General features: G+C 36.5%; 1 protein-coding gene across 1 annotated transcript; it reads right to left on the bottom strand.

The window, feature by feature from the left end:
- Window positions 1-4,782: 4,782 nt before the first annotated feature.
- LOC129512365 (B-cell receptor-associated protein 31-like) lies at window positions 4,783-30,798 on the bottom strand. The gene is made up of 4 exons (XM_055329609.1): window positions 30,743-30,798; window positions 28,799-28,888; window positions 24,082-24,429; window positions 4,783-4,876 (listed from the first exon to the last, which is right to left on the bottom strand). Exons 1-4 carry the CDS (start codon window positions 30,796-30,798, stop codon window positions 4,783-4,785), a joined length of 588 nt encoding a protein of 195 aa, XP_055185584.1.
- Between the last annotated feature and the right edge of the window lie 41,291 nt (window positions 30,799-72,089).

Consider the following 72,089-nt stretch of genomic DNA (forward strand, 5'->3'; position numbering starts at 1 on the left):
TATAATATAATTGCCTTAAACATTTCTTCTACATACATCTGGAATCACAGGACAATTCTCAAGAGCAGAAGAAAGTCTGTTTAAGCTACCTATATTTTTACTTACTCTGTTTTTCCTTTCTGATCCTCCGACACTCATTATTTTATTGTTTTCCTTTCTGTTTCCTTTTTATTTTTTTTTTCCTTTTTATTTTTTAAAGAAAGTATGCTGATGCCAGACCCTTTCAGTTTTCCTTCCTTTCAGGACAGCTGAGCATGTTTTGATTTTCTCTTCATTCCTGAAGGTGGTGACTGGATATAGTACTTAAGATTCGTTTCCTTTTCAGTCTTATAAAATATTACTCTACATTTCCTGACCTCCATGGTTTCTGATGAGAAATTCCCTGTCATTCAGATTGTTTTCCACTATAGACATAAGATGTTCTCTCATGGTTTTCAAATGTTTTCTTTGTCTTTAGCTTTCAGAATTTTGATTGTGATTTGTCTTGGCATGAATTTCTTTGAGTTTTTCATGTATAGGGTTTGTTCAGCTTCTCTAGGTTTATGTCTTTTGCCAAATTTGAAAGATTTTCACCTATTATGCTTTCAATAAATTTTCTGCCCTGTCATCTTTTTCCTCTCTTTTTGGAACTTCAATAGCACAGGTCCCTGATGCTATACTTTCTTTCCCCTTCCAGTCTGTTTTCTCTTGGCCCTCCAAATTGGCTGATTTCTCGGTCTTCAAGTTTATTGATTGTTTCCTTTGTCCTGCCCTATGCCCCCACTTCTGCTTCTGGACCCATTCCTTAAGTTTTTTATTGCAGTTATATATTTTTCAGTTCTAAAATTTCCATTTGATTCTTTGTTATGTCTTTTATTCACTGAGACTTTCTGCTTCTTTTTTGAGACTTTCAATTTCTTTTCATTATTTCAAGTATATTCATAATTGCTTATTGAAGGATTTTTGTGATGGATGCTTTTCTTTGCCAAATAATTCTAACATCTCAATTATCTTGTATTGACACCTATGATTGTATTTTTCATTTCAACATGAAATCTTTCTGTTTTTTTGCATAACACATTTTGATTTTGACTGGAAATTTCTTTTTGGTATTGCTTTTATGAGATGGTAGTTCTTCCTTAAACTTTCCACTTTAGCTGGCTTCCATAACCTTCTTCTAAAAGGGGAAAAGAATGTACTGCTTTTGTTATTGCTAGGTGAAGACAGAAGTCCACATTCCACATTTGTCCTCTGTTGGGAGGGGGATTCCTCATTATTGCTGACTGAAGGTGAAGTCCCAGCTCTCCACTAGTCTGTTGTTGGGGGAGAATGAAGGGTAGCTTTGCTAGTATTGGGTGGTGGTGAAGTCCTTATTCTTCATTAGGCCTACTTTGATATAACCCAAGTGAAAATAGGGTAAGATATCTTGTAACTGTCAGATGAGGGTGAAGGCTCCCCACCTGGTCTCCATTTCTTGTTAGTGTCTGATAGAAATGAATGTCTCAACTTTCCTCCTGGTCTCCCATGCCACCAATCTGGATGGAGGGCTGTGGTTTCTCATCACTGCCTGGCAAAGGTTAAAGTCAGACTTTGTTGGCATGGATAGAAATGGGTCTATAGTTTTTTTCCCCATGATTTTTGATATAGTTTAGGGAAATTAGTGTCTAAAAGTTTATAGTCTTGTTAGTTTGTCCTTTCCTAGTTCTTTGGCTAGAAAAAGCAGGTTTTGTTGTCTGTTTGTCTTTGTCTTCATTCATTGGTGTTTCTGGGTTGCCAGCTTCTTTATTTTCAAGGCTGCTATATATGAGGCAAGAAGAAAATCCAAGGAACTCACCACCATGTACCACAGGTGTCCTGAGGTCCCTAGCCTGTCTATTCTTCTCACTACCTTTACGGTCTTCTTATGTTTGTTTATGTATAATGATCAGAGTTTTTCTGGGAGGGATAGGGGAAAAATGTCTATTCTGTTTTCCCAAAAGTGGAAATCCAGGCCTTTATGACTATATTTAATGATGTATTTGAGAATTCTCAGTAAAAGTAGATGTCATTTGTCTGTCCAATCCAAGAAAAGCAGGGGGGAAAAGTCCTTCCTTTGAAATAATAAGAATCTTCTGCAACACTTGTTTGATCTCTGGCCACTACTACTTGGTATTCATACCTCCCTCTCTTTTGCCATGAATTTTGAACTTCCTCCAGAGTTTGCATTCCCAGATTATGCTATTAACTGCCCCAGAGAGTTAACAGTTCCAGAAACTGTTCTAGTTTCAGCTATGTAATTTTTTGCTTTATTAATTGATTTATTGAATAAGTGAATAACAGTCCCTGTTAGCCACTTTATCTTCAAAACTGAAAAATTGATCTGGTTATAGATGTGTGGAGGAAGGGGTAGGCTGAAGAGATGACTCAGACAGCAAGCAATACTTTTCAGCCAAGGGCACTCATTTTTTTCTTACCTGGAGTTGTTGCTACATTTTAGGGTTTTCAAAATTCTGTGGACATTCCTAGCTACATAGCTTGTACATTTTGTCCAGGACAAAATATAAAAATGCGAGGCCCCTTATTTGAAAAACAGGAAAGAAGACATTAAAAGTACTAAACTACAAGGCTTTTTAATTTTTTCTGCTATTTTAGCTTGTCATGGTGATTTTTTTTAATTTGCTAATTGTTATTCTATAGGGAAAACTTACAAATCTTGCCATTCATTTTTATATTCCTGCCAGTTTTAATGCGGCTGTGTGAGCATTTAACTCATATGCAGAATCACTAAAAGTGCATAATTTGTGTATGATATGGATTTTGTTCTTACCAGAACAGTGGAAATGCTACACAAAACTAAATGAACTATTTTTATTCACTTCTTGAACACATGCATTCTATTAACATTCTGTCTTCAGCTTATTCGTAAGGGAAGACTGAAAAAGGAGTTAACTATGGTTTGTTCTATCTTTCTGTATTCTTATATGCTATTTTTAGCATATTTAGTTGGCTGATACAAGGAAGTAACATGCATAAGAATGGATATGATTATATTTCTTAGTCATGTGTGTTCTTAGAACTCCATTGCTTACTTTCTGCTTTTGAAGCAAGTTCTGGTTAAAACGGAATAGCTGGTCTCTTAGAACTGTCTGTACCCCTGCTTATTCAGTTATATATGTAACATGCTTAACTTGCACTTGCTTTGAGTACTGCTGAACTCTTATGCCTAGTGGGTCCACAAGTATTATGTGTGCATGATGGATAGGCATAGTGTTCATATGTATACTTTCTTTTTTTTTTTTTTATAAATTAATTTTTATTGGTGTTCAACTTACCAACATACAGAATAACACCCAGTGCTCATCCCGTCAAGTGTCCCCCTCCGTGCCCGTCACCCATTCACCCCCACCCCCCGCCCTCCTCCTCTTCCACCACCCCTAGTTCATTTCCCAGAGTTAGAAGTCTTTATGTTCTGTTTCCCTTTCTGATATCTCCCACACATTTCTTCTCCCTTCCCTTATATTCCCCTTCACTATTATTCATATTCCCCAAATGAGTGAGAACATACACTGTTTGTCCTTCTCCGATTGACTTACTTCACTCAGCATAATACCCTCCAGTTCCATCCACGTTGAAGCAAATGGTGGGTATTTGTTGTTTCTAATGGCTGAGTAATATTCCATTGTATACATAAACCACATCTTCTTTATCCATTCATCTTTCGATGGGCACCGAGGCTCCTTCCACAGTTTGGCTATTGTGGACATGGCTGCTAGAAACATCGGGGTGCAGGTGCCCCGGCGTTTCATTGCATCTGAATCTTCGGGGTAAATCCCTAACAGTGCAATTGCTGGGTCATAGGGCAGGTCTATTTTTAATTCTTTGAGGAACCTCCACACAGTTTTCCAGAGTGGCTGCACCAGTTCACATTCCCACCAATACTTTCTATTCACATGCATACTCCACAGTTCCATTGGATTCACTTACTAAAGTTCAAAAGTAAATTTATTGAAGGGGTGTCTGAGTGGCTCAGCTAATTAAATGTCCAGCTCTTGATTTAGGCGCAGGTCATGATCTCAGGGTCATGAGATTAAGCCTCACATCAGGCTCTGTGCTGAGTATGGAACCTGCTTAAGATTCTCTCTCTCTCTCTCTGTCCCTCCCCTGCCACTCGCACACATGCACTCTCTCTAAGAAAGAAAAATATTGAGATTTTCAAGACATTGTTAGCAAAGCATTTAATCAAGTACAGCTGTGAACACAGAGCTCTGGCTAACTACACTGCTCATGAACCATGAAACCTGCCCTTACGAGGCAGAAGCAAATATTCCTATATTTTTAGTTCCCCACACCTCAATTTTCTGATATTCTTTGCTTTGGCCATCTAAATATCTAATTTCTCTTAACCTATGAAATCTGGCATTTCTATTTCCTATTACCTAAAGGATTTGTTAGTTGAGCACTTTGGTTAACCAAATTTTGAGTATTTACTTGCTACCTCTATCACATATATTGGCCCTTATTATTTCTGTGAGTGTGGTTGTCTTTTTTCCTCCTGTTTTCAACTTTATACATCAGTTCTACTACATGTGAACTTTAGGTTTTCAGGATCATTGTCTAGGTTAACACTCATAATGCCTAGCTGTGCCCTAATTAACCTGTTTCCTATTCCTTGATTTTTATCTACTATCTAGTAATGCCTATGGCTTGGCACTACTGTGGTCTAGAGCAGTGTTTTTTCAAACTTTGGCAACAAATATATATATATGTATATGTTGCTTTTTAATACTCACACATACCCACAAAGCTGTATATTGGTTCACATGATTAAACATTTGTTAATGTGGGATGTGGGTCATCGTCAGAATGTCTGAAATCTGGTCTACTATAAACACAAATTGTTTTAACATTGGAAAAACATCTAAAAAAAGGAAAAACGTTTAAATCATTGCATAAATTGGAATATATTGTAAATTAAGTGCATTATGGAGAGAGGAGGGGCAAGATGGCGGAAGAGTAGGGGCCCCAAATCACCTGTCCCCAACAAATTACCTAGATAACCTTCAAATCATCCTGACAATCTACGAATTCGGCCTGAGATTTAAAGAGAGACCAGCTGGAACGCTACAGTGAGAAGAGTTCACGCTTCTATCAAGGTAGGAAGACGGGGAAAAAGAAATAAAGAAACAAAAGGCCTCCGAGGGGGAGGGGCCCCGCGAGGAGCCGGGCTGAGGCCGGGGCGAGTGTCCCCAGGACAGGAGAGCCCCGTCCCGGAGGAGCAGGAGCTGCACCAACCTTCCCGGGCGGGCGGAAAGGGGCTCGCAGGGAGTTGGAGCAGGACCCAGGAGGGCGGGGATGCCCTCGGGCTCCCGGGGACACTAACAGACACCTGCGCCCCGGGAGAGTGCGCCGAGCTCCCTAAGGGCTGCAGCGCGCACGGCTGGGCCGGAGCAGCTCGGAGGGGCTCGGGCGGCGGCTCCGCGGAGGGGGCTGCGGGGCGGGAGCGCGAATCCACCAGCGCAGGCCCCGGAGCACAGGGCGCCGGGACACAGCCCAGGATCCGGCCTCCCCCGGGACAGGCAGAGGCCGGGAGGGCCCAGGACAGCGAGGACGCTCCTGCCCGGAGCTGAGCAGATCAGCGGCCCCGCCCCGGAGCCTCCAGGCCCTGCAGACGGAGAGCCCCGTAGTTCCTGCGGGAGCTGACTCCAGGGCTCCAGAGCTGGCCCCGCCACTGCGGCTGTTCCTCCTGGGGCCTCACAGGGTAAACAACCCCCGCTGAGCCCTGCAGCAGGCAGGGGCAGAGCAGCTCCCCCAAGTGCTAACACCTGAAAATCAGCACAGCAGGCCCCTCCCCCAGAAGACCAGCTGGACGGACCAGTTCCAGGGGAAGTCAAGGGATTTAAAGTCTACAGATTCAGAAGATACTCCCCCGTGTTTTTTTTTTTGTTGTTGTTTGTTTGTTTTTTCTTTTTTCTTTTCTTTTTGATTTCTGATTGCTTCCCCCACCCCCCCTTTTTTTCACGTTTCTTAATTTTTCTTTCTCTTTTTCTTCTCTTTTTTTCCTTTTCTTTTCTTTTTCTTTTTTCTTTTTCTCTTTCCTTTTCTTCTCTCTCTTTCTCTCCTTTTCCAAATACAACTTGTTTTTGGCCACTCTGCACTGAGCAAAATGACTAGAAGGAAAACCTCACCTCAAAAGAAAGAATCAGAAACAGCCCTCTCTCCCACAGAGTTACAAAATCTGGATTACAATTCAATGTCAGAAAGCCAATTCAGAAGCACTATTATACAGCTACTGGTGGCTCTAGAAAAGAGCATTAAGGACTCATGAGACTTCATGACTGCAGAATTTAGATCCAATCAGGCAGAAATTAAAAATCAATTGAATGAGATGCAATCCAAACTAGAAGTCCTAACGACGAGGGTGAATGAGGTGGAAGAACGAATGAGTGACATAGAAGACAAGTTAATGGCAAAGAGGGAAACTGAGGAAAAAAGAGACAATTAAAGGACCATGAAGACAGATTAAGGGAAATAAATGACAGCCTAAGGAAGAAAAACCTACGTGTAATTGGGGTTCCTGACGGCGCCAAAAGGGACAGAGGGCCAGAATATGTATTTGAACAAATCTTAGCTGAAAACTTTCCCAATCTGGGAAGGGAAACAGGCATTCAGATCCAGGAAATAGAGAGATCCCCCCCTAAAATCAATAAAAACCGTTCAACACCTCGACATTTAATAGTGAAGCTTGCAAATTCCAAAGATAAAGAGAAGATCCTTAAAGCAGCAAGAGACAAGAAGTCCCTGACTTTCATGGGGAAGAAGATTAGGGTAACAGCAGACCTCTCCACAGAGACGTGGCAGGCCAAAAAGGGCTGGCAGGATATATTCAGGGTCCTAAAAGAAGAACATGCAACCAAGAATACTTTATCCAGCAAGGCTCTCATTCAAAATGGAAGGAGAGATAAAGAGCTTCCAAGACAGGCAGGAACTGAAAGAATATGTGACCTCCAAACCAGCTCTGCAAGAAATTTTAAGGGGGACTCTTAAAATTCCCCTTTAAGAAGAAGTTCAGTGGAACAATCCACAAAAACAAGGACTAAATAGATATCATGATGAAACTAAACTCATATCTGTCAATAGTAACTCTGAACGTGAACGGGCTTAATGACCCCATCAAAAGGCGCAGGGTTTCAGACTGGATAAAAAAGCAGGACCCATCTATTTGCTGTCTACAAGAGACTCATTTTAGACAGAAGGACACCTACAACCTGAAAATAAAAGGTTGGAGAACCATTTACCATTCAAATGGTTCTCAAAAGAAAGCAGGGGTAGCCATCCTTATATCAGATAAACTAAAATTTACCCCGAAGACAGTAGTGAGAGATGAAGAGGGACACTATATCATACTTAAAGGATCTATCCAGCAAGAGGACTTAACAATCCTCAATATATATGCCCCGAATGTGGGAGCTGCCAAATACTTAAACGAATTATTAACCAAAGTGAAGAAATACTTAGATAATAATACACTTATACTTGGTGACTTCAATCTAGCTCTTTCTACCCTCGATAGGTCTTCTAAGCACAACATCTCCAAAGAAACGAGAGCTTTAAATGATACACTAGACCAGATAGATTTCACAGATATCTACAGAACTTTACATCCAAACTCAACTGAATACACATTCTTCTCAAGTGCACATGGAACTTTCTCCAGAATAGACCACATACTGGGTCACAAATCGGATCTGAACCGATACCAAAAGATTGGGATCGTCCCCTGCATATTCTCAGACCATAACGCCTTGAAATTAGAACTAAATGACAACAAGAACTTTGGAAGGACATCAAACACGTGGAGGTTAAGGACCATCCTGCTAAAAGATAAAAGGGTCAACCAGGAAATTAAGGAAGAATTAAAAAGATTCATGGAAACTAATGAGAATGAAGATTCAACTGTTCAAAATCTTTGGGATGCAGCAAAAGCAGTCCTGAGGGGGAAATACATCACAATACAAGCATCCATTCAAAAACTGGAAAGAACTCAAATACAAAAGCTAACCTTACACATAAAGGAGCTAAAGAAAAAACAGGAAATGGACCCGACGCCCAGCAGAAGAAGAGAGTTAATTAAAATTCGAGCAGAACTCAACGAAATTGAGACCAGAAAAACTGTGGAACAGATCAATAGAACCAGGAGTTGGTTCTTTGAAAGAATTAATAAGATAGATAAACCATTAGCCAACCTTATTAAAAAGAAGAGAGAGAAGACTCAAATTAATAAAATCATGAATGAGAAAGGAGAGATCACTACCAACACCAAGGAAATACAAACGATTTTAAAAACATATTATGAACAGCTCTACGCCAATAAATTAGGCAATCTAGAAGAAATGGACGCATTCCTGGAAAGCCACAAACTACCAAAACTGGAACAGGAAGAAATAGAAAACCTGAACAGGCCAATAACCAGGGAGGAAATTGAAGAAGTCATCAAAAACCTCCCAAGACACAAGAGTCCAGGGCCAGATGGCTTCCCAGGGGAATTCTATCAAACGTTTAAAGAAGTAATCATACCTATTCTACTAAAGCTGTTTGGAAAGATAGAAAGAGATGGAGTACTTCCAAATTCATTCTATGAGGCCAGCATCACCTTAATTCCAAAACCAGACAAAGACCCTACCAAAAAGGAGAATTACAGACCAATATCCCTGATGAACATGGATGCAAAAATTCTCAACAAGATACTAGCCAATAGGATCCAACAACACATTAAGAAAATTATTCACCATGACCAAGTAGGATTTATCCCCGGGACACAAGGCTGGTTCAACACTCGTAAAACAATCAATGTGATTCATCATATCAGCAAGAGAAAAACCAAGAACCATATGATCCTCTCATTAGATGCAGAGAAAGCATTTGACAAAATACAGCATCCATTCCTGATCAAAACTCTTCAGAGTGTAGGGATAGAGGGAACTTTCCTCGACATCTTAAAAGCCATCTACGAAAAGCCCACAGCAAATATCATTCTCAATGGGGAAGCACTGGGAGCCGTTCCCCTAAGATCAGGAACAAGACAGGGATGTCCACTCTCACCACTGCTATTCAACATAGTATTGGAAGTCCTAGCCTCAGCAATCAGACAACAAAAAGACATTAAAGGCATTCAAATTGGCAAAGAAGAAGTCAAACTCTCCCTCTTCGCCGATGACATGATACTCTACATAGAAAAACCAAAAGCCTCCACCCCAAGATTGCTAGAACTCATACAGCAATTTGGCAGTGTGGCAGGATACAAAATCAATGCCCAGAAGTCAGTGGCATTCCTATTCACTAACAATGAGACTGAAGAAAGAGAAATTAAGGAGTCAATCCCATTTACAATTGCACCCAAAAGCATAAGATACCTAGGAATAAACCTAACCAAAGAGGTAAAGGATCTATACCCTAAAAACTATAGAACACTTCTGAAAGAAATTGAGGAAGACACAAAGAGATGGAAAAATATTCCATGCTCATGGATTGGCAGAATTAATATTGTGAAAATGTCAATGTTACCCAGGGCAATTTACACGTTTAATGCAATCCCTATCAAAATACCATGGACTTTCTTCAGAGAGTTAGAACAAATTATTTTAAGATTTGTGTGGAATCAGAAAAGACCCCGAATAGCCAGGGGAATTTTAAAAAAGAAAACCATATCTGGGGGCATCACAGTGCCAGATTTCAGGTTGTACTACAAAGCTGTGGTCATCAAGACAGTGTGGTACTGGCACAAAAACAGACACATAGATCAATGGAACAGAATAGAGAACCCAGAAGTGGACCCTGAACTTTATGGTCAACTAATATTCGATAAAGGAGGAAAGACGATCCACTGGAAGAAAGACAGTCTCTTCAATAAATGGTGCTGGGAAAATTGGACATCCACATGCAGAAGAATGAAACTGGACCACTCTCTTGCACCATACACAAAGATAAACTCAAAATGGATGAAAGATCTAAATGTGAGACAAGATTCCATCAGAATCCTGGAGGAGAACACAGGCAACACCCTTTTTGAACTTGGCCACAGTAACTTCTAGCACGATACATCCATGAAAGCAAAAGAAACAAAAGCAAAAATGAACTATTGGGTCTTCATCAAGATAAGAAGCTTTTGCACAGCAAAGGATACAGTCAACAAAACTCAAAGACAACCTACAGAATGGGAGAAGATATTTGCAAATAACATATCAGATAAAGGGCTAGTTTCCAAAATCTATAAAGAACTTATTAAACTCAACAGCAAAGAAACAAACAATCCAATCATGAAATGGGCAAAAGACACGAAGAGAAATCTCCCAGAGGAAGACATAGACATGGCCAACATGCACATGAGAAAATGCTCTTCATCACTTACCATCAGGGAACTACAAATCAAAACCACAATGAGATACCACCTCACACCAGTGAGAATGGGGAAAATTAACAAGGCAGGAAACAGCAAATGTTGGAGAGGATACGGAGAAAAGGGAACCCTCTTACACTGTTGGTGGGAATGTGAACTGGTGCAGCCACTCTGGAAAACTGTGTGGAGGTTCCTCCAAGAGTTAAAAATAGACCTGCCCTACGACCCAGCAATTGCACTGTTAGGGATTTACCCCAACGATTCAGATGCAATGAAATGCCGGGACACCTGCACCCCGATGTTTCTAGCAGCCATGTCCACAATAGCCAAACTGTGGAATGAGCCTCGGTGCCCATCGAAAGATGAATGGATAAAGAAGATGTGGTTTATGTATACAATGGAATATTACTCAGCCATTAGAAACGACAAATACCCACCATTTGCTTCAAGGTGGATGGAACTGGAGGGTATTATGCTGAGTGAAGTAACTCAATCGGAGAAGGACAAACAGTGTATGTTCTCATTCATTTGGGGAATATGAATAATAGTGAAAGGGAATATAAGGGAAGGGAGAAGAAATGTGTGGGAAATATCAGAAAGGGAGACAGAACATAAAGACTTCTAACTCTGGGAAATGAACTAGGGGTGGTGGAGGGGGAGGAGGGCGGGAGGTGGGGGTGAATGGGTGACGGGCACTGAGGCGGACACTTGACGGGATGAGCACTGGGTGTTATTCTGTATGTTGGTAAATTGAACACCAATAAAAATTAATTTATTAAAGAAAAATTAAGTGCATTATTCCTGCTGCACTAAAGGGACATTGGAGTGATGATTGTACCATAAAAGAATGATCATCATGCCATAGGGTTCATCAATGGTACTTCTTGTTACTATAACCTTCAATGTGGATCACCAACAGTATTAAAGAGAATGAGATGGAGCCAATACAAGGCGGAAAAGCACATCTGAAGGATAGAGATGGGATGTGCAGATTAGTTTGACTAGAGGATCCAAGACTTAGGGAAGCAGAGAACAATGACATTTGAGTTCAGGAAATACAGGGACATTCTTTGTTAGACTATGTAGCATGCTTGGATTCTGAATTTGATACAGTAATTTCACTTGAAAACTACTAGAGATTACTGATTACAGGAATGTTGCTATAAAAGTGGAGTTTGGATTATTTTCTTGATAACAGTTTAAATCTTGGATTATAGAAGAGAAGGCTAAACTTTAAGAGACCATATAGAGCTGTGCTTTCTAATATGGTGACCACTGGCCAAACATAACTCCTGAGCTCTTGAAATATGTCCATGTAATTGAGACCTCAATCTTTTTCTTATGTGTAAAAAGAGAGTGATAATTGCACCCATGTTATAGAGTTGTGTGAGGCTTAAATGACTCATCTATGTAAAGTCTTTAAAACTTTAAAAGAGTAGCAGATTAAAAAACAAAATTTCAAGAAAGAAAAGAAGAGCACCAGGTATGTGGTAAGTATTTAATTAATAATGACTCTTATGTATATTGTTCACAAAAAAGCTATGTATTTAAACAAATTTCCAAATATGTTGTAGTACTAGAAGTATTTAGCTTGAGCACTATAGGGGAAGAAATCCTAAGTATCTTTTAAAAATATTTGTCTATTGCCATCAAACTATTTCTTGAACTCTTTTGAGTTGGAATAATTATGCTTGAGTCAAATCTCAAGAGTCAGATTATATGGACTTGAAGTTTGACTTGAAGGTCTGACTGAAGGCAAATTAGTTAACCTCAGCAAGTCTCTATTATTCCATCTCTGTGATGAACATAAATATGCTTCTTCAGTCTGTGTGCCCATTGTTAGGAGATGATGAATGGAAAGAGTCAAGCATAGTGCCAACCACATGTGATTTTATTGTTACTGTTATTTCTTTTAGAAGAATCCTTTATAGTCCTGTAAATCTAGAGCTTTTTATTTTCAAGAATATATTTTGAATCATGGCCACAAAATCTGAAAGACAAACATTTCAATTTTCCTTTTTATTTTCTCCTTTATTATTCAAGGCTGAATTTATTATGAAACACCTATTTGTATTGAGTCTTTTAAACTATCCACTGGCTTACAAAGCTGTTAACTGGTTGTAGAAAACAGACAGACATAGGATAGCTAATAACTAAAATCTATTTTTTAGCTTAGTACCCCCATTTGAATCTCTTTTTTCTGCTGTTTTGAGATTTATAGATCTTTAATTTTTCTTCTCTAGATACATAGTTTGCTTGATGAACTCTGTTTCTGTTGATTTGGCTTAATGACTTTGCATTTGGAGGTCTAGGGCGAAGTAACTGAATGGGAATAATTTTTTTAAAGATTTTATGTATTTATTCATGGTAGACACAGAGAAAGAGGCAGAGACATAGACAAAGGGAGAAGCTGCAGGGAGTCTGAGGCAGGACTCGATCCCAGGACTCCAGGATCACAACCTAAGCCAAAGGCAGATGCTCAACCACTGTACCACCCAGGTGCTCGAGAATCATTATTAATAAAAAAGGATTTTAGGATTTGTTATTCCTTTACATAATAATACATACTTGCTTTTTACAGAAAGATTTTATTTACTTATTTGAGAAAGAGAGAGAGAGAAAGAACACGGGCAGGGGAGGGGCAGAGGGAGAAGCAGACTCCTCACCGAGCAGGATGCTTGATGTGGGACTGGATCCCAGGACCCTCGGATCATGACCTGAGCTGAAGGAAGATACTCAACCATCTGAGCCACCCAGGTGCCCCTAACAATACATAGTTGATTTCTAATCCAAGGTTAACACTCCAGGAAAGGGAACTTTTTAAAGATTGCTTTTCAAATGAACAATTATTTTCTATGTATAAACAAGAGGACATACTTTATAAGAAATACTTATTCTGTCATTGATTAAATAGCTATTCCTTTATGCCCAGTTATAGCACAGAACTTTAAAGGACATAAATAAACACTATTCTCTCATTGATTAAATAGCTGTTCTTTTCCACCCAGTTACAGCATGGAGCTCTAAAAGAATCTGGTTTGCAAATTCTCTTTACTAGCATCCTGAGATGCTGACCAACACAAAGTTAAGGAACTTGAAATATTAAAATTTTACTCTTGGTATAGGCATTATAGGGCCTCTGTCAAAACAGGTTGAATTATTTGATTTATATAATGACAGATTTTACCCTTATTGATTAAGTGATCTGTCCTACCTATGATCTAAATGGGATCACAAAAAAATTCTAACATATATTCATCTCTTCCGTGCTCTTCACAGGGTTTGCTTGTTAGGCCTGTTTACATGGATTCTGGCCTGAGAATGAGGGTTGGATTATGGAGCAGAGAGCATATACTGAATTTTATGTGTTGTGAAATATGCCTTAACTGGAAAAAACTTCTTTAATTTTTTTTTAATTTTGGTATAGTTGACATACAATTTTACATTAGTTACAGGCCCCCACAAGTGTAGCTAACATCTATTACTATACATGCTATTACAGTATCATCGATTATGTTCCCTTGCTCAGCCTTTTATTTCTGTGACTTATTCATTTCATGGTTGGAAGCCTGGATCTCCCACTTCCTTTACCCATCCTGCCCATCCCCCTATTACGCACCCTTCTGGCAACCATCAGTTTGGTCTCTGTATTTATAGGTCTGATTTTGCTTTTTTGTTTGTGTATTCATTCGTTTTGTTTTTAGATTCCATATATGTGTGAAATCATATTTTTTTTATGACTTATCATAAAAAAATCTTTATCTTTCTCTATCTGGCTTATTTCACTTAGCATAATACTTTCTAGAGTAGTTCCATGCTGTCACAAATAGCATAGTCTCAGCTTTTTATGGCTATGTAATAATCTATTGTAGATATATCTTCCTTATTCATTCATTTATTGATGTACACTTAGTTTGCTTCTGTATTTTGGCTATTGAATAGTACTGCAGTAAACTTGGGGTCACGTATTTTTGGGAAAGGCTTTTTAGTTTATGTGTCGCCTCATTTTAGATGAAAAAATTATTATCCTTCCAACTGAAATTAGCTTGAGAATTCTCTATTGTAAGATTAAGTTAATGGTAGACACTCAAATATTATATACTTATTATCCTAATAGATCTTGGGAGGTAATAAAGCTGTGAGGAGAGAAGAGGTAAAGTAGGAACAAGAAAATCTTGTAAGGTTAGAAAAAAACTTACGGATCTAATTATAAGAGCAAGGTCAAAGATAAACACATCAGAGTGTGTGTAAATGGAAGAGGAACTCTTAAACTAGGCAATAAGTTGGATGAAAAGCGAGAAGTTTATGTATGTCGAAAATGGAGCTAGGAGTTAGTCATATCTTGCTGATAGGTTTTTGAGTATCACAGGATGTTTTTGTTAATCCTCCTAATAGTGCCTGGCACCTAGTAAATGCTCAATAAATAACAGACAGTATTATTATCATTGTTATTTTTATTTGAATTGAGGAATCTGACCCCTGATGATATTTACCAAATACGAAAATTTAGAAATGGGTTCTTATATCACTTTTCAAACTTAATGCATATCTGGTGCATAGAATTCAACTGTAATGCCACTGGAGTTCATGTCACATGTGTTCCTTCTTCTTTATTTTCATCACAGAGAGATGCAGCTCTCCTATCCTCATGGTGAGTTTAGTGATTTAGAAATCAAGCTCAGTAACTATATTATCTATTCAGTTGCTGAACTGTGACACACTGTTTCATTAGTCATACCAGGTTGTTTTGGAAATATGTTCTATCAACCTATAAATTATGGAGCTGCTGTTATAAATTCATAACACAACTATATGGAAAGTTTTGGACTAAGTTCATATTCTCTTTAGCTGAATTAAAATATGAATGAGCTACTTTGCATCCCAGACTTTGGTTCACTGAAAGTCTGAGGTGGGAGGATGATGTTAGGGGAAAAAAATTAGAACACAGTATTATTTGAAGTCCATATCCAACCTGTCATTTTGATAGATGCATGTTCTTGGCTTATTTTAATACTTGGATTGAAAAAATATTAGGAACTCTAGCTTGGTCTTCTATGGCTTTTCAAATATATAAAGATTTTCACTCCCATGGGGAAAAGGAGATTATGAATTTCTGAATAATAGGAGGGAATTTTATGTTTGATGATGATTTAAATTAATCCAGAATGTTGTTTATGGCTCTACTAGCTTATTGTGTTACTTCGCCCAGTTCCTAATTCAATCAAACAACAAGAATACATTGAGTGCTAGGTTATATAGTTACCATGCTTGACACCCCTCCTCCAAGAGTATGCAATACAATGGGACAGGACACTGATATATAAAAAGACAGCAATGGCAGAGGGTCTATTGTATTGTTAAACAAATGATACTGATAGCAAGTGCTGTCAAACTTTGGAGACTGTCTTTTGCTCTAAAAATGTTGCAGAGATTTCATTTTTAGGCTGCAGGTAGCACTTCTTTATGACTCCAGCCTTGCATCCAGCTGTGACCTCTTTACCACCCTCCTATTACTCAACTCTCATTACTTGTGGGGATAAATCAATGTAGGATTTAATCAGGCTAGGAGAAGAATTATGTAGTACAGCTACATATAACTCTTTACATTATCCTAGGTAGCCCTTAACTTATGTACCCCCCCAGATTTGTTGTCAGATGCTGTCAGCTTCCCTGATTGTAGTGATAGTGCTTAACATTAGTGCTTGACACAAAGAGACTTTACAGGTGTTTGTGTAATCAGTGGTTTCTAAAGTTATTTTAGCCTGCCTACAGATGTCAATGTTTATAAATTTAAAAAATGTAATTTTTTGAATTGCATTTTCAGAGAAGCCCAATGACTACAACTCATATTTATAGTAGCCCACAAGTCATAATCAACTTTGTACTATTCACATACCTCACAAACAATTATGTCCCTCAGAAAGGGCCTTTACATGCACTTTCTACATTTATCTATTCAGGTTTTTCCTTCGTACTACATTTTTTGAGTACCTACAATTCTAAGATTCTAGGTACCAGGGATACAGAAGTGAACAAGGCACGTGAAGCCTCTATTTTTGCATTCTTTTGGAGAAATGGTTGGTAAGCTAACCTAGATATAAAATATCAGCAATCATAAGGGATAAAAAGAAAAACAAACCAGAGTAAAAAGATGCAGAGGGGTTGGTAGTAAGAGAGGAGTTGGTCAAAGTAATTCTTTCTGAAAAGAAAGAAAAATGCTTGAACTGAGACCTGAATGAAGGACAAAAATAAGAACATTTGAGCAGAGAAAGCAGCAAGTACAGATGCTGAGGCTGGAGCATACGTGGCATGTCTGAGGAACATCAAGGAGCCCATGGGCCTGGTTGAAATTATAGTGATACGATATGAAGTTGCAAAGGTAGTAAGGGCTTTATGGGAGAAGGACTTGTAGACTATCCTAAAAACTTTGGAACTTCTCTATGTGAGATCTGAAAAAGGAATGAGAAGCTCCAACTTGTGCTGTAAAAGAAGATATCTGTTGTGTTGAGATTAGTACTTAGGAAGTCAATTTAAGCTTTCTTTTTTTAAATTTTATTTATTTATTTATTCATGAGAGACACACAGAGAGAGAGAGAGGCAGAGACACAGGCAGAGGGAGAAGCAGGCTCCATACAAGGAGCCCGATGTGGGACTCGATTCCATGTCCCCAGGATCACTCCCTGGGCTGAAGATGGCGCTAAACCGCTGCGCCACCGGGGCTGCCCAGGAAGTCAATTTAGAAGCAGGGAGAACGTTTAGAAATCTCTAGCAATAGACCTGGTAGGATATAGTGGTAGGCTGAGTCAGAGGGGCAACTGTTAAGTCAGAAAAGTGATGCATTTTCTTGATTAATTTCAAAAATAGATCTAACAGGATTCGTCAACAGATTGGATGTTGCTTGTAATCAAGAAGAATCAAGAGTATCTCTAAGATTTTTGTAAGCATGGAGTTTATACTTACTGAACCAAGGAACATTGAGAGGAGCATTGAGAGGAGGGACAAGTATGTGTGTTGGGGGGGAGGGCAAATTAAGTTTGGTTTTGGATGTATTAATTTTGAGAGCTATCAGACATAAAAGTTGAGAGGTCAAGTTGACAATTGAATATACGGGCTTAGAGATGGGTGTAGTGAGGACAGAAAATATAATATTGGGAGTCTTCTGCATATAAATAGCATTTAAAGCATGGGAAGGATGAGCTCACCTATAGAATAAATGCTAATAGAGAAGGGAGTAGATTGAGAGGACTAAGTGCTTAGTGCACTCCAAAATGTCAAGGTAGGGAATCTAAGGAGAAGTTAGTTATGGTGCCAGAAAAAATAAGAGAGGAAAGAAGAGTCCCAAGACAAGACATCATGAAAAGGAAGATTTTTCAGGAAGAGCGAAGTTATAAGATGTATTGAATCCTGCTGAGACACTGAATAAAATGAGAACTGAAAATTAACTAAAAGATTTTAGAATAAGAACATTGGTAACATCTTTCCTGAAATACCCTTTTCTCACCTTTACATCTAGCTGGTTACTACCAAGCCATAAATCCCTATGGTACAAAAACAGTTATCCCAAAACAAAGCAAACAAAAACAATTTGAGAGAGGAAAGGGATAGGGAGGAAGAGGGAGAGAATGAGAACATGTAATCGATTGTTATATAAGTATATACAAACATTAAAACAATGAAATGAGGTAGAGGAGTTCTAGACAGAGGTCTAAGCTATATGATAGTATTGACAGATACTATTATGTTGTAAGGGTGAGCTCCAGGCTACACATGCCTACTAATAAGCCATGTGAGAGAAGATATCACTGATATTTTGAGCTTGCTAATGGTAGAGCTTAAACTAAAACACAGAAGAGTGTAAAAACAGAGCTATGCTCTCTTTGCATCATCAGATAATCTGATGATAAACGAGAATCAATCAATTTTCAAAAATCTTTTTTTGCTATACCAAGGAAACAGGCTGTTGCTATCACTTTGTAAGATGTTATTTTATTTTGCTTACACAAATATACTAGAACATAGTTTCTGAAAGTGCAGTATATAACCTTTCTGAATTAGGAAAAATATTTGAGATACAGTGTTGCCTTTTTAAAGTAGTTTTTAATAAGAAGACTAGTATGAGTGAATTAAAAAGGAAGTAATTGGGGCCTCTCCAATAAAGGAATCATCATGCAGAAGCTCATTAGATAGCTCTGCATATTAAGTAATATATAGTAATATATAGTTACATAATATATAGGAATGGCTCTGTAGTCTATACAGATGCTTCAAGGAATTAAGTAATAGATTAAACTAAACCATTTGACAATTGTTTTCTTAAGTCTTATATTAGGAGAAAATAGAATTGAGATTAAAATAAAAATTCTTTGACTTAAACATAGAGCCAAAGGAAGAAAGATGCATAAATAGAATTGGGGGCACAGATCCATAACGCAAGAGAAAACAGGACTAACAGAAAGTGTGTAATGAATAAAAAAATAGTAATTCATTTTATTTTTTTTAATTTTTATTTATTTATGATAGTCACAGAGAGAGAGAGAGGCAGAGACACAGGCAGAGGGAGAAGCAGGCTCCATGCACTGGAAGTCCGAAGTGGGATTTGATCCCGGGTCTCCAGAATCGCGCCCTGAGCCAAAGGCAGGCGCCAAACCACTGCGCCACCCAGGGATCCCCAGTAATTCATTTTAATTTGTATTTATGTTTCACGGATGCTACCATATTCTTATAGGAATATGATAGGAGTGAGGAATGGTGATTGTGTTGTTTCAGGAAGATATTTTCTCTTATTAAAGCAAAATTTAAAAAAGTTAAAAAAATAAAGCAAAATAATGACTTCAGAGATTATATTATTGATGCAAGAGTTGATGTTACAAATGTATGGGTCTTGTCTAGTGCTGCTTAAACTTAAGTGTGCATACAAATCACCAGGGCATCCTGCTACCATCAGATTCTAGCTCAGTAAGTCGGGAATGAGATCTGAGAGTTTGCATTTCTAACCAACTTTCAGGTAAAGTTAATATTGCTGATTAGAGCATGACACTGAATAGGAAGGTACAGAGGAATTGTATTTCCTAAGTACTTAGGCTGACTTACAGACTGTACTCCATTCTTTCTTTTTTTTTAAGATTTTATTTATTTATTCATGACAGACACAGAAAAGAGAGGCAGAGACATAGGCATAGGGAGCAGCAGGCACCCTGCAGGGATCCTGATGTGGGACACCATTCCAGGACCCTGGGATCACATCCTGTACCAAAAGAAGTTGCTCAACCACTGAGCCACCCAGGCATCCTGTACTTGATTCTTTCTAAGAATGAATCTCTTTGGACCTGATTGCACCTTATCTGATTAGCATCCTTTCAGTTTGTATTGTTCTTCATAGATGAACATGATATTCTTGACTAATATATGAGCATGCTTTCATTAGAAGTGATAGATTTGCTGTTGTCTATTCCTGCTCATTACCTAGACTTTTTTTATGACCAGGAGGGAGCATTCTGAGGACATGAGGTAGAATTAAGTCAATAGTCCTGTGTAGAGATTGTGCCCATGGCCTTATTAGCCTTGTGTTCTAAATCTGGGTTTTATTCAGTTTTGTTACTCAGTCATTTTTTGGCTAATGAGGCCAAGAGTGGAGGCAATGCTCTTGATCCTGTTCCATGACTGTGGACTACACTCCTACATTTCTGAAACTATTCAGAAATATGTGCCATTATTGTTTGAAGAAGAGTTATATTTAAAGGAAATTAGCACAAACACCAATACTGATAAAAGCAACCCACAATTAGTTATCTACATAGAGTAAAACACTCCCTCTTCCTTCTCTCTGTACTCAAGATAGTAGCTCTCAACCCTGACTTCCCATGAGTATCATTTGGGCAAGTTTATAAAATATTCAAACCTAGACCCCCCACCCCTAAAGGTTCTAACTTAGTTGGTAGAGAAGAGTCCTGGGTATCAGCATTAGTTTTAAAGATCCTTGCTTGTTCTAATGTGTAGCTAAGGTTAAGAACCACTGATTTAAGAGTTTGAAAGGGGCAAGTTTGCAGACTTCTCTTTTTGAGGAAAAATATAAGCCACACAAGTGGCTTAAAAATAGTAAATGTTCAATAAATATTTAGTAAATAAATGATATATAAAATTGAGGAAAAAAATAAAAAAATAAAATTGAGGGTACTTTTGTTAATTGATCTGTTTACTTCTCCAAAAGAGATACAGAAAAAGAGGTAATGACAGATCTAAAATTCACAATGATTTCTTTTTCTCATCTCTAGGAAAAACAAATCTCCATTATTTTTTAACAGTCTTTTTCAGTATCTTATTACACATTTACACCCCTGCTGAGGGTTGTTCAATCAAATAGGACTTGGATAAACCCCCATTCTCCTATAATATAAATGAAGAGGGTATCATCTTTTGAAGTCTATTTTGGTCTCAACTACCTGGGGTAACACTTTCAAGAGTTCTCTCTCTGAGCAAGTTTATATCTAAATCTAGCTACTAAAGAATTCCAAGCATCTTAATATTTTCTCTCTCTCTCTCTCTCTCTCTCTCTCTCTCTCTTTTGCCTTTGCTCAGTCTAATGATTTCTACTTTAATGTCTTACATCCTCAAAAACAGAAATTTGGGCATTCCATTCATTTTCTAGGTTATATTGAAATGATACTTATTCCATGAAGTCTTTTTTCCTTTGGTCAGAATAGTTCTCTCCTACATAAGATATTAAGAAATATCTTTAATAGCCTATCATACCCTACCTAGTAGTTATTTTTGTATTGTTATTATTACCAGCCCCTCAAAAATATAAGCAACTTGAAAAGTGAGACTATGGCTTATGAAAATTATTAAAAGATTGATTGATTAATTTTTGAGACAAAGAGAGAGAGAACACATGCACACATGCACACCCAAGAGCTGGGGGAAGGGCAGAGGGACTGTGAAATAATCTCAAGCAGACTCCCTGCTGAGTGTGGAGCCCTACATGGGGCTTAGTCTCATCACCCTTAATCATGACCTGAGCTAAAATCAAGGGTCAGATGCTTAAATGACTGAGCCATCCAGGAACCCCTGGGTTACAAATTTTATTGATTATTAACTCTTATCCTGTATATAGATACCTAAATGCATTAACAAACAGATTATACTTTTATTTATTTATTTATTTTTATTTATTCAGAGAGAGAGAGAGGCAGAGTCACAGGCAGAGGGAGAAGCAGGCTCCATGCAGGGAGCCTGATGTGGGACTTGATCCCGGGTCTCCAGGATCACACCCCGGCTGCAGGCGGCGCCAAACCACTGCACTACTGGGCTGCCCCAGATTATACTTTTATTGAATTAAACAACGAATCTTGAATATTATGAATTTATTTTTATTAATTTCCATTTCAGAAAGTAAGTTTTCCTTACTTCATCATCAAATTCTTAGACATTATACTTTATCTTTTATGGACCAACCACATAATTTAAATTAAAAAGCATTCTTTTTTAACAGAAAGAATATGACAGTTGTGACATTTTAAAAAATTCTTTTATACAAACAGATTTTGTTTTCAACAAAATTAGATGATTGGGATTCCCACAATCCTCAGAATACAGAGGGATTTAGCTAAAATTCAATACAGGAAGCTAGGCAAATAAAGGAGAATCAGTGAAACAGAAAAATTCACATAGACTCTAAATTGCAGACAAAGAGGAAAAGCTATAAGAAATCACAGAAAGCTTTCTTAGATTCTCATACTTTAGGGAAGCAGCCTAAGCCCTGAAGAATCTCAAATGTATTCAACAAATGCACATTTTTAGAATGATAGAGAAGAAACAGAAGAAACAGTTTATTGAGAACAGAACCTAAATTGAACAAATTGGAACCCTAGAGAAGAGGCCAGTAGATAAATATCTCAGGATATACCATAACCACAAAATATAATTTTTGAACATGAGAACATTGATGTGAAAGTATGTGAAATTCTGGACCTATCAGAGGTAGAGTCAAGATATCCATCTCTCTACCTATCTTCCTTCTTTCCTTCCTCTTTCCCTCCCTCCAATCCTCTTCCCTTTTTCTTTCTTTCCTTGCTCCTTCCTTTCTTCCTCCCTCCATCTCTTCCCCCTTCCCTCTTTCCCTCCTTCTCTTCTTCTTCTTCTTCTTCTTCTTCTTCTTCTTCTTCTTCTTCTTCTTCTTCTTCCTTTCTTTCTCCCTCCCTCCCTCCCTTTCTTTTTCTTTCTTTCTTTCTTTCTTTCTTTCTTTCTTTCTTTCTTTCTTCTTTCTTCCTTCCTTCCTTCCTTCCTTCCTTCCTTCCTTCCTTCCTTCCTTCCTTTCTTTCTTTCTTTCTTTCTTTCTTTTTCTCTTTTTCCTTCATTCAGGAGAAGTTACATTTATTCTTTTAATTTAATTATAATTGACATGCAATGTGACATTAGTTTCAGGTGCACAACAGAGTGCTTCAATGACACTAAAGGCTATTCTGAGCTCCAGGTGTAGCAACCATCTGTCACTGTGCAAAGTGATTAGACAACTTTCTGAATCAAGCTTAGTCTCCAGACACGAAATGGAAACAAAAAGTAGCTAAATTTCTTTTCTTTTTTTTTTAAGATTTTACTTATTTATTCATGAGAGACACACAGAGAGAGAGAGAGAGAGAGAGCCAGAGACATAGACAGAGGGAGAAGCAGGCTCCCTGCAAGGAAGCCAGTGTGGGACTCAGTCCCAGGACCCCAAGATCATGACCTGAGCCAAAGGCAGACACTTAACCACTGAGCCCCCCAGATGTCCCACTAAATTTCTGAATATATCATAGTAACAGCAGAAAAAGGAGCTCCTGAGCCACGAATTTGCAAAACTATGACTTTTCTCTGCTTCCTATGTAAACTTCTCCTAGTTTAACTAATTGTTAAAAACAAAAACCCAACTTCATTCAAATACAGAAAAAAATTATTTACAATCCAACCCAATATAAAAATTGCAATTTATAAATAAATTGGAAATAAGCTAAACAATGTTCCAACAGGTGTGAACATACCAGAAAAATGGAGCCACAAAGAAGAGAAAAACTACTGTCAGCTATACCACAAATTTTGATATGTTTTTATTTTCATTCAGTTCAAAATACTTCCTAAATTTCCATTTGATTTCTTCTTTGACACATGGATTATTTAGAAATGTGTCCTTTAATTTCCAAATATTTGGGGGATTTTCCAGAGATCTTCCTATTACCTATTTCTCATTTAATTTTATTATGCTTAGAGAGAATTTATTCTTATTATAGAATTTATTATGTGTGTCTTGAATCATTTTATTTACTGTGATTTGTTTCATGGCCCAAAATATTGTCAATCTTTGCAAATGTTCCATGTCGGCTAAAAAAGAATGTATATTATACTTTTGTTGGATAGAGTGTTTTATAAATGTCAATTGGGTCAAGTTGGTTGATAGTGTAATTCAAATATTCTGTATTCTTACTGATTGTCTATTTGTCCTATCACTTTTTAGAGGGTTTGATATTGAAATCTCTAATATTGTGAATTGTTGCATTCATCTTTTCAATTCTATCAGTTTTTTTTTTTAAAAAAAAGATTTTATTTATTTATTTGAGAGAAGCATGAGCAGGTTGGGGGCGGAAAGGAAGGAAGCAGAGGGAGAGACAGACTCCCCACTGATCAGGGAGCCTGGCACAAAGTGGGCTTGATCCCAGGACACTGAGACCATGACGTGAGCCAAAGACAGACACCTAACTGACTTGACCCCGCCAGCAGCAGCTTCCTTCTTCAGCTGGTCATTCTCTTCCATGTACTTCTTGGCCGCCTCACTGGCACTCTCTGCCTGCTTTTTAAAGCCTTCATTGGACGCCAGCAGCGTGGCCTGCTGGGAGATGAGGGTCACCAGGCGTCTAAGCAGGAAGGACAGCAGCAAGGAAAAGCCAGCAATATAGAGATTCCTCTGGGCACGGAAAAGCTTCATGTGGAAATGTTCCACAGCCCCAGGATTATTCTGCAGGTTCACCTTCTCTGTCACGTCGTCGTACTTCTGACTCTCACGTACAGCATCAATGACTAGCAGCACAAGGATTTGTGGTATGTGGGCAGCCCTGGTGGTGCAGCGGTTTAGCGTGCCTGCAGCCTAGGGTGTGATCCTGGAGACCTGGGGTTGAGTCCCACCTTGGGCTCCCTGCATGGAGCCTGCTTCTCCCTCTGCCTGTGTCTCTGCCTCTCTCTGTCTCTGTGTCTCCCATGAATAAATAAAATATTTTTAAAAAGAAGTACTTAGGGAGAAGTTATAGCACTAAATACCTATATTTGGAAAGAATAAAAATCTTAAGTTTTAATGATCTCATCTTCTACCCAAAGAAACCAGAAAATAAAGGCAACTTATATCTGAAATATGTAAAAGAGAACAAGTGATAAAGATCAGAGTAGAAATGAATGAAATGGAAAACAGAAAAATAATAGAGAAAATATCAATGGAATCAATATGTGTTTTTTTATAATATCAATAAAACTGATAAACTTTTAGCCAGATTGATCAAGCAAAAAGAGAATGAGAGGGGTAGTGTTATTCCAGATTGTGCATGTATTAAACAGATAATAAAGGGATATTATGAACTGCTTTATAGCAATAAAGTCAACAATTCTGATGAAATATAAATACTTATTGAAAGATGAAAACTGTCAAAGCTCACTCAAGAAGAAATAGCTAAGGTGAATAGCCCTATATCTATTTTTAAAATTAAAATTTTAATTTAAAGCCTTCTCACAGAGAAATTGCAAACCCCAGATGTGAATTTACTGGTGAATTCTACCAACAGTTTAAGGAATAAAGAGTATCAAATGTATACATAGTCTTTCAGATATTTAAAAGGAGGGAATATTTCAGAATCATTCAGCATTATTCAGATTCCAAAACCAAATACCATACAAGAAAACTGCAGACGAATACCCCTCATAAACATAAATGCAAAAATGCTGAACCAAATTTTAGCAAATTGAATTCAGTAGTACAGGAAAAGGGACAGATAACATAATGAAGTGGGCTTTATCCTAGAAATAAAAGGTCGGTTTAACATTTGAAAATCATTCAAAGCAATGTACCATGTAACAAACATGGGGGAAGATAGGCAGATGGAGAAAAAGTCTTTTAGTAAATTCAGTTTCCATTCCTGGTTTTAAAAGAAACAAAAACACTCTCAGCAAATAGGTGTAAAAAGTGTATTAGTTTCCTGTGACTGCTGTAACAAATTGTCACAAACTGATTGGCTAAAACGACAAAAATTTATTATCACACAGTTCTGGAGGTCAGAAGTCTAAAATTGAGGTGCCAGCAAGGGCTCCATTTCCTATGGAGGCTCAATCCTTCTGGGCCTTTTCCAGTGTCTGATGGCTGTTAGTATTTCTTGGTTCATCTCCTACGACTTCCCTCTTCCATGTCACCTTCTCCTCTGTGTGTCTGTGTCTTCTTTTCTCTTGTAAAACACTTGTCATTGAATTTAGGGCCCACTTGAGTAATTCATAATATTCTTATCTCAAGGTCCCTAACTTAATTGTATCTGCAAAGACTTTTTTTTTTTTTCCAAATAGAATAACATTCACAGGTCCAAGGATTTGAACACGAACATATCTTTTAAGAGGCCACCATTCCATCCATTACAGAGGGGACTTTCCATATCCTGAAAAAGGATGTCTATAGAAAGCTATAAATAACATCATATTTAATGGTGAGAGACTGAATGCTTTTCAGCTAGGAACTAGAACAAGACAAGGATGTGCACTCTCAATACTTTTATTCATGATTGTACTAAAGGTTCTAGTCGGTGCAATAAGGCAAGAAAAAGAAATAAAAAAACAGCCGGTTTGGAAAAAAATATGCAAAACTTTTTATTCCAAGACAAAATGATCATCTAAAAGTATGGTAGAGTCTCAAAAAAAAATTAGAACTAATATATAAGTGAGTTTAGGATGATCGCAGAAGGAAAGATCATGATACAAAAACCAATTACTTTTCTATATACTAACAATAAACACCTGGAAACTGAAATTACAAAAAGAAATCACCCTGGTTGGACTCATGACCACAATTATTAGAACTAGTATTTGCTCTAAAAGTCACTTTTTTTAAATCTTTTTTTTAAATTTTTTTATGATAGTCACACACTGAGAGAGAGAGGCAGAGACACAGACAGAGGGAGAAGCAGGCTCCATGCACTGGGAGACATGGGATTCAATCCCGGGTCTCCAGGATCGCGCCCTGGGCTAAAGGCAGGTGCTAAACCGCTGCGCCACCTAGGGATCCCTAAAAGTCACTTTTTAAAAACAAGTGGTAAAGGAAGAATAAAGTCAATCAATTATATAATAGTGTTATATCAATATTGATTTTTTTGATTTTGGTAATTGAACTGTAGTTATGTGACAGACTAACCTTATTTTTGGAAGTATACACTGAAATATTCAGTTGTTCAGGGATATTTCAAATAGTTCCAAAAAAGACATAATATTGTATTTGAGAGTAAGAGAAATGATAGCACAAATGATAAAGGTGGTAGAGAATTTGGGCAAAGGCTATATTGGACCTCTTTGTACTGTTCTTGTATATATTCTGTGGGTAAACCTGTAATTAATTCAAAGTACAGTATTAGAAAAGATAATTTTAGGAAAGGAATTGAAAATAGTGTGTATACACCATTCTTCTAAAGAATTTTACTGCAATTGGAGCCATAACTGATTGCCCAGATAAAGTCGAACGGTATAAAGTTTTATAATATTTGGTACAGCAAGATGCTCTTGTGATCAGAGGCATTAGATATTGTTCATTGAGACAATGCTCTGAGGAAAGTATGTCCAGGTCTCCATGTTCTGATGTGGTGAGCAGAGAGGTTAGCAACACTATTTTTTTTTTCTCTTTTCCATTGGGTCTTCTCTGTGATTCACACAGTTGAATTTGTATTAAGTTAAATGCCATCATTACACATTTTATTTATCAGTTTTCATACCCAAGAATAGATTTTGCAGTGTGCATTCATTTAATTTAAAATGTCAAAGAGCAACAAAAATAGTAATAGAATACTTTAAAATTTTCATACAAAATCTTCATAGTTTTCCAAACAGGACTGAGACAAAGTCAGTCGGTCTTGGGATGTATTATAACAGCATCCAGAGAAACAGAGGGAGATAAAAATGAGTTTTTAAAACGGAATGCCTGAGTCCCTTTGAGGAAGCTTCCCCTTCCCCTATTTACTGTCCTCCCAAGAAAGCAGGATGATGAAAGCTCTTCTGTAAAGGACCCTGATACTTACCAGGTTGCAAGGTGCTACTTTAGCGCTCCCAAACCATTCTGGGGAATTGGCCCACAGAATCTTGCTTCTAATGTTTTTTTTTTTTTTTTTTTTTTTTTCCCATTTCTCTGCAAGAAAGGTAATTCGTGGTGGGAAGGCTTGTACTACGAATGCTGCAGTCATTATTTCAAGTAAAGTTATACTCAGACAGAAAAATACTCATTATATGACACTTTTTCTAAAGTTAAGTCAGATTATCACCCTTCAGTAACCAATACTCATTTATCTTTGACATCTTACAATATTATGTAGCAGGTGGCAGATTTTTCTTTTTTTTTTTTTTTTATGATAGTCACAGAGAGAGAGAGAGGCAGAGACACAGGCAGAGGGAGAAGCAGGCTCCATGCACCGGGAGCCTGACGTGGGATTCGATCCCGGGTCCCCAGGATCGCGCCCTGGGCCAAAGGCAGGCGCCAAACGACTGCGCCACCCAGGGATCCCAGGTAGCAGATTTTTCAAAACCGTTCTCTCTCTTCCTAATAAGATTCTCTTAGAAACTGTGGTTCCATTAAGAACAAAACACACACACACACACACACACACACACACACACCCCAAACAACAACAACAACAACAACAACAACAACAGTAACAAAACCCTTCCCTTGGGCATTTTTTTCTCCCTGCAGTGTAGGAGTCTTTTTCATTAGAGTAGTTTGTTTTTTTCTTTTGTTTTGTCTTTTCATTTTCAGAGGATGACTGAAGTCTAGAAGTCTTTACTATATCCCATTATTTATAATGCCCAGAATTTAAGATTAGTCTGCCATAAATAGTTCATGTATTATTAGAAGGCGAGATATAGAGAATAGAACATTTTATTTGTCGCCGCGTGAGAGAGAGAGAGGGCGAGAGGAAGAGGGGGAGAGAGAGAGAGAGAATGTCAGCATATCCACTCTTGGAGCTCAAAGAAATCCTGGAAATCAATCACCGACTTAAGATCTGGGTTAACGTAGGTACTAGATGTGAAAGTATACCCATTAAAAAGAATATATAATTTTTAAAATATATTTATTACCAAAACAAACAAAAAGAGGTAAAGCTTCTTCCTATTTGTGAGGCGAGACTGCGCCAGGCAGCGCGGGGCACCTGTCCCAAGGGCCCTAGCACCTGGGCTCCGCAGCTGGGCGCTCACCTGTACGGTCTAGGTCGCCGCTGCCGCGCCCCCGCCGGCCTTGGAGCTGGAGCTGCGGGGAAGGGGTGCTCCGGGCGTGGAGGGAGGGCCCTTAAATTATAAAGAAAAAAAAAGGGAAAATAATTGGTGTTGGGAGGAAGCAGCATTTAGCAATAAGGAGCTTTGAGATTAGTGATATCTATTTTACGGTGCATTTTTGTCATTTAGAAGCTGTTTATGTCATAAAATTGGACAGAATTATCTACCTATTTGATGTTTACTGGCAAGTTGTGATCTGTTAGAAGACGTGCGGGACACAAAACAAAAATTGGAAAAGAGAAATCAAAATGTAATTTCTGGGAAGAGATCGAATAATGTCAATTGTTTAACCTATAAGTAGATGGAAAAGATGTAGGTAACGTAATATACAACCATCATGATATTTCTGAATTTTTGCATTCAAAATAAGAGGGGCAGTACTATTTCCTAAATGGTTGTCTGGTCAGAACAATTCTTAGTAAATGACAGTCTTGTGACTATCATGGTAACAGCCAGCAGCAAGGAAATTTGCAGAATATCAAGCGAGTAAACTAGAAACAAGAAAGTTTGACTTCCAGTAGAAGCAAAAACAATCCAATTTATAAAGCTTGGCCAAATTGAAATGGTCCTAGACAAGAATCTGTAGGGTATAAAGGAGAAAGAAAAATTGTTTAGAATGTAGTAATGGGATGCAATTAGGGAAAAGAAAATGTAGGCTGAATATCAGAAACAATTTCCTAACAGTCTATTAGACTGTACATTAGTTTTCCAGGGGAAGAAATGGAAGCCTCATTGCCTGAATCATTTATAGCTAGACTGATTCCCAGAGGGTGTGGCAACTCCGAAAGAAATGAAAAACGTAGAGTCATGAAAGTCCATCTACGTTAATTCTGGAGCATAATGAAATGCTGTTCTAGGTATTGAAACAGGACGTATTTTGTTACTTTAAAATGAATAGTTTACCCAGCCACATACCTACCATCATCAGTGTCAGATGGAGTCAGCTCTCCCCTAAATCCAGTATTTCTGGGCTGAGTGCTAGCAGGGACTGCAGTGGGTGCCGTTAAAATATGGGGGGAAATCACAATGTGGCTGCAACTTGTACAAATCTAAGAGGTAATAGAGCTGATTTAGGTAATCCAGCTGCCCTAAGTAGATACTTAACTTCTCCCCTCTTTCCTCTGAAACTCCACTGAAGAGGATAGACTCTAAAACAGGCTGTTTCTCAGTCAATACCTCCAAGACTGAACATAAACTTAGAAGTGCTTTGGGAACCAACTTGTACTGTTATATTTAACTCATTAACAGTTTGCTGTTTTTAATCACGTGCAATATTTTTTCCATGTCTTTTAGTCTTTTCTAATTCATCCGTCTTTCTCCTTCTTACCACCAAAGTTAGAGTCTGTATTTATGCTAAACACTTACCTCTCTCATATCACTCTCAAGATTTTCCAGATACTTCAGGATCCAGCCAACATTAAAATAGAAAAGAATGTAAGCTTATTAATAGAAGACACCATTTTGACTAACAAAGGAAGAAAAACCCATGCTTCCCATGAAACTGTGACAGTATTTTATCTCTTAGAATTTTTATCTTATGCTTACTGAAATAACTTAATTATTTTTTGTTACAGATGTTTTACCATATATCATACTTTGCATATTTTTAAAATGGTGAAATAAATTGCTTGACATATTTTTAAAACAATTTCACATTTAGAGGGTAAATGTGAAATTGAAATTTCACATGAAATTCAATTTCAAATGTGAAATTTTCTGCATCTCTTTTAAACCCAGAGTTATTGATACCTATCCCTTTTTTGTCACAAGCTATGGCCTTCTGTGCCATCAAGAGCATTACCAATGCAGCATTTCTTTAAAGAGTACTCCACTGTAATCTCTGGGATTTCCTCATCACCTACTGACCTCTGTTCTGCAAAATTTGTTGCTGGTACTTTCTTTTTTGGCATGTGACAGTCCATCGAAACAAAAGATAACACATCTTTATCTTCTTGTGGGGCCTTTCTCCTTTAGTGCCAATAAATCACTTTGGTTTTGATGTCCAAAAGAAAAAATAATAGAATTCATTACTTTAAAGATGGAAATTTCCTTCTGGACTATTAAATATATATCTTGCCACATGGCTTCTATGTCTTTTTGAACACACAACTTTTTATTTCAGTGCAGAATTATAATGTAATTCTTAAAGACATTTTAAATGGTAATTAAAAGTAGCACCTATAGTACTAACATAATTTAGTTAAAATGACAATATGAAAAACCATGACCATATTTACTTATGTGCAGGCAATGGCAATGTATCATCACTGCTGCCTGGTTGAGAATGACAGTAAAGTGTGAAAAACTATGTTTTCCTGAAAAATAAATCCCCTGGGTTTTTTTTTTCAATTTTATGTTATTTAAAAATTTTATTATTGAACTATAGTTGACATACAAGGTTATATTAGTTTCAGGTATATAACACATTGATTCAATAATTTTGTGACTTCCAGTAGAAGCAAAAACAATCCAATTTATAAAGCTTGGTCAAAGTCAAGTGCATAAGTCAGTGCTAACCATGGTAAGTGTAGCTGCCACTCTCACCATACAATGTTATTACAGTATTATTGACTATGTTACTTTTCATCCTTGTAACTTCTTTATTTTATAACTGGAAATCTGTACCTCTTGATTCCCTTGACCTATTTCACTCATTCTCCAACTCTCCTTCCTTCTGGTAACCACATTTTGTTCCCTTTATTTAAGAATCTTTTTCTATTTGTTCATTTTTTTTTGTGTGTGTTTTTTTTTAGGTTCTACAATAAGTGAAATCACATGGTTCTTATCATTCTCTGATTTACTACACTTAGCATAATATGTACACTCCGGGGCCATTCTTATTGTTGGAAATAGCGAGAACTTTTTATGGCGAATATTCCACAATATGTGTGTACCACATCTTCTTTACCACTCATCTATTGATGGACACTTAGGCTGCTTCCCTATCTTGGCTATTATAAATAATGCTGCAGTCAACATAAGGGTACATATATCTTTTGAATTATTGTTTTTGTTTTTTCTGGGTAAATGCCCAGAAGTGAAATTACTGGATCATATGTTATTTGTTTTTAATTTTTTGAGGATCCTCTACATTGTTTTCCATTGTGGTTATACCAATTTACATTCTTACCACTGTTGCGCAAGTATTCCCTTTTCTCTATATCCTTAACATTTGTTATTTCTTGCTTTTTTGACTAGCCATTCTGATTAACATGAGGCGGTATCTCATTGTAGATTTGATTTGCCTGATGATTAGTGATGTTGAGGACCTTTTCATGTGTCTGTTGGCCATCTCTATGCCTTCTTTAGAAAGATGTCTGTCTATTCAGGTCCTCTGCCCATTTTTTAATTGGATTGTTTGGGCTTGTAGTTGTTGTTGTTTTTGTTTTTTTGCTGTTGAGTGGTATAAGCTCTTTATGTATTTTGGATATTAACTCTTTATCAGATGTGTTGCTTGAAAATAACTTCCCCCATTTAGTAGGTTGCTCTTTCCTTTTATTGATGGTTCTCTTCCCTGTGCAAAAGCTTTTATTTTGGTGTAGTTCCAATAGTTTATTTCTGTTTTTGTTTCTCTTGCTTGAGGAGACATATCCATATATATGTTGCTAAGGCCAATGTCAAAGAGATTACTGTCTGTGTTTCTTTTTAGGAGTTTTATGGTTTCAGGCCTCACATTTAGGTCTTTAATCCATTTGACTTTGTGTATATTGTGAAAAAGTGGTCCAGTTTCACTCTTTTGCATGTAGCTGTCCAATTTTCCCAACCGAAAAGAAGAGAATATATTCTCCCCATTATATATTCTTGTCTCCTTTGCCATAGATTAATTGACCATATAATTGTAGGCTTATTTCTGGCTATCTAGTCTAGTCTAGTCTATTCTATTGATCTATGTATCTGTTTTTGTGGTAGGACTATACTGTTTTGATTACTATTGCTTTGTATTATATCTTGAAATCTGGGATTGTGATACCTCTAGCTTTGTTCTTTTTGCTTAAGATTGCTTTGGTTATTTGGGGTCTTTTGTTTGTTGTTCTATACAAATCTTAGGTTGAATCTCCCGTTCTTCTAGCACTTTCCCCAGGCTTTATTCATGCTAATGGAAAATGTCACATAACTGAGTTAAAACTGAGTTACTGAGGAAGCCCAGTGGTGTCTTTCTCAAGAGAAGTAGTACAGCTCCTTTGTTTCTTGCCCACAGATACCATTCTATTTTATGGAAACTCACATATTAGAGTGCTTGAGACTGCTTGCCATTCTCAGAATTTTTGTCATTTCTTGTCTGAGGAGCTCTGTCCCCCATATAAAATTAATTCCGTGTATAATGACTTTGAAGCAGTTCTTCAGAGGCTTTTTTTCTTGCTGTACTCAGCTAATAAGGAACTGACTTTCATCTCTTTAGATCCTGGTGATTTCAACAAGAATAATTAATTTTAAAATGATTTCTTATTTTAGAGATGTTAAATTATGGGAAACTATGTATCTTAGAAATGATGCAATGAAGTATATATCACTATACAATTTTTTATTTCCTATTCATTATACTGCAATTAAAGTTAGGTACCATATCTATACTGGGCTCTGTTATCATTTAGTGAATGTTATTTGGATCTCTCTTTTTTCCAAGGATAATTCGTAACTACTGCAGGATTAGTATAAACAAATTAGTTTTTGTTTTAATTGCTTATTTGTGACTAGGTACCATAACCTTTATTCTTCAAAGTATGTATGCTCTCAGTCCTATAAACCCATGCTACCTTTTCCCAGTGAAAAGATGTCAATTAAGCACCTACCATGTACCATATTTAGTACCAGGTGTTAGAAAGAACAATGAACAAGTTAGGTAATTCCTGACCCCATAAAGTCTATATAGACTTTTCTACACAAAGGCTCTATGGAGTGCTGAGGAGCTGTTTGGTGATCTGGACAGTTCCAGTACCCCAAGACATGTTCTTTTGATTTGTTTTGTTTTAAAAACTTATTTATTCATTTGAAAGAGAAAGAGAGTGCGTGCATGTGGGTGAGTAGGGGGAGGTACAGAGGGGAAAGGAGAGGGACAAGCTGACTCTCCACTGAGCATGGAGCCCAACTCAGGGCTCATTTCACAATGCTGAAATCATGACCTGAGCCAAAAAACCAGCTGAGTTACCCAGGTGCCCCACAAAACATGTTTTTTAAATTTTTAGGAAAAGTAGACCTAAAATAATCTCAATACAAGTGCACTGGAATGACTATTGTCTGCATCATAGTAGCTTTGGAATTGTGTGTTTGTGTGCATTTTACTATATTAGAAGATAGAGAATACATCCAGAATTTTGGCTAACGAACAAAGGACCCAAACAAAGCCTTTAGAAAGAAAGCACTGCAGATTTTATGTGGGCACCTCTTAAAACTATGCAAAGCCTCTTCTTGAAGTGAAAGAGCCAAACTCTGAGGTTAATAGGACAATTTTGCTGGCCTCTGTACTCTTTAAAGAAATTAATGGAGAGGAAAAAATACATATGTAAAATGACCAAGAAAGTGCTTTTAAGAGACCCCAATAATTCCCTTCAAATCATTTTAAGTTGCAAAAGGATAAGAAAATTGTTAATTAAATGTTTAATTAGCACTTATTGCTACATATTAGGTTTACATGACTCACATTGAGTTATACAGTAGAGTTGTGTTCTTGCTACCATATGTGCACTTTATAGCATATTCAGTCACCATATATAATTAACATATGTGGTTCATTTATACCCATTTTGTAACATTATATTTTGGAATATAATTTACTTATTTTAAATAAGTATAGGGGTTTATAGTTGTGTCACTACTTTCACTGAATTCAGCATGAATTTATTGAGGAAACTAAGAATAAAACACTTTGCTAACAACACTGCAAGAAGTGTAAAGATGGAATAGATATAGTTTCTGATGCTGCTTAAAGAATTTGGCATCTTTGAAAGCGAGGGCAAGTATTATTATGTGCTTATATGTGCCTTGTGCTATGCTAGGTGCCAGAGATACAGAGGAGAATAGGAGATTGTTTCTGCTATTAAGCAGTGTAGTTTTATTGGGGCATTAGAATAGTCAGGAGGAAATAGAAGGACGTTGAAAGGACCAGAAGCAAAGGAGATACGGCATATTTGCAGAAATGGAAGTATGTTAAATATGTATTAAAAATAGAATGCAAAAGGTGAGAGAAATGCCTGAAAATTAAAATTGCCGTATAAGTAGGCAGGGGTCTGGCAGTCATGGGCTTCACATGTCATGAAGTTTGGAAGGTAATTATGGATTGTTATTGATAGGTTTTAAACCAGAGAATGACATGGGTATATTTTAATCTTGGAAAAATTATTCCAGTAATGGCAGAGGGGATAGAAAGACAGATTTGTTGGAAGTAGGGCCCCAGTCATTGAGCTAATGAATACTAGGAGTGGGAAGAATGTAGAGGTGAGCATTATGAAGTCTTCCTAATAGCTCCTCAATTCTACCCTTTGTTTATATACTCCATTCTCTATCTCTAGCCCAGATAATGTCATCTCTGCTTTGGTATGTAGTTTGGCTCCATTATTCCTTCATTATAACAAAATTATCCTTTCCATATCCTATATTATGCAGTCCAAATTTTGGAGGAAGCCGATCTGACTTAACATCTTGGTACAAGTTCTAGAGCCATATATCAAACTGCATATATCAAGCCTGGCTACTCAAAGGTTGACCTGAATTTAAATTGGCCACCTTCTATTAAAAAATACACATAGATTAATGGAACAGAATAGAGAGCCCAGAAATAAACCTACATGTATAGTGTCAATAATTTACAATAAAGGAGCCAAGAATATGCAGTAGGGAAAGAACAGTCTCTTCAATAAACGGTGTTGGGAAACCTGAATAGCAAAATGCTATAAGAGTGAAGCTGGATCACCATCTTACACCATACACAAAAAGTAACTCAAAATGGATTAAAGATTTGAATGTAAGACCTAAAACTATAAAACTCCTAGAAGAAAATGTAGATGGTAAGCTCCTTGACATTGGTGTTGGCCATGATTTTTTGGATTTGATACTCAAAGCACAGGCAAGGAAAGCAAAAAGAAACAAGTAGTACTGTATCAAATTAAAAAGCTTCTGCACAGCAAAGGAAGCCATCAACAAAAAGGAAACAACCTACTGAATGGGAGAAAATATTTGCAAATCAAATATCTGATAAGCAGCTAATATCTAAAATATATAAAGAATTCATATACTCAATTCCAAAACCCAAACAATCTGATTAAAAAATGAGCAGAGGATATGAATGGACATTTTTCCAGAGAAGACATACAGATATACAGACATACATGAAAAGATGTTCAACATCACTAATCATTAAGGAAATGCAAATCAAAAGAACAATGAAACAAGAAATAACGTGTTGGCAAGGATGTGGGTGAAAGGGAACCCTTGAGCACTGTTAGTGGGAGTGTAAATTGGTGCAGCCAATATGCAAAGCAGTATGGAGGTTCCTCAAACAATTAAAAATAGAAATACCATATGATTTGACAATTTACTTCTGGGTTTTTGTCTAAAGAAAATGAAAACACAACCTTGTTAATTGCAGCATTATTTACGAAAGCCAAGATGTGGAGATAACTTAAGCATTCACTGCTAGGTGAATGGATAAAGAAAACATATGTGTGTGCGCGTGTATACACACACAATGGGATATTGTTCAATCATAAAGATAGAATGAAATCTTGCCATTTGTGACAGCATGGATGGTCCTTGAAGGTTATTATGCTAAGTGAAATAAGGCAGAGACAAAGAAAGGCAAATACCACATGATCTCAATTACATGTGAAATAAAAAAAAAATGAAAACAGTAACAACAAAACAATGTCATAGTTGCAGAGAACAGATTGTTGGTTGCCAGAGACAGGGACAGGTTGAGGGTGGGTAAAACAGGTAAAGGGAGTCAAAAGGTATCAACTTTCAGTTACAAAATAAGTAAGTCATGGGGATGTCATGTACAGCATGAAGGCTATAGTTAAGTTAATAATACTGTGCTGCATATCTGAAAATTGATAAGAGAGTAAAACCTAAAGTACTCATCACAAGAAAAAAAAATCTGTAACTAGCATGGTGACAGATGTTAGCTAGACTTATTGCGGTGATCATTTTGCAATGTATACAAGTCATTATGTTGTATACCTGCAACAATATAATTATAAATTACATCTCAATTTTTAAAAACAGGTATACAAAATGGTAAAATGGCCAACTACTGATCCTTGTCTTTTGTGCATTTACTAAATTCCAGGCAATGTCCTAAGGATTTGATATTCATTGTTTCATTTTGAAAGACCACTTTATTTTTATTTTATTTTTTAATAAATTAATTTTTATTGGTGTTCAGTTTACCAACATACAGAATAACACCCAGTGCTCATCCCGTCAAGTGTCCCCCTCAGTGCCCGTCACCCATTCACCCCCACCCCCCGCCCTCCTCCCCCTCCACCACCCCTAGTTCATTTCCCAGAGTTAGAAGTCTTTATCCTCTGTCTCCCTTTCTGATATTTCCCACACATTTCTCCTCCCTTCCCTTATATTCCCTTTCACTATTATTCATATTCCCCAAATGAATGAGAACATACACTGTTTGTCCTTCTCCGATTGACTTACTTCACTCAGCATAATACCCTCCAGTTCCATCCACGTTGAAGCAAATGGTGGGTATTTGTCGTTTCTAATGGTTGAGTAATATTCCATTGTATACATAAACCACATCTTTGAAAGACCACTTTAAATGTGTAAAGGAACTAGGTGTAGTGGGGACTTTCTTTCTTTTAAGTTGGTGTGATGTTTAATTTTAATTTAATTTAATTTAATTTAATTTAATTAATGTGTCCTTTTAGTAGCGATTAAATCCAACAAGAATCTAAGTGTTGTTGTGAAGGTATTTTATAGATGTGGTTAACATCTATGATCAGTTGACTTTAAATGAATCAGACTACCTTTGATAATATATGTCATCCTCATCCAATCTGCTCAGGTTTAAGAGCAAAACCGAGTTTTCTTGGAAAAGAAGGGATTATGCCTCAAAATGGTAACAGAGATCCTGCCTCACTTCCAGCCTGCTGACCTGCCCTACAAATTTCTGACTCAAGACAGCAGCAGTTTTTGCCTGTGTTTCTAGCCTGCTGGTCTGCTCTAGATTTTGAACTTGCCAGCTCTTACAATTATGTGAGCCAGTTTCTTACAAGAAATCATACCTTCACCCCTTGGTTCTGTTTTTCTGGTGAACCTTGACCCATACAGTTGGCTTTTAGTTTTGCTTTATCTGTCTAGTCCTAAGGATTTTCTCTCTAAGTAGGAGGGAGAGGGGGTGAGGCAGGAGGGGCTACTCTACCTATTCCAAGCAAAGGATGGTCATGGGACCCAAAGATTGAAAAGATATGGAATTAATTTATACTGACAGTAGTTCCTACGTTTTTTTTTAATATCTGAATTTTCTCATTACTTGTATCATGTGGCCTGTCTCATGTCCTCCAATTGGATATAACTCTCCATAGAAAATACAATCCTTTTTCGTATGCTAACTATATTATGTTTTCATGTTCTATTTGTAATACTTATCAAAGAATGACTTTAGCTATGTTTAGGTATAGAAACAAGTAAGTTTTCATGTCTTTTGCATTCATAGACTGCTTATATTCACTGAGTTTTAAAGGACAAGCATTCAATGTTCCAATATCTACATGACTTCTTTTTAATTTAGTGTTTTATTTGTAGAGTAAAAGATTCACAACCATCCCTGAATAAAAGCCATGGAGGCTTTTCTTCCCTTATGACTTTCATCTCATGGCAACTTTCAGAAGTAGGCAAAATCTTTTATATTCTCTGAAACACTGTGGGTAATGATCCTTAAAAATTTTAGTCATTCTCTCTAATTAGTGCCTCCCCAGGGAGGAAGTGGTGACAATGAGGGAAAAATTGACTATATGGGTATTCTATTGATTAATGCTGCTGTACCAGGAACAGACAACAGGAAGATAATTTTTAAATTACTAAATTAGTTAAATGGAAACCAATCAGTTGACTCATATTCTTTTCAAAGGCAGCATAACCACTACTCTTCATAAATGATTCAGAATGCCTATATCATTATTGTTATAGTTATAGATTTTTATTTACAGCCAGTTTCAGTGGCAAGAGGCATAAAGGAAACTGGAGTTTTGAGTTCTAGTCCTGACTCTTCCATGTGCTTTGAGCACTGATTCCATGTGCATTTCAGGAATTTCTTATGGCAAATGGTTTTTAAAGATAAAAAGACATAACACTGAAAAGAGAATTGAAGAAGTAGAAAGCCTTATAAAAAAATTAGAAGATTATATGGTGTAAGGTGCAATTCAAACACCACTCCCTGTCCCTACTCACCATTTTCTGGGAATAATAATTCTTTCTGAGAACTTAAATTACTCTGCATATAGTAGAGGAAAGCAGAGCTTTATAAAGTGACTTTAAGGGGAAAAAAAGTGGGGAGGGTTTCAGGTTAAGACCTCCGATTAAGAAACCTTTACTACTAACATTCAAAAGGTGTGAACATTTCTAAAATAAAAGTATTACTATCCAAAAAAAAGTTTAGGTTTTTTTCTGTCTTGTTACTTGAGCTGAACACTATAAAAAAAAAGTTCTTGAAGCTAAAATGTCATCAAAGCTGGCAGCCTTCATGGGCATGTGGCCTGGGCTGTAGAAATGGCTCAGTGCCATGCTCAAAAGCACCCCACACTTGGTTTATTGGTCTGCTGAGAATGTCTTGAAATTCCTAACTGTATCTTTGAATGTGTGTTTTGTTAAGTGAGATCCAGTGGGACAACAGGGAACATGTGTCCATGGAGGGCATACATTTCTGGCAAAATGGGTGTTCACCATTCTTTGTTTGCTCTATTCAAAAAGTATGTTTGTGATGCCCCATGGGCACAGAATTCTTGCTGTTTTAGTGTACATAGAAATGCAGAGAGACTCAAAGCAAGTACAGGGAAGACTGAAATCAATGACTAAGTAAGAGCAGTCTGGGGAAGCCACCCTTTATGTCTGCTTCAGATGCAGAAAGAAGCCAGTGGCATTCTAAAAAACACTAATACTAATAAAAAGCTGCCTTATCCTTTCATATGCTTTTTACTTTCCTAAATTAGTCACCCACCTATGATAAAAAACATATAAAGAAAAGTGAAAGAAAGGGCAATCCATAGTCACTTTTCCTTTCACTCTTTCCTTACCCACCAGCAAGCCTGAAGTAGATGGTGTTAGAATATATGCACATCAAGAACTGAAATAAAAACAGTTGAGTTACTTCTATGTTGCATTTCCTTTGTCTGATAAGAGCAAAATTCATACACCTGTAGAGACTGATATACAAGTTGTGAAATTTCAGTGATTCTGCTTATGAGATCAGCGGTTTTATATTTGCATTTACAACTGGCATTCATTGCACAATTAAAGATGAGGTGTAAAATTCATACTAATAATGAAAATTTCTAGTTTTTCTTTACTTAGAATGACATCAAAGAACAAATTTAAAAAACAATGAAACACCATGACAAGTTGTAAGAGAGAATACAGGAAAAAGAAAAAAAAAACTAAATAAAACAAAACAAAACAAAAAAACACCCTTTTATGTCATTTTTTGGTCACTTTTTTTTTTCCCCAGGTTTTGAACAAGAAGTCTCTCATTTCCATTTTGCACTGGGTCTTCCAAATTATACAACCACTCCTGAATGTCATTCGCTTTTCTTATCTATCTTCACTCTTGGCTAGTATAAAGCTTAGAAGAAAGTCTTTCTTGGCTTTCATATGAATTACTTTCCCATTGGTCTCAGTCCAGTCTCCCATTCTGATACCACATGTTCAATTTTTTGCAGGTAGCATTGTTTGATTTTTCTTTCTACCTAAGTATAGGATGTTGCACTTAATTCCTTTAAATTCAATCATGTTACATTTCCCATTGTCAAAATTGATTTTCTATTAAAACTGTTATCAAAATAGAATTGAACCTGAGCTAGGCCTTTTCATTTTGGCAAGGTGTCTGTCTTCTCTTCAGAAAGATCTTTTACTTCAATTTAGTGTTTCCTCCTGCAAGAGTTACTTATTTTTTTCCCCTAAGATTGAGAAGGATTTTCTTCATAACTTTTGGATTACTCCAGTGACACACGGTGGCTATTACTTTGTCTCATATACAATCACCAACTAATTATATACATGAAATATAATTCAGCAGTTTTCCAGCTGGGTGCATCAGCCTTAGATGCTAATCTTTAAGGAGAACTAATATGGTTTTCCTGTTGTAGTCCATTTAATAAAAAACTACAAAATTATTTCCAGTAATATTAATAAGATATGTATATGCCTTTACATTGTAACTGGGTATTGGCTGCTGGCTGCTTACATATATAGTCTCTACATCTCTTTTTCTGGTATTTTCATACATTTTTACTAATTGAAAAAGTAAAAAAATGCTCTCAGTTATGTAAATGTTACTTAGCAGTTTCTTAGCAGTTAGTAATGAGTGATGAAGCACCAAAGCTAGTTCTTCATAAAAGTAACCTTTGCTAAGTAGACAGTGAAAGAATTCTAAACAGACCAGTTGTATAACCTCTGGCAAGCTACTCAACTATGGGCTCTGCCCTCTTTTGTAAAAGGAAGGGAATAATAGAATAATAGAATCTAATTTAAATTTTTGTTAGAGGAATGTCTGTCATACTGAAAATGTTCAACAAACACCTTCTAATATGGCAGCTGTTATTTTTGGTGCTCTTGTTGTTGTTGCTGTTTGTAGTTAATTGCCACAAAATTTCCCCCTCTTCCTGGCTAGCAGAAGTTGGATTTAGAATCAAAGTGGTGATATTTTCACCTCAGGTCATGGGTGGTGGTTAGTCTGAGGCAGTAATAATGATCCTGTTTCTCAGGGGTTTTTTTCCCTTTATTTAAATTCAATTTGCCAACATATAGTGCTCATCACATCACATGCCCTCCTTAAAGCCCATCACCCAGCTACCCCATCTCTCCACCTACCTCCCCTTCTACAACCCTTGGTTTGTTTCTCAGAGTTAAGAGTCTCGTATGGTTTGTCTTCCTCTCTGATTTTTCCCCGTTCAGTTTCCTCTCCTCCCCTATGGTCCCTTGCACTATTTCTTATATTCCATAAATGAATGAAACCATATGATAATTGTCTTTCTCTGACTGACTTATTTCACTCAGCATAATACCCTCCAGTTCCATTCATGTCGATGTGAATGGTAGGTATTCATCTTTTTTGATGGTGCAGTAATATATATATATATATATATATATATATATATAGCATCATTCTTTATCCATTCATCTGTTGAAGGACACCTCTGTTCCTTCCAGTTTGGCTGTTGTGAATATTGCTGAACATTGGGGTGCAGGTGTCCTATCATTTCACTACATCTGAATCTTTGGGGTAAATACCCAGTAGTGCAATTCCTGGGTCATAGGGTAGCTCTATTTTTAACAAGGCAGCACAGTACTGGCACAAAAACACATAAATCAATGGAACAGAATATGGACCCAGAAATAGACCCTCAGCTCTATGTCAACTAATCTTCAACAAAGCAGGAAGAACATCCAGTGGAGAATAAAAGGCAGTCTCTTCAATAAATGGTGTTGGGAAAATTGGACTGCAACATGCACAGGAATGACACTAGACCATTCTCTTACACCATACACAAAGATAAACTCCAAATGGATGAAACCCTAAGTGTAAGACAGGAATACATCAAAATCCTAGAGGAGAACACAGGCAGCAACCTCTGTGACCTCAGCTATAGCAACTTCTTGCTAGACATGTCACTCTTAATTTACCTGCATTACTTGCAACCAGTGCAGCCAAAGGACCTAAGTTAGGCCAGTAAGCTCTAAGCAAAAGTTTTCTGATGAGATTTCTGAGAGGGCATTTAATTACCTTGCAAAAAGGGGCAGATATGGCTGAAATAGATGCATAGCCTGTGGCCTCTTACTTCTTTCTGCCTTCTTTGAATAGGGACCTGATGCAACAGCCATCTTTTGACAAGGCTTTAGGAAAAAAGCCAACACACTCAACCAAGGCAAGCAGAGAATTAGAAAAGAACTGTATGTCATATTGCATTATTGAGCAATGAGGCACAGTTTTGACACATCTTGTACCTGCTAAGAAGCACAGAAAGGCATCATATTCTACTTTGGCTACTTTTAACAGCATATTGTTCACGATTTTTTAGATAAATAATTTTGTTTTCAGTGTATAATTGCAATAGCATATAGTGCTTGGGACATAGAATCTTAAAAATAATTTCAAGGGAAAATGGATTATATTTTATCTATCTTCTGGATGAATTAAAGTGATTTTCCTGAAAAATTGGCTAAATGCAACCTTATAGAAATTTCAAAGTGGTCTGACTACTGTCCACTCATTGCTAGATCTGCAAATGTCACTTAATTTAAATGATTTCACATTATTTTAAAAAGTGGTCTTCAAACATAGAGCAGTGGTTCTTAATTGAGGGCAACTCTGCAATTGGCAATACCAGAAGACATTTGTAGTTGTCACAGTAGACAATGGTGTGACACTGTGCTACATGCTACACACTAGCATGTAGTGTGTAGAGGCCAGGGATGCTGCTAAATGCAAACATCTTAAAATATACAGAATTTTGTAATACATAGGATTCTTCCCTCCCCCAACAAAAATGATCCTGTCCAAATGCCAGTAGTAGCAAAGTATTTGCAAAGTATTTGGAATGTGTCCATTGGTACTGTTGAGAGTCTGCTTAAAAAATATTATCCCTAATTAAACTATTTCTTATTTTACTTAATGGCCAGATTCTACTTGTGACAGTTCTAGTGCCCGATTTCAGATATCTTGACAGTGTTTTTATTGATTTGATAAAAATACAAATAAGTTTTGATTACATGACTGTAGATGAGAGCAAAATATTAACATATTTGCCACACATAATAAAAATCTGACATAATACACATAGCAATGCCATCCTGATGTCATAAAGGGCCTCTACTGACTAGTAAAGAACTAATGTCATTATTTTTGCAACTTTATCCCTTTAAAATCTCATACCTTTATGATTTAATAATATGCATAATACTTAAAAAGTACACTTCCTATCTTTTAAATGTATCTATTTCCACATATATTTTTTACTAAGTAAATGGTTAGTAATAGCTTATTCTCAGCCCAAAATTAAAGAAGTTACCATAATCTAATGCAACTTCAGAACCCAAGCAAACTTGAAGAGGCAAGCTTGTTAATTAATTTGTAGTGCTATCTAAAATACACATATTTTTCAAGATTAAATTTTTCAGTATGTTCTGTCCATTTTTGTACTTTTGACTGCTTCTGGAACAATAAAATACTCTATTTTAGTTCTAAAAAAATGATGCTATCATACGAAGTAGAACTGCTTTTTAGTAAGGAACTGGGCTATATTCACCATTCATTATTTTATGACCCTGGAAGCACTTTCTTAGAATTTTGTTTAATGGAGATTGCAATAAGAACTAAATGAGATTTTGCAAGCAAAAAAAGGGCTTCCCCCACCACTTGGCACAGAATGAGGTTCTCAAGAATGCTGTTACTTTTTCCTCTCTGCTTTGGTATTTTTGCTCCAACAAAATGCTTGTGATGATTCCTGGCTCATGGTCATGCCTTAAAACTTACCTTGTTTTGACTGAGCAGCATCTGTTTCAAAAGAGAATAGATCTCTGATGTTCTTTTTTTAATCTATCAATTTTCATGTTATTGATTTTGAATATTCTACTCATTAGACACAGACAATTTACTTTTAATTGTTTGGACATGCTTTGGATTAAGCAATGGATTAAGACAAACAGACTTACTTTAAACAATAAATTGGAATCCCACAACTGGAATTAACATTTAAAACAAAGAGTGAATGAATCCTTTTTTAAACTCTGAAGGTCTTTTCCTCACCATCAATTTGAAGCATAACTGTTTTCCTGCTTTGTGTTTATAAGAGATGAACTTTAATACTACCAAGTCCATTGCAACTCATTCAGAACAATTTCTTTGTATTGGTGACTTCAGAGATAATAACAGAGATGGAGCTAAATAGGCTACTCAGGAAAATGTCTGCCACGTTAGATTGTAACTTACCACTTTGCTTTCTGTTGAAAGTCAAGCAAAGCCTTATGTGATAGGGTAAATTGAAAGAAGCCCAGCCAGTGTTAACCTGCTTCATGAAGATCTAATGATAGACTTGCTTCTTTGCTGGCGACACTTTTGTTACCAAGAAAGAGCACAGTTGAGAGATGTAGGTACTTAATGTCTCCCTGATAGCAAATCTGAATCTTTCCTAGGTACATATCAACAAACCCTTAAAAAGAATCCAGCAGCTCTTAAATTAAGAACATGAATACTTATTTTACTTTTTTTGTAGTCCCATTGTTTTGTGATTCAAATATCAGTTTATCCTATCTTATATTTAAGCTATAGCCAACAGAGCAAAATTTTCCTACCATCCAAAGGGCTTTGGAAGTGTCTAGCCTCATTTCATAAATGAAGTTCAGTTTACTCAGATACCTTCTTAGGACGAGAAGCTGGGTTTTCCCCCCTTTTAAAATGAACAGTTTTAAAGTCCTTACGTGTGTATTTCAGTTGTAAACAGGCACAATCTCTGAACAGAACTAGGTTGGAAGTAAGCTTGGGGATTTGTCTAGATTAAATTCAGATCTACTTTCAGATTCAAAATGACTCCACACATTCAATTTCAGAATCACCTTCTTTGTTTGCTGTGATGTGGATTAGAGACTGCCTTCCCTGAGATTTTCTTTTTCCTTTTTGAGTATGCAAGTGACATTTTCCTGTTCATCCGAAGAATGAAGTAAACCAGATTAGATTTGTTCTCCATCTGGGAGCAGGAAATTAACTTTGAAAATGATTTAAATCTCTTGCCTGGGAGGGACTTTTACTGCCCTGAGTTCAATAGTTCAATTTGACAGAAGCCTTTGCCAGATTTCTAATACATAGTTGTGTTTAAAAAAAGGATGAAAATGAGGCTGCTTTAAATTTCATTAACTGAATTCTTATATCAGGACAAATTTGGAGACCTGTCAGATTGAAAAAGTTGGCCCAGTAAACGTTTTAAGTAGATATATATTACAGTTTCAAAGGAGAAGAAATATAGGCTTTTGTATATTGAGAGGAAATCTTCAGGTCTGACGGTTATTACTTATAATTTTTTTATTACGTTGTAGCTGTAAGAACAGGCTGAAACTATGAAGATTGGCTGTGCACATTCAGGGTTTATTTTGGTAATCAAACAAAACAACAAAGTTATTCTGACATATTTTTAATGATATACATAATAATTGTGCTGAAAGGTAACTAGTTAAAGATGGCAAGATGTTCATAGAAATAACCTTATTTTGAATTTTTATATCCAAACAGATGCCAATTTCAGAATTTTTTTCTTCTCATTTGTTTATTTGCACATATTCATAATTAACATTGGTGATCACAATATTCCCTATGACTATCACACTCTCACATACACATTTGTGTTTATATATAATTTACTCTCTATAACTGGGTTTTCTTTGCTTGGGACCCTTCATCCCATGTCCTGGGAGTAAGATTCTTGCTGTTGCTTTCATGCAATCACATTCACACTGTTTTCCCTTCACATCAAAGAATTTTTGTTCAGTGTCTGTCAAGCAGATGATAGTTTAAGCCAAGACAGGTTGTGGCAGCAAATGACCCTCATTTTTCTTCTTTTTTAGAAAAAAGCTTTGATTTTTACTCCTATTATGTATTAATTGGGGGTTGACTAAAGTTCTACTGAATGCTATTTTCATTCCAAGACTTGGGCTTATGGGGTCAGTTTCTAATGAGATATCAAATTTATGGCAGAGAGGGATCCCTGGGTGGCGCAGCGGTTTGGTGCCTGCCTTTGGCCCAGGGCGCGATCCTGGAGACCCGGGATCGAATCCCACGTCGGGCTCCCGGTGCATGGAGCCTGCTTCTCCCTCTGCCTGTGTCTCTGCCTCTCTCTCTCTCTCTCTCTGTGTGACTATCATAAATAAATAAAAATTTAAAAAAAAAGAAACATTTAAAAAAATTTATGGCAGAGAAAAAAAGCAGATTAGAATGATAAGATAACTTTTAAATATTCTGCTTAGAAGATCACATATCACTTCTCCTCAGATTTAACTGGCTGTATTAAGCAATGTAACCAAACCCAATGTCTATGGGGCAGGAAATATTATTCTCCCATAAGGAGTGGCTTAACATGGAGGGATCTCAGATATCTGAAATAAATGTGATTAAACCACAAATAGAATACATGTTACATGACCCAGTCTATACATGTACATATAAGCCATTGCAAGGAAGAAAGTAGGTGCTCAACAAATCTTTGCTGGATGGACAAATAAGTAAATGTATTCATTGATAAAGTGTTAGTACATTGTGATGCACTCTGATATTTCTGTTCCATTGTATTCTTTTGTATTGTATTCTATTTCATTTTGTCAAAGTGTTAATCATGACCTACTAAAGTGATTTCATGATCTACAATTTAGAAACACTGATTAGCAAATGTCAGACTGAAAGCAATATTATTTTCAATCTTTAAATCTTTCTCCTGAAAACATAATAGCCATTTATTAAATATCTTCCATGTGCTAAGTGAGTGTTAATATTGATGTTATGAAATAATTATAAGGAGTTTAATTAGACATCTAAGAAGCCCAAGGTTAATACCTACACCATTAATATAAAAGAACTTGGTGATCTCTCGTAAACAGACGTGTAAAAATCAAGGGAGAACTGCAAAGATTTCCCCAAGGAAGTGATGCTTAAACTAAGTCATGATAATGAATAAATAGGATTTTGAAACGTAAGACAGACCTTTATAAGAAAATTCTCAATGGCATGAAAGTTTATGGTGAGTTTGAAGAAGGCCAAATAGTCTAAAAGTAAAGTGGTCAGAAATATGAGAAAGTATGGCTCATATATGACCAACTAACTATTGTTCATCTACTAGATATATCAGGAATCTCTGGCCTATAATTCTACCTTTTTTAAAAAGCTAGTGAAAGGAGAGCAGGAAAGTTGTGGAAATCAGAGCTTTATTTCATAAAGAGATTAGATTAAAGGTTTACAAATTGCCTATCTCACATATTTTTTAGATGAGCTTTTTGTGCCTCCCAAGTATACTAGACTGATTTTTCCTCTTTTTCAAATTTTTCCCATTTATGATTTGCCATGTACCAGTTATACAACTGTAAAACAAACTGGCCTCAATTTCCTTATCTATATAAATAAATTTGTAATACAAATTACACACATATTGTGTCCATTAGGAAATACATTTTGTAGCATGTAACCAAAAAAGGGTTACCATGATTTTATCACATAAGAACTAACAGGATAAGCCAGAGCAGATAGAGCAGCCCAAGAATATTGAGGCCAAGATCCCTGTGTCCCTGTGGTATTCCCGTATGCTTGCAAGATAATTGGTAGAATCAGTTAAAACATCCATAACATCAGTCAGGAGGGATGAGAAAGAAACAGTGAAAAAGAGGCAAGCCTACATCAGTAGTAGTCCATACTTTACCAGAGATCCCCAGCAGACCTTGAATCACATTTTAGTGGCCATAGATCATATTCATATCATGTGGCCAGTTCTAGCTGCAAAGGAGGCTGGGAAATAAACTGTGATACTTCTACCTTGAATAAAATTAGAGTTTTTGATAATGAAGAAGGGAGAAGAATAGCTGCCACATCCTCTTACCTCTCAGGGTTGATGAGGAAATCAAATGAGAAAACAGGTGTGTAAGGACTTAAGAACTATCAGATAATCATGAACAAGTAAAAGAGTATTTGGAAAAAAGTGAGAAATATACAAAATTAAGCTTAGCTAACTAGCTATTTCTGACATAGAAATTAGTAGAAATTCCAGCAGGCAACACAAACATACACACACAACCATCGATACACATAGATGCTGCTGCATTAATGTATATATAAATATTTAATCATCTATGTGTATATGCCTACATATATTATTTACAGATCATTTATAATGTTCTAGTTTATAATGAAGTTTTACATGTACATAAATGTACCTATAATTATATAAACACAATAAAATAACTGAAAAAATCAAAGGTACTATTTTTCCTTTTGATTTTATGCTAGTAAGTATTCAAAATCTTCCACAATGTGATATTGTGAATTTATTTCAGAACCTCCCACCAAAGTGCTTATCATTTACATGGCAATTTTATCTTTTTCAAGAAGAATTTCCAGCTGAAAATTTGGAATATACAGATTAACGAGGTGGGGGCAGACATATATGTACATTCATCACAAACCTCACAGGCAATTTGTAAAACTCACAGAGTTCTAAAAATTTGAGTAGATTTTAGGAGCATTGGCTCTCTCCAACAGAGAAACAACACAGAAAGAAGGTACAATAGATATTAGGTATATAAATGTGTGTTATACAGTTAACACCATTAATAGCAGTTATTCTACTAGTTGATAAGGACAGAACATGGAATAATGGGTTGAAGCTATAGCAAGGAGTGTTCTTTAAATAAAGGGGGAAGGGCAATAGAAGCTTCCAGAAAGGTATCTTATTACACTACTGGAGATATTTAAGGAACAACATTATTGATATTTTAGAGTCTTTCAGACATAGCAGAAATACTATATTTATATCCTGTTTCTACTTCTGGATATTTTATTTGAATTTCTACATTTTTGTTATTATTTACTTGATCAATTGGCTGAAAACTTTATATTATTACATTGCAATTATAGCAAGATAGTATGTGTGAAGAGCCTTTTGTAAACTACCAAATACTGTAACAAAAATATAAGCAAATACAACACAATATTATTATGGTCGAACTACAACACAAAATCCTGGGCTGATGAAGTACTGTAAAGTCATAGTTTTCTAAGTATAGCTGTGGATTCCTGGGGGTCCTGAAACTATTTCAGGTGGCAAGTAAGATTAAAAGATTTTCATAGTAATATGAAGATGCATTTGCAATTTTTTACTGTGTTGACATTTGTACTGATGGTGCAAAATAATAGTGGGGAAAACTACTGACACTTTAGCATGAATCAAGGCAGTGGCATCAAACTGAACTAGTAGTTGTATTTTTCATTACCATACACTTCCAGTTAAAGCATACACACACACACACACACACACAAACACACACCAGTTTCACTTAGGGATATCCTTGATAAAGCAGGGGATATTATTAACTTTATTAAATATTGACCCTTGAGTTACATGTCTTTTTAATATTCTGTATTTTTCCAAGCACTTATTGGTGCATGGCCAGACTTCCCTCATATAGTTCAACCAAAACAATATATAGCAACAGAATGAATTCAGAAACAAATAAGAGGATCCAGCAGTCTCTATTAAGGCAGTCATTAGATTTATAAAAACAATTAAACTCTTCTTATTATATTTATTTGTTTTGGAAAACATAGTGATTGTTCATAAATAATATGTTTTAATGTGAACCTGTCATGGGTTTATTGCTGTTATTTGTAAGTAGCTTAAGACATAAAAAGTTACAGATTTCTCTATTTTACTTATTTATTTATTTTTAAGAGATTTTATTTATTTATTTGAGAGAGAGAGAGAGCATGAGTGGGGATGGGTGGCAGTGTAGGGGGGCAGAGGGAAAAACAGACTCCCCACTGAGTAGGGAGCCCAACACGGAGCTGAATCCCAGGACCCCAGGATCCTGACCTGAGCCAAAGGCAAATGCTTAATGGACTGAGCCACCCAGGCACCCCACATATTTCCCTATTTTAATTTCAAATATTGTATACATCAGTTGATGTAATCACATAAATAAATGCTCATCGGGGTATTCGTTAATTTATAAGACTATCAAGGAGTTCCAAGACCAAATGTTTAAGAACCACTGTTACAAAGAAACCATTAAAACACAGTTTGACTTTATATCATTATTTAATACGTTTTAAACTTTGATCCATTTGTTGCTTTTGTGTTCTTCCTAATGTCACAAACTTTGGTTTCGTTCTTTTGTTCTCCGGTATTTATTTTCCCCACTCAGATAAGAAGACTGACTCCTTAAGCTCTCTGTGCTTTGTAAATCACGATGATCCCCAAGGCCTTTGCATTTCTCACTGTGTTTCACATTATGTTTATATTTCTTTTCTTACAGAATTATGGGGTAAGCCAGAAGCCACGTGCCATGGTATGCTCGTAAACCCACCCTGGGGCGGGGTGGGGGGGGGAGCCCTGATTTGAAGTGCTTGCTGATGCCTTTAAGCTACCAAGCTGAGCGGAGTTGGGAGAAGATGTGAACAGTCGGCTTTCTTGAGTGGCAGGAACTGGCTTCAGCACAGCCTCGGCCCATGTCAGTATTCATGGCAAGTGTTTCTATCTTTCATCTTTAAGAAAAGATAATTCCACATTCTCCTACTTTCACTCCGAGCATATCTGTTCTGACATCTCCGTCAAAAAATAGTCTTCATTTTTTTTTTTTTTAACCTCTCTCTATCCAGCAGTCAGTCATTTTGGCCCCGAATGTGGTGTGGAGACACCTGGCATTATGCAAAGCTGTAAAAGGTATCAAATCTTCTCTGCTCAGGAAGAGCCAAATTCACACAATGCATTTTTAATTTTAACTGTGCCTATTATCTGGGTGACTTTATCAGTGAGAACTTGAAGGATGAAGAGTTTGCCTTGCTCCTCAAATTGCAGTTCTTGAACTTCGACTTCCACTCCCCTGGGAACTCGTTAGAAATGCAGAATCTCAGGCCTCACCCCCTCCCCCAGCTTCATCAAAGTCTGCAGCTTAACAAGATCCCCAGGTGATTCTTGTGGGCATAAGGTTTCTGAGGGCTGTTGTAGGATAATTTGAACTCTAGTGATCTCAGCTTTCCACCTTATATTGGTAAACAGTTACTACAAAAAATACAACTCTCATAAAATGTGTTATGTTTCAGAAAATTAACAAAATATTCCATCCATTTCATTTCTTAGTTTATTCTTAATGTTGTTTTCCCTAGTTAATTGAAGTTTATGTATGTGCCTATGTATTTTCATAATCCATTTTCTTTAAAATACAGAATTTCTATTCTCTTTTGGAGCATCAGATTCATCACTTCAGTTTCTATTAGATTTTTGTCTCCTCAGAAATATTGATGTATAAATTGTTTGCTTTGTGGTATGGCCAGAATTGGTACATATTTTTTCCTTCTCTCTTGGTTTGGAGATTCACTTTTATGTGTTACTCAATTGGTAAGGTATTAAAATGCTGTGCCTCTGAATTCTGTGAATCATCCCCAACCCCTTGGCTATAAAGGCTAACATAATTTACTATCATATAGCTCAAGAGCTTGACAGAGCAATGGACATTTTTTTGGAAGAAGAATACAAATAAAATTAACATATTTATGGGAGTTTAAACAAGTCTTTCTAAGGCAACTGATCCCACTCTGGCTACACTTCAGAATTATCCAAAAAGCTTTCAAGAAACCTAGGACTAGCTTCCTTCCCCAGAGACTCTGGTTTAATTTGATTGAGTGTGGTTTTCATGTGTCAGTATTTTTAAAAAACTCTCCAAGTAGTGCAAACCAGGGATTGAGAGTCACTGCTCTACAGAGTACCAAAGCCAAGAATAAATAGGCATTGGCCAGGCAGCCTGTTGACAGCATTCTCTTTCTTTAAAGGCTCTACTTATCCCAAGCACTAACGTGGTAATTGAATTTGTCAGCTAGGTCCATCAAATTTAATTACATATCTTTAAGAACTACTGAAATGTTTGTTTTTAACATAGCTTTATGAATACAGCAAAAAATGAATAAAGATCAGGAGGTTACACTATCATATAAAGTTTAATAAAAATAGCTAACTTAAGGTAAATCTGTATGCATCAAACTAAAAAGAATGTAAGGATGAATATATATGGTAATTTCCTTAAACCTGTTCTCCGAGTAAAAGCAGAATATAAATACATGATTTCAGGTGAGCCCGAAGATATAAACACCAACTAGCCTAGTACAATATAACCTGAAGTGATTTGAAGTTTTGTTTTTTTCTTAAAGTTTCTTGTCAGTTTCACATTATATCTCATAAATATGTTTAATCTATATACTGATATATTGATATACATTTCATCATATATATTGATCAAGTATGTTGAAATATGTATATTCTGGTTATTAATAGGTAATTCAAAAGACCATCGATATTTTCGCATGTTTAAAATTTCATAAGAAAACGTTCATTAGAAAACTTTTTGTTATCACCTTCCTCAGGGTAAGTCAGAGAGATAATAGATTATACTTTTTGGTTTAATATCATATATCATTATGTGTTTGGTAAAGTACAAACATTTAGAGAGAGTGTATTAATCAGCTTGGGCTGTCATAACAAAATACCTCAGACTTGGTGACTTAAATTAAGAAATCTATATTCTCACAGTTCTGGAGGTTTAAAGTCTGAGTTTAGGGAGGCTGCCTGTTTGGTTTCTGGTGAGAGTTTCCTGCATGGGTTGCAGAAGACTGCTTGCTGCCTCCTCTCTGTTTGCTCACATGACATTTCCTTGGCAAGTATGCAGGAGTGAGTGAGCTCTCTGGTATCCCTCTGATAAGGTCACTAATCCTTTCATATTAGGGCTTCACCCTTATGACTTTATTTAATCTTAATTACTTTTTTAGAAGCCCCATCTCCAAATACAGCCACAATGGGGGTTAGTATTTCAACACATACATTTGAGCAGGACGCATTCAGTCCATAACAGAGAGGTTCTTGATTGATCATAAAACATTCATAATATGCTAGAAATATTGTTTTTGAGCATGGTCTGGTGTATACATATATGAAAATTAGCAAGAAATTTATACTGGGAAGGAGGGAGACATGGGGACAGGGGTTTGTAGAGAGGGACAGAGAGAAAGAGGAAGAGAGGAGCATTAACTAAAAATGATACATATTACCTATGAGTTGAAATAATCCCCTGTACCTCCTGCCCCCACACCCTTCCCAATGACATGAAATACTATGTCAAAAACACATGTTGAAGCAGAGGACCTGTAATACCAAGAATGAGGTTTAGGACACTCCTTCAAGAAAATTGGCAAGAGTAAACCCACCCTGGGAAAGGATAAAGCAACTAGGAATGATAGTCTAGCTCCTGGCTACCACTTTATAAGCTTGACTTATGTTCCCACTGAAGAGCTAAAAATATTGAGCCAGGCATTGAGCAGTTTTCACCTCAGATTTCTATAAGAAACTCATGACTTAGCTTCTTATCTAATGGAGTGTCTAGGAAATCTTCTGGAGTGTCAATCATTCAACCATGCCTGGAGAGTCAGAGCTAAAAGAATATTTCAAGACCTTCACCCCATTACCTTCCCCACATAAACATCGGGAAGTGAATAAGCATTTTAAACAAGGGACTGTCTTACTTAAAGGTTCTTCATACTATTTTAGCCTTAAGGCAAAGTGCTTTTTACTTAAAAAATGATGTGATTAATAAAAGTGATAAATGATTAATAAAGGATTTTAAAACTCAAAAGTAACCCAGCTTCTACTTATCAGATTTACATGAGAATTATGAGCGTTCTATGGACTCTGAGTTAAGGTGCTAATTGTAAGCACTACTAAAGTTACTGGTTGAGTTAGTTAAGATGATGGTGTTGACTCAGGCTACTAATCTACAATTTTGCCTACCAGAGATTTGGTCTTTGCTGTATGCACATCTGTATGTTACCTCACTCCCTGCCCCCAGCCCTGTTAATACCAAGCAACATCCATTAAAAAACTCATTTTTCTTGCCAATAAAATATTCCAAATTATTTCATGGTCAAACACTTTACATAATGTCTTCACAGATATAATCATTATAAATTATAAATCAAACAAAAATAGCCAATTTAACCATGTTTTAACCTACTATAAAGAAATATTGAGATTTTTTTTCCCTCAAATTTCCCAGACAAATCACCAGTTTGAGAAGATGTGTCAGGTTTATCCTGACATCAAGGAAGATCAGGGACTATCTAGACTGAGAGGCAGAAATAGGGAAGGAACGCAAACCTACTTCCTTTGGGGTTTGGTGGATCAAGCAGGTACTTTTCATTAATAAAACTGTTTTCTTTCTCTACTGCCTTTGTGGAGAGGATTTCTGGGTTGGAAGAATATTTTGTTTTTAATTATATATCTCCAACACTGGTTCCCCAGAAATCTCATTCCTATGCTAGTTGACCAACTAGTGACCAGTGGATGAGACTGGTCACTTTCTTGTCAATAATAACTATTCTTGGGGATCCCTGGGTGGCGCAGCGGTTTAGCACCTGCCTTTGGCCCAGGGCGCGATCCTGGAGACCCGGGATCGAATCCCACGTCTGGCTCCAGGTGCATGGAGCCTGCTTCTCCCTCTGCCTATGTCTCTGCCTCTCTCTCTCTCTCATAAATAATAAAATAAAAAAAAATTTAAAAATAAGTATTCTTAGGTTTTGCCTGGAATTGCTCAAGATACACTCTTAAAAGTTACCACTTTCTGAACTCTATTTTATTGTTCTAGCCGTATTGATTGTTGTTAAAAAAAACTGGTGCAAATATTTTCAGTGGGAATTTGTTTTGCAAATGCCATCTATGAAATCCCATCTTCCTTATGTTCCTCAATTAGAAGGTATTTTTAAAGCTCCTTAATTTTAGGTAGGAAAAAACTTACTTCTGAAGTTCTCTGATTTCAGTTTTCAGGAGTAAATGTTAATTGCTAATCTTGGATTGAATTTTAACTAAGATTGCTGACCTTTATTCTATTAATATTAACACTGATAGGATCAATTTAACTTACTAACAAACAGAAGGAAGGAACAGGCATTCTAAATAAGAGTCACGGTCAATAGAATATGGATTTATAGGAATAAAGAGTAATCTAAGGTGCAACCCTTTTTACCTCCAAAAAGTGTCCTTCTAAACAGACTGCAGTTCTACTTTTCAGACAAAATATGAACAAAAAATGTCTATTAAAATAGATTCTAAAGCTATTATTACTGAGGCTCAGTCATAGGAAATACCTCATAGAGTGTCTGTTAGAGCCTAAGAGAGATTAGGATAGTTAACTTGAACCAAAGAAGCTCACTGTAGCAAGTGAAACAGCATTTTGAAGGTCATTTGCACATAAATGAAGAGCTTGTTTTTCCACTACTGCCTGCTAAACTTTTGAAACACGCAGCAGTAGAGGAATGGGAGTCTGATTATGCCCTTGGACAGTCCGTTAGAGCTTGCAGTCCATTTTATTTTCCATGTGGTGTTCATTAAAGTCAGGTCAAGTAAAAAGATTTTCTCTACCTCTGTGATTACTGCTATGAAATCATCAGCTTGGAGAAAACAAGTAGTTGTTTGTGTTAAATACCTTGGCCAAGCACAAAACAAATCTTTGTCAAAATCCTAAGAAGCAGTAATCAGCACTTTCACATCCTTAGCTTTAATAAACATGACAATTCATTAAATTCAACTTAATGGACATTTTATTAGATATGTACCATGTGCTCTTGCTCTGAAAGTGCTCTGAAAACGATAAAGAAAGTGTAGATACAGTTCCTGTCCTTAAAAAACTGCAGTATTCAAACAGAATTGGAATGAACTGAGCAGAAGTCCAGATATAATTTTCCAACCTTTCTTGGTACACGAAGTAGTAGTTTACATTATCTCCTCTGGGTGGGACCATGTTTAAATGGATTACAATTGCATAGTGGCTTTTCTTTTGTTCCTTCTATTGTCCCAAGTAATCACTTGCCTATAGCATCTTGTGGCTCTCTAATGAATATCTCCTTCCTTTATGAAAAATATAAATGATCTGGTTTCTTCCAAAGCATAAAGCTGACATTGATACCTGAAAGTTGAGGACGGTATCACACCCCTGGGCTACAGAGAGAAGAAAAGTTCAAGACCAAAGCAAGAAATGTCCACTTTTATGTCTTTTGTTCTGTTTAACGAAAAAGGAGGATGTGGAGATGGAGATAAACCCAACAAGTCTAGAAGATTACTGTATAAAATGTTTTAATATTGAATGGGGGCTTTTCAATTAGCCATGGTATTTTCCTTTTTAAGTCAGGCTTGTCTGGTGGATACCATGTAGTCAAAAAAATATCCTGAATCTTTGAGCCAATCAAACTGTCTTTAGTAAGTTATTCAGAGATCTAAGGAGCCACGGCTATTGTGTGGGTGGGGGGAATTCACTTACTTAGAGTCCTCATTAAGGATATGCTAAAGTTAGAGTAGTGGCAAATGTAAAAGAAAAATTGCACCAAATCAATTAAATAAGAAAGGAAGAGTTTATTCAAGACTATTGCAATAGAGGAGAGAAATTGAACTCAATTCCTCTGAAACAGAAGATGGGAAGATTTTAAAATGAGGCGAAAGTTGGTGAATGTGATTAGGGCATCTGTGTTTGCACACTAGTGCTTATTAAGATTAATCTCCTCACCTCCCACAGAGATGGGGAGAGAGGGGCTCTATCTTCTTCCATGATTACATTTCAAAAGTATGACTCCCTGGTCCTTGAGAAAGACAATTGTAGGTTACAGAAGATTTACATCTCAAAGGGACAGAGAAAGAATTAGAATTGAAAGTTTAAAAAAAAAATGCTCTAAGAAAAGGGAGGTCTGGGAACTATAGTCAGGAAGAAGCCAGTCTAAGGTTTAGTCAAGCTCAGGGGAATGGCAAGGCTGCCTTGGTCACAAAGATAAATGTGGCTGAGACATCGTATGGCTAAGGTTTTTCCTCTTTTCCTGCTTTCCCCTGTTGCTTTTTCTCTCCTTCCCTTACTCTCCCTTCTCTCTCTCTCTCTCTGTCCCACACATCATACACATATTCTCTCTTTCTTCTTTCATTTCAGTCTATGAAACCACAGTAATGTACGTTAACCTTTATTTTTAAGCCTGATCTGAGAATGGACATTTAGACCAAGAACAAGGTATCAGATTAATCATGGATTTAGCAATAGTCAGAGTGTGATGAACTACAGCAATATTCAATTCATGTGTGATGAGATGTATTTATCAAAACAATACAAAATATATTTGAACTTGTCATTTATGAGATACTTGAAGTGTTTTATGTACAATCACCATTAACTGTATAGTTTTTAAGTGCCCTAAACTAATTTTGGTTATTTTATAATAGTAATGATTTGAAATAGAATGTGCAAAATAATTTTTATTTTAGTAACATAATTTGTGAACGCCTATGTTATGAAAATAGGCCTATTTTCCCAAATGTTATGTAGAATATTTGATATTTCTTTGTTAGTGTTAATGAGACTAATTTTTTAAGTATAAAAATGTAATTGAGATTCCAAAAAAAGATTTTATATTAAAGTAATATTTCTATAAGTTATATTCCAAAGATATTCATTATATACTCTGACTCCAATTCATTTTATTGTTTGACTTGGTCATTCAAATCCAGGTACACATTCTGAAAAAATATGGCTTTTCCATTTTAGAATAGTTTCTGCTTCTACTGATCTTCATAATCAGAAAATGTGATATCCATAGTCAGCCAAGACCTGGATGATTATTAACCCACTCTATTCCCTACAGTTGGCAAGGATAAGCTGATTGTCTATGATTCCTTTTGGTTCTTAGGGGACCAGTGCTGGGTTACTTACTGCCTATTAGTGATATTTTAACCAGAAGGAATCCCAACAAACAAACAAAAAATGCTATGGTCAAAATACTGTTTGCAATAGCTGAGAAAAACAAGAAAGAATAAATCAACAATTGCAGAAGGAAAAAAAAAAGTCAAGGTTACAGAGTAAGTAGAATTGCTGGTATGATGAATCCTATGTTTGCAGGCCAGAATTCACTTCTATAATCTGTTAGCTGGCAGAAGTAAGCATGACCTATCCTCTGGATCTCAATTCCTTCTTAAAATGATCAGTGGCTTGAGCCAATATGAATAATGTAGTACAGCTTTCTGTTTTCAAAAATTATGTCAGAGAAGACTGATGCTTTCACGTCCCAATTTTGTCTTTCAGTTGTATATTGGGAAGACAATATAATATGGTGTATATGAGCACAGGCTTTGTAGTCAGCCTTCGTGAGTTTGAATTTTAGCCCTACTTCTACCTACTAACTTTATGACCTCTATGGATGAGTTACTTAACCTCAGTTTCCTGATCTCTCAAAATGGAGTGAAAGGTGCCCACAGGACAGAGTTTGTATGAAGACTAAATGAAACAATAACTGTGTAACAGGATATCATCACATTGGAAATCTTAGGCACCAAGAGAGAAAAGAGATGCTAAAGTTATTTTGTAAGATAGAATATGCTGTAGAAATTTCAAAATAGGTTGGATGATGACATATCATAGAAGAGAGTCAGGTTATTAGAGATTAACATATCTATGAGCAGAATTTTCTTCAGGAGAACAGCTGCTGTTATTTATTTGTATTCCAGCACAATGCCAAGAGTATGTAAAAGTGTGGATGTTTCTATAGTTCTCTCAGGTCAGGGGAGAGGGCTTCAATCATAATATTCAGAGAGTGTAATATATGTGCTCTGATTTGGGGCATACAGCAGACTGGTATTTTATTACTACCCTAGAAATCTGGTGAAATTGGGTTTCAGAGTAGAGTCAGATTAAATTCCTTGGCTTCACCCTGCACTCCTGCATTACTGACATTTGTTCTAGAAATAAATACATGAATGTTTCCTACGGACCAGATGTGGAATAGATGTGCATTGAGAGATGTGTCCAAATGGGACTCTTGGAGGGTGATCAGGCTTCAACATGGTTGAAAAGCTTAATATAGACCACAGGGTTTCTAGGAGCTAATTAGAGAGGAAATGATGTTAAGGAGTCCATTTTCCTGGAGACCAGGGAACTTTGAAGGAGTACCTGCTAGCAACTCAATGAGAGAAGGGTCAGATGGGGGGATCTTGTAGGCCCAGAGAACAGGATAGCATTTTCTGGGACTTCTGTTCATGTAAGATTTTTCCTGCCCTTCTTATCTTTCCTATCTGCCTGTATTAAGTTGGAAAATATGATTATCACATGGAAGGGAGATTTTTAAAATTTACTAAACTAAGAATGTATTTATGACAGTAAGAGAGGGCAGGGCTTTATATTGGCAGTAAAAGAAAACTCATAGGGCTTACTCAAGTTTTCTTCCAGAGGAGAGAAAGAAATTCCCCAATTGAGTACATTTTATTGGAGAGAGGAAATAAAAAATATAGTTGCATTCTGATTATATCCCAGGAGTCAAGCTTGTTCAATACACATAGTACAAATGTAAAGCAGTTAGAACTGTGACTGGCCTATAAGAAGCATTCAATAAATATGAGGGCTTATTTTTGTTAGTTTATTTTGTCTTATTTTATTTTAATGATTCTACTTTCAGATTTCTGCCTGGACCACTAACATTAACCACATCTGGGAATTTGTTCAATTTTTGTATGCAGGGCATGAAAGCTCCTCTGACAATTTCAAGTGTTATGCCTGTTTTCAAAGATCTTTATATTTGGTTTCCTGCCTTCTTTGCCTTGTCTTTTTTTGGGTTTTGTAAGTATCTTGACCATTGGTTATTTATCTGAAGTTTTGAAATCTCACTCTGTCTAATGCTTTTGTACCATCATGATTTCTGTCTGACAAACTAATTTCTGATTCATAGTTGACTCTAATAGCAAATATTAAGGGTATTTCTGAACTTTTTGATGATTTACTCTCATCTTTCACCAACTCCTAGATATGTTGGGGTTCTAGCCTCTAAACTAGATCTCATGTTAGGGGCCTTTATTGTGTTCCCACATTGTGTCAAAGCTGCTCATGGCTGCAGCCATTCTGAGTAAGCACTTGAATCTTAAAGGAATGCAGAATTCCTCCTCCCTTCAGAACCTTTTAGTTATTTAGTAAAATTAGATCTTTTGAGGCCCTTTTCCTGGAATAGTAAATGAGTCCTGGTACAGTTGAATAAAAATATTGCTATATATTTTTCTATATGTGAACATCTATATTCTACATTGTGTCTGTGCTTATCTTTCCACATATATACCCCCAAAACCAGGAAGTAGTGGAAAATCCCTTGTGTGAATAGAAACTCATCTATAACTTACTTTTTTTTTCTGTCTTGGAGAATTTAATGTGCCAACAGGGAGAAAGAAGGGCACAAGATTTGGAGGCACCAAGCATATAAATTGTAATCTTGACTTTCAATGGAAACATGGAGCATAATAAAACTCTTCTTCCATCAGAAAGAAGAGAAGATGGATGTTCTTTCCCCTTGTGTGAATTGCTATACAGTGATTGCACTGGAAACAGAATTTAGAGCACACACACTGATAATCAAAGTGTACATGTCTCTTGCTCAATGAAGCAGCTGTAATAAAAAGAAATGGGGAGAGCACGGAACTAAGGATATGATAGAGGATGATGTAATTATTGCTGACTGGAGTCCTACATATTTATAATGTGACTGGTAGTGATTCCTTTGGGTCAGTTGGTTCCTGAGCCTGTTTATTTTATTCATGCTGACAGGAGCACTGCTGACAAACTACATGTGGATCATCAAATATTTACTCATTATTGAATTGATATAACACCTCTCCTCTTAAGAGCTTACTGTGCTCCACATGAAACTTTTAAATTGTACAACCAACTTTCAGATAAATACTTATGTATGGATACAGAGAAGCACAATATGGAGCCTGGGGGAAAAGAGATGAGTGGTGGAAATACAGGGCTAATACTTGATTACCTGTGAGCTTGGCCCAGCTGTGTTGTAAAAGAAATAATAAAAGGGATGTTTACTCCAAATGTACAACCTAATTACATGAACAGGACCACTGCCCAGAATTCTGCTTAAATTACTGAGGAAATTGGTCTAAGCAGTTAGAAGGAAATCTTTTTTCCTTACCCCTCCCCATTTCCCTTCCTCCTCCCGGTATAGTCCAAAGTAGGCTTTGAGGAGTCACCTTTCAATTGTTTCTTCATTGGTCCCTCTTAACAGCTCTGATTTAAAACTAGTGGCCAGGGCAGCCTTGGTGGCCCAGCGGTTTAGCGCCATCTTCAGCCCAGGGCCTGATCCTGGAGACTCGGGACCGAGTCCCACATCGGGCTCCCTACATGGAGCCTGCTTCTCCTTCTGCCTGTGTCTCTGCCTCTCTCTGTCTGTGTCTTTCATGAATAAATAAATAAAATCTTAAAAATAAAATAAAGCTAGTGCCCAAATTCTAGCCCCAATATGTACTTTCTTCAGTCTTATAATAAAAGTAGCACCTTGTATAGATGGAGTGGAAAAAATAGAGATTGGATAAAAGCTGCTGTAATTTTCCATAAACTCCATGAAAAAGGTAGTCCATCCTCCACCCCCCAACAGCATGGGGAGACAGGCATATCAAATGTTATTTTTTTCACTTACTTCTGTGTCCCTAGGAAATGGATGTTGTTCTCGGACTTCAATTTCTGTTCATTGGTGGCTCTTGAAGCCTCATCTTTTAGAAAATTGTGGTCCTCCAAGTCTAGATGGGTTCAACAGTTGCCAGGCTAATGGAGGAGGGTAGCTTCAAATATAGGAGTGACAATGAAAAATGGAGCAATATAAAAGAATCTTCTCAACATAGGGACTTTGCTGAAATCTTCTCAGTTCCTAGCATAGTACCTGGCATGTAATAGGTGCTTAATAAGTATTTGTCAAATGAAGGAATGGATACATAGTCTATTTATATATACACAAATACTAAGTTATTCTTTGTGATTATGTTTCTTCCATGTGAGACTCAGTTCTACAAATACTTTATATAGAACTTCTTATTTTGTATAATAACCTGAACAGTACAGGAAGAAAATCCAGGACCCCATCTCCTATGTCCTCACCAGAGTTTTTATGCTGAACATTTTGGCTAGGTAGATTCCACCAGCATGTTTTCTAGCACATCTTTTCTTTAATTGCATTTTGTCCAGATAGCTGTTGCAACAAAACAAGGATGTTTTGCCATTGGCCTACAGATGTTAAATGTGGTTTCTAGCAATTCTAAACCACCTAAATATGCAATTTGGTCTTCAGAGGATCTAGGGGAAGTTTGAACATTTGGTATTAGTACCTCTATATCCTTATTTAAATTCAGATTTCATTACATTTTAGTCCAGTTGAAGAACAGTGGTTCCCCATTGGCTGTAGGACAATGTTTATGCAACTAAACCTAACACTTAGCTTCTTCCTTCTCAACTCCTAAGAAAAGTATCATGATTATTTTTAGGAGCTTATTAAACAATGAGTATTGCAAGCTATATTTTATTGATGAATATATGAATACTATAGTAAGAAAAGTTTATTCATTTGTCATGTCTTACTAAACAATATAAAGAATTATTAATATTTATAACTATCAAAATCTCACATCTGTGATCCCACATTTTGGAGAGAAAGGCTGAAAAAATTAAAAATGCATGGTGAGAGGGTACCTGGGTGGCTCAGTCAGTTAAGAGTCTGACTCTTGATCTCAGCTCAGGTCTTGATCTCAGCATGTTAAGTTCAAGCCTAGCATGGGTTCCATCCATGCTGGGCATGGAGTCCACTTAAAAAAAGATACATGGTGACTATTATCACCCCTAACAATGGTCTCATGGCCTTAAATAGTCAATAGTTCCTTCAACATAAAGGAAAAGAGTAAGTGCTTAAAGGTGACTCTAGCAGTAGATAGGATTCAAGTAGTGGGGAAGACATTTCAGGAGATATATACAATAATATGGAAGCTGGATATGCCTGACTTCCAGTGGCAAAGTGATAGGACATTTGGTGGAAAGATGTAGTTTAAATTAAAAAAAAAAAGACAAAAAAAAAAAAAACTTCAGAAGCTAATAGTGACTTAATGTACTTAAGAAAAAAAAAAAAAAACTTGACCCTGGCTCTGTAAAGTACACAAAAGTCTCTTTCACATATTTTGACTAAACTGGCCCTAGAACAAAAATCTCTTACATATATTTCTGCCACTTTAGCTATCAGTTAAGCCACCAAGATAAAAGGCCTCACATTGGTACTGGTGACATTTTTAGAATTATTTTTTATGTTACTTCTGATATCTTTGATTACTTAAGGCAAAACTTTATATGAATTCTCTGCTCATTTTTAAAGCATCTTCACAATTTCTTTTTATTTCCAGTCTTCTTTGTGAACACTTGTGGTTACATTCCTCTTAATACAACAAGAGAATTACTTTTCTTTGTGAGATAAAACAACTTTCTTTTTTCCAGCATAATATTAGTTGGGCTAGGGATCCCTGGGTGGCGCAGCGGTTTAGCGCCTGCCTTTGGCCCAGGGCGCGATCCTGGAGACCCGGGATCGAATCCCACGTCGGGCTCCCGGTGCATGGAACCTGCTTCTCCCTCTGCCTGTGTCTCTGCCTCTCTCTCTCTCACTGTGTGCCTATCATAAATAAATAAAACAAAAAAAATTAAAAAAAACTTAAAAAAAATAATATTAGTTGGGCTAATGATTGCTAAAGTTGCCTTCTATACTGGTCCATTTTTTAAAAAAATATTCTCTTATTTATTTGAGAGAGAGAGGGAGAGAGGGCACACATGCAGAGGCTAGGAGTGGAGGAAGAGAGAAAATCTCAAGCAGGCTCCATTCCCAGGGAGGAGCTTGACAGGGGTCATCATTCCACAACCCTGAGATCATGACCTGAGCCACCCAGGTGTCCTTTCCTTTTTATCATTGTAACATTTATTAGTATTTAGGATATTACATAATTTGGGGATGTACAGAATAAGATATTAATTGTTATATAGGCTAAAAAATTGCTCTCACATTTTTTAAAAGATTTTATTTACTTATTCATAGAGACAGAGAGAGAGAGGCAGAGACACAGGCAGAGGGAGAAACAGGCATCATACAGAGAGCCTGACATGGGACTTGATCCAGGGTCTCCAGGATCACGCCCTGGGCTGCAGGTGGTGCTAAACCACTGCACCACGGGGGCTGCCCTGTTCTCACATGTTTTAAATTTACTTTAAGAGGCCCAGAGATTTCCAACAACAATTCTTTAGCATCCTTTTTGAACAAATAATATATACAAACTGTAAAAAAAATCAGGTTTTAAATAGCATACAGCCCTATTTCTTTGCAATCTTCTTATTATCATTACAGCCATATTCTAAGCACGTATAGGGCTCATATAATATAAACACATATATCTCTTAGCAAAATTTCAAAAGTTGTTGATTATTGGCAAGTTACCTTTCAAGAAATTGTATCAATTACACTTCTACAGTAAAGCAACAATGTATGAAGATCCCTGTTCCCATACATCCTCATCAACACAATGTAGCACTATCAAACTGTTATTTATTGCTTTTTAGTTTTAATTAGTATTTTTTTATTGTGAAGGAGATTGAGCATATTTTCATTTGTTTAACACATATATTTATTTCTTGTTCTTTGCAGTATCTGTTCATATTTTTTTGCCATGTTCTATTGTTTGTTTTATTGATTTATACTTGCTCTTTATATATTAAGGAACTTACACTTGTGATTGTGATATGAGTTGCATTTATTTTTTTGAAACCTGGAGTTTCTCTAATTTTGTTTATGGCATTTTTTAAAGATTTGATTTATTTATTAATGAGTGACACAGAGAGAGGCAGTGGCTTAGGCAGAGGGAGAAGTAGACTCCCTGCTGGGAGCCTGATATAGGACTCGATCCCAGGATCTGTGATCATGACTTGAGTCCAAGACAGATCACTCAACCACTGAGCTACCCAGGTGCCCCATGGCAAGTTTTTCTAAGGTCATTTTTTAATCCTTGTAAAATAAAAAGTTTATTTTTCCATAGCTTTTTTTGAGGTATAATTGATATTCAATAAAGCGCACATATTTAAAGTATACAATTGATAAGTTTTAACATATGAATACACATGTGACAGCATTACTTCACTCAAGATTATGAACACATTCGTCACCCCAAAAGTTTCCCCATGTACCTTTTATAATCCCTCTAAGTACTCTTTTAGCAGCTTCATACTAAATCTGATTGGTATATATTAATTTTCATTCATTTAAAAATACCTTCTAACCTTACCTTTGAAGAAACTAAGGCTTGCCTAGTTTGCTTCCCATTTCTTAGGAATCATTTGTTTATAAAGTCGTGATTTGTGGCCTGATTCTGGTGTCCAGAAAACTGTTGTTTTATATATCATGTCTAGCTTTTTAGATTAAAGGATAAATCTCATCCCTGCTACTCTATCTTGGGTAGAATCCTATGTAATCAAATTTAACTATCTTTTTTCTTCTGGCATCTGGTATTTGTATTCCACTTAAAATGGCTTCCAACGCCCAGAGTTTGTTTTTTCCTAGTATTTTTGTTTGTTTTTATGTGGTTTATTTTGTAGTAAAATATGAAGTGTAGAGCCAGCATCCCTACCATCACCCAACCCTACACAAGCACTCATAACTCTAATTGTCCTAACATCATTTACTAAGTAGTATAGCTAGCTACCTTTCATGTCCCAAATTCCAGCATGCATTTGAGTTTATTTCTTGGCTCTCTATTATTCAAATGTTATCTATTCATGAGCCAATTCTACACTGTTTTTTTTTTAATTTTTATGACCCTGTAAAATAATATTAGGTAGAATTAGTCCTACTTTGTTCTTATTTTTCAAAAATTCTTTATTTAATTTTGCTTGTTTATTTTTCTATGTAGAATTTAGAAACTGTTAATTACAAAAAAAAAAAGTGTGGTTAGAATTAAGTCAGAGTCATAGATTATCTTTGAAGGAATTAGTATCTGTAAGATGTTGTGTCATTGTGTGCAAACATAGTATCCAAACCTTTTCAACTTGATCAAGAGTTCTTTGGTAGTGCTTTACATTTTGTTTAGTTTTTTCATATTTGTTCTTAAGTTTATTCCTAGATGTTTATAGTTGCGTTACTTTTGTGAATGTGGCTTTTTTCCCCCCATTATGTCTTCTAGTTAGTTTTTGTTTAAAGTAGTGATTTGGTTTATCACTAAACACTGTAGGTCGGTGCATCCAGCACCAAATACTCCATCCAAAATACCTTCTTCCTTGCCTGCCTGCTCTATAAAGATTGTACAAAGTAAATACTTGAGTTCTCAGCCTCAATAAACATTGATGCATAGCAGCCATATTGTGGCCGTGAAGGAAAGGCCTAGAGAATGTCAGAGACATTAGCATTTTATTGTGGAGTCACATCCAACACCAGCAAACTGCATTTCCCTTGCTTGATTTCAGACTTTTGATTTTGAAGAAACAAAAAACCAAAAAATAAAAACTTCTTACAGAGCTTTGAAGAATTATATATGATTGATATGAGCATTTTTTCAGAAATTATGTATTTAGGGCAGCCCCGGTGGCTCAGTGGTTTAGCACCGCCTTCAGTCCCAGGACATGATCCTGGAGACCCGGGATTGAGTCCCATGTCAGGCTCCTTGCATGGAGCCTGCTTCTCCCTCTGCCTGTGTCTCTGCATCTCTCTCTCTCTCTGAATAAATAAATAAATATTTATTTATTTATTTATAGAATAGAATATTCTATAGAACAGAATAAATATTCTCTCATGAATAAATAAATAAATCTTAAAAAAAGAGGAAATTATATATTTAGAGACTTACTATCTGAAAGTATAACCTTTTAACTGGACTATCCTCTACAGATTAATAATACTAAAATCAGAATTATACTAATAACCAAAATGCTCTGTATGCAATATATGTTTTTTGTAGAATTAAGAATATAGAAGTAGTATTATAGTAAAATATCTTTTAATATTTTAGAATAACTATTCTGAGGCAGCTAAAATACTACTTTTTGTTTGTTTAAATAATCTCAGCTTGACAAACATGGGAGTTATAAAAATCTTAGTCAAGGAATAAAAATATTTCCATCAGAATTTTTAATTCAATGATTATTTCCAAAAGTTAAACTTGACAGCAAAATTAATAAAATCAAACATAGTAGGTGGACATTTGAGAACTACTTATAAAGAAAAGTCTGTCTTCTTTACTAAAACTTCACTCTTATTATTCTTACTGAACAAATATATATTTTGACCTTTGAATCATGAAGTCATGAGGGTAGAAGATATTGGGCTCCTAGAAAAAAAAATAAAGGTTGAATATAAAGTGTCCTCAGCTTAGTTCAAGCAATGAGAATAGAGGAAGATGGTGGAGGTAGGGTTGGGGGTCAGGTCACAAGTGGAAAAGCAGTTATCTTTTGAGTTCACTAATGGTACATTACATCAACATTTTGTTAGGTGTATTTCAGTTGCTTATTTTTCACTTAAGAATTCAGAGTGACCATTCTGGAAAACAGTACAGTAGTAAAAAATATGTGTGTGAGCAATAATAGTGACAATTACATGTCATGATTATATTTAGAATTTAAAAGGCAGTGTGGCTGTAAAAGCCCTGACTTTTGTAGCAGGAGTTTTGAAACTGTCTGGTTTATTAGGTCAGCTGCTAGTACCTCCAGAGCTATAAAACTTTCAGTCAGATAAAGCATTCCAGATACCATTGCCCCTGCATTCTGCAGTTCATCTGAACGTGCTTTTATTTGCCAATAAAAATTTGCCTTATAAAAACCAAATTGGATTCATCAAATAGCAAGTGTAGCTGCTCCATTGAGTCTGTGTTATGGTTGTAGTGATAAGATATTTTTAATGTGATAAAATTATCTTTTTACAGATTTGTGGGTAGTAAAGCTATTACAGTCAGATGCTGGGACAATGAAACCATCCTTCCCAATTAAATAAAGGAGATTCCAACTTATTGAACGCTGTGAGAAAAGGATTTTCTTTTGCTTTCCTCTTTGTCCTCTTCTACATTTAGCTAGCACTTTCCATTTGCGTTGAACAACTTGTATTTTTCATGGGATTTACATGTTACTGGTAATTTTCTCTCTCAGCTCAGGAGGAAGGTCAGTAATAATCTCATCCCTGTTGAAATAAGCACAGAGTGCGACAGCATGCCACAAGATACTAGTTTTAGGTAGCCCCTGAAGCAGGGAGAGGAGGTGGGCTGCCCATGCCAAATGTAAATGTAGTCTAAGGACAAGAGTGGGAATGAGACTAGGAAAAAGCCAACACAGGCTCTATCTGCTCTGGCAGTAGTAGAGAGAACAGTTTCTGTCGTGGCTGCGGACCTCAGACCTTCACTTTACCTTCTTCAGAACTTCCTCCAAGGTGCTTAATTCTGTGTCCAGCTTGTAGAATTTTGGCCTCAGCTAACCCTCCTTGGTAATGAAGGATAGACTCTTTTGACTCAATATTTGGAAATGTTGGTTCTTCTTGGACAAACTGTGAATGCCAGCTCAAGACCTTAGCAAGCGTGTGGTTAGAGTACAGAGATAGTGGAGAACCAAAGGAAACGTTTTCTTGGAAGGCTGCCACAGGCCTGAAACATAAGCCTCAGCCTGAGACTCACACTGACCTCACAACCCCCACTTTCCACTCATTCCCAACCTAAACTCTCTGCCTCAGGCAAGCTACTGAACATGTACTTTCCAGATAATATGCTGTATTCTTCTATGTCTGTCCTTGTCTGTACCTTTAAGATGAGATGTTTGCCTTCCTTCCTTCCTGTGGTTTGGGGGTTCAAATCTTCTATGAGAAAACCTCAATATCACCTAACATTCTTCTTTCTAAATAATTTATTATTTACTTGTTTTTCTTTCAAAATTTTATTTAAATTCTAGTTAGTTTACATACAGTGTAGTATTAATTTCAGAAATAGAATTTAGTGATTCATCACTTACATATAACATGAAGTACTCATCACAAGTACTCTCCTTAACTCCCATCATTCATCTAGCCTATCACCCCATTCACTCCCCTGCCAGTTTGTTTTGTATAGTCAAGAGTCTCTTATGGGGGAATCCCTGGGTGGCTGGGCCGTTTAACTCCTGCCTTTGGCCCAGGGCGTGATCTTGGAGTCCCGGGGTCGAGTTCCACATTGGGCTCCCGGCATGGAGCCTGCTTCTCCCTTCTCCTGTGTCTCTGCCTCTCTCTCTCTCTCTATGTCTATAATGAATAAATAAATAAATAAATCTTTAAAAAAAAGAGTCTTTTATGGTCGGCCTCCCTCTCTGTTTTTATCTTATTGTATTTTTTCTTCCCTTCCCCTATGTTCATCTGTTTTGTTTCTTAAATTCCACATATTAGTGAGATCATATGGTATTTGTCTTTTTCTGATGGTTTTATTTCACTTAGCATAATACACTCTAGTTCCATCTATGTCATTGCAAATGGCAAGATTTCATTCTTTTTTAATGGCTGAGTAATATTCCAGTGTGTGTGTGTGTGTGTGTGTGTTATCACATCTTTTTAAAAAAATATTTTATTTACTATCTGAGAGAGAGAGAATGTGTGCACGAGTTGGGGGGAGGAGTAGAGAGAGAGGGACAAGCAGACTCCCCACTGAGTGGGGAGCTCAACGTGGGGCTCAATCTAATGACCCTGAGATCATGACCTGAGCTGAAATCAAAACTTGGATGCTTAACCAACTGAACCACCCAGGCATCCCAAACCATACCACATCCTCCTTAACCATTCATCAGTTAATGGGCATCTGGGCTCTTTCCACAATTTGGCAGTTATTGATAGTGCTGCTATAAACATTGGTATACATGCACCCCTTTGAATCAGTACTTTTGTATCCTTTGGATAAATATCTAGTGCAATTTCTGGGTCTAGGGTAGTTCGGTAATTAACTTTTTTTTGAGGAACCTCCATACTGTTTTTCTAGAGTGGCGGTACCAGCTTGCATTCCCACCAGCAGTGTAAGAGGGTTCCTCTTTCTCCACATCCTTGTCAATATCTAGCCTTTCCTGAGTTGTTAATTTTAGCCATTCTGACAGGTGTGAGGTGGTATCTCATTGTGGCTGTTATTTGTGTTTCCTGGACAATGAGTCATATTTAACATTTTTTCCTGTTAGCCATTTGCATATCTTCTTTGGGGAAATGTCTGTTCATGTCTTCTACCCATTGCTTAATGATCATTTATTTTTGGGGTATTATAAGTTCTTTATAGATTTTGAATACTAGCCTTTATCCAATATGTCATTTGCAAATATCTTCTTCCATTCAATAAGTTGCCTTTTAGTTTTGTTGATTGTTTCCTTTACTGTGAAGAGGCTTTTTATCTTGGTGAAGTCCCAATAATTTATTTTTGCTTTTGTTTCCCTTGCCTCTGGAGACGTGTTTAGTAATAAGTTGCTGAAGCCGAGGTCAAAGAAGTTGTTGCCTGTGTGCTCCTCTAGGATTTTGATGGATTCCTGTCTTACATTTATGTCTTTCATCATGTTTTTGTGTGTATGGTGCAAGAGAATGGTCTAGTTTCATTCTTCTGCATGTTGCTGTCCAATTTTCCCAACACCATTTGTTGAAGAGACTGTCCTTTTTTCCCATTGGATATTCTTTCCTGCTTTGTGGAATATTAGTTGACCATAGAGCTGAGTTCGTTTCTGGGTTCTCTGTAATGTTCCATTGATCTATGTGTCTTTTTTTGTGCCAGTACTATACTGTCTTGATAATTACAGCTTTGTAATACAGCTTGAAGTCCGGAATTGTGATGCCTCCAGCTTTGGTTTCTTTTTCAACGTTATTTTGGTTATTTAGGGTCTTTTCTGGTCCCATAACAAACTTTTTTTTTAATTTGTCTCATTCAGTGTTTCTGATACCAGCAACTCTAATTTTAAAATAATATATAATAATAATAGCCAAATATATAAAAGATAGCAGAAGTGGCAAAATTAATGTCAAATTTGAATTAAAATCCAAAAACATTCAGAAGTACAAGTAGTGAAAACATAGAGCCTATGAAACTTAGTGGATGAAATGAGGCAAAACAAAAAATATAAGGTGCACATAGAACTATGAGGAAAAATTAACAAATATAATTGACCTTGGAAATCTGAAAACATCACTCTCTTATGGCAACTAAATTAAGCCAAAATATATTGAAATGGAAAATCTGAATAACATTAAGAAAGCTTTACACACAAAAATGAAAAAGAGTATACATTATTTTCAAATGTCCATGGAACATCTTCAAGAACTTATCCTTTAAAAACTCAAAATGAAAGGAAAATTAGAAATTGTGGTGACCACATCTTTCAGTTCTGAATCTAGGCATGATTTGGAAAATGTCTTAACACTTATTTTAAAAATAAAAGGACT

Source organism: Nyctereutes procyonoides, unplaced genomic scaffold (genome assembly GCF_905146905.1).
Source record: "Nyctereutes procyonoides isolate TBG_1078 unplaced genomic scaffold, NYPRO_anot_genome, whole genome shotgun sequence".
Taxonomy (NCBI): Eukaryota; Metazoa; Chordata; class Mammalia; order Carnivora; family Canidae; genus Nyctereutes; species Nyctereutes procyonoides.

What these genes read in the sequence shown, in the direction of transcription:
- LOC129512365 (XM_055329609.1), bottom strand. Translation starts at nt 30,798, where the DNA reads ATGGACTGTCACATGCCAAAAAAGAAAGTACCAGCAACAAATTTTGCA. An exon ending in ACAAATTTTGCAGAACAGAG is followed by an intron (nt 28,889 to 30,742) that starts GTCAGTAGGTGA and finishes TTATAATTTAAG; the next exon opens with GGCCCTCCCTCCACGCCCGG. An exon ending in CGGCGACCTAGACCGTACAG is followed by an intron (nt 24,430 to 28,798) that starts GTGAGCGCCCAG and finishes CTGCACCACCAG; the next exon opens with GGCTGCCCACATACCACAAA.